Raw genomic sequence first — 72,089 nt, 5'->3', positions numbered from 1 at the left:
ACATTACTAGAACATGAATCAACCTAGAACATTTCTAGCTACTAAGAATGGAATCATTGTGGAGTAGCGTTATATTTACGGTTTGTTCATAAGGATCATTCTAAAAGAAGCAAAATTAGCCTCAACATACCTCAATTCATCCAAGAAATCCAACAATGATCTTACCACAACTAGCACGCCAATCCTATAACAAAGGAATGCATACATAACTTAGATGGCGATAGTTTATCACGTATATCAAACGATAACTCGATTCTTACGAAGAAACGGGCAGCATTTCCCCTTATCCTTAGTCACAATAACATGTTTACATAAGTTCCTTAAACCTAATTCAACAAGTATTCCAAAGTTACACAACAAATAACCCAAAATATACTTCGTAAATGGTTGTTTATACTCTCTTCCTTTTCATGTCTATGTAGGAAAATCATAACAACATGATAACACCATCACCTACTACCCATAAACCATATAATTCCAGCCATAACATGCCAACAACAACAACTAACTGTTACATCCCGTGTTTTCATGCGTTGGAAAGCGTGCGAGTTAAATGACATTAGTAAGGGAAGTGAGGTTATCCCTCAAGATTATAGTTGGTTAGAGTGATGGTACAGATGTATCGTAAGGATTTGAAGTTAAATCAATCGAACAAAATAAGTTTCGTCGAGGTTCAAAATTTATTTGAATGAAATACAGTCCAAGCTATAACATCCTGCATTTTGGACTAGAAAATTTGACTGTCCAACATGAGCAAATTTATCTGAGCCTTGAGGATTTGGTCATATTCAAGTATGGGATCAAGAGATCAATGTGTAAAAGGAATGACGTCCCAAAATTATTTAAGACTCGAAAGTGTGATGACGGTGATTGGAAATAATATTTTATATGTGACAAACGAGCTATGGACTAGTGGTGTATCACATAAGCATGGTAATGAGTATGTTAATTGCGCGTGTAATTAGTTAAATGTGTAGTGCAATGGAGATAAGTAATTAATCATTAAGTTAGTGGAAAATTTTGAATTGATCATTTCCACGTGGCAGCCATGAAGGAAGGATATACGATTAAGAGAATAGTTTGTATAATTAACGATAGTATCATTGTTGTTAGATATAGATCGTGGAGCAGATACGAATTGAGTTCTTGAGCCGTTGAGCTAAGACCAGGTATGTTAAGGCTATCCCTTTCTTTCATTTTGGCATGATCCTTATCATATGAACGAACACAGTGAGCAAGCGAGTTCCAAAGACTCTATTCTTAGATAGTGTAAAGATATTTGTATCCTTGGCCTCCTATGTTTTATGTCCATAACTCCTAGAGACTTATCATACTAGTTTCTTATGTCACTAGAGGAGTTCAGAGTATCCTTTTCCGTGTCTTACATGCATTTATATATATTATATTATATATGGATCGGGTTGTACGTTCCTCAGCACTATTATATTATATATGGATCGGGTCGTACGTTCCTAAACACTATTATATTATATATGGATCGGGTCGTACATTCCTCGGCACTATTATATTATATATATGGATCGGGCCGCATGTTCCTCGGCACTATTATATTATATATACAGATCGGGTCGTACGTTCCTCGGCACTATTATATTATATATGGATCGGGCCGTACATTCCTTGGCACTATTATATTATATATGGATCGGGTTGTACGTTCTACAGCACTATCAGTTATATTATAACCTATGCCTATCATAAGCCACAGAGTCAGTTTCAGTCATATAGAGTTACGCAGATATTCTCAGATGTTAGCCACAGATGCATTCAAATATTGAGATTGGTTTTCATGATTCATCTGTACTTGATTTTCTTATGCCTTACATACTCGGTACATTGTTCGTACTGATGTCCCTTTGCCTGGGGGCGCTGTGTTCATGCCACACAGTCCCAGATTGTTTTGCAGGTAAAAATATTCAGCTAGGACGGTTGGCTATCAGCTAGGATTGACAAACTCCATTTTCTTCCTGGAGCAGTGCCGAGTCATTATGGTTATCATATGTGTGTATAGGTATGTCGGGGTCCTATCCTGACTCATATGATTCAGGTGTTTACTCTTAGAGACCTTGCAGGCAGTGTCCTGTGGTTAGTATGGTAAGATATCATGTGTTGAGTAAAGCGACCATGTAGGCCGATATGTCAATTTGACTTACTCGGTTTTTGATTAATTGAGTATCGTTCGCAAATTTCTATGGTTTGATTGAAAGTACTTTATTATATTTTCAAAAAAAAAATTATATGTCTAATTTCATTATGTGAATGCTAGAGGGTTCGCTCAGCTCTAAGTAAGAGCTGGGTGCCCATCATGCCCTGATGGGATTGGGGTGTGACAGTAACATCTCATATGAGTCTCTTATACTTCCTTCAACAATCATACAAAGATAGTCATCAATCAACTCTCAAATATATTAATATACAAGAATGATATATACTTCCCTTCTTCTCACACATGAAGTATAACCTCAAAAATATCTTAACAACATCAAATACTATCCATATACATGGAAATCATTCTAATAACACAACAACAACATGATCAAGATCAGTCCACAACTCAACTTATATTCCAGGCAAGTTTAAGCTTTCCTTTCACGATTTCCTCATCTAACAAGTAGTAGAAAGGCTAAATAATTCCATGATCATGAAAATAAGATAGTAGCTTATCTCTAGATCCCAATAACCATCCAACACAGAAGTTTCTTACCCTTAAGTTCTTCCCAAGTCAGCCACAAGAAGCAACACTAGGATTCAATACAAAATCCTAAGCTTGGATCACTTGATTTGCACTTTTAATCTTTGATTTCTCTCGGAGATTGGTTAGATATGTTTAGGAGAGGGTTTTAGAGCTTTCATGGACTTAGGGTTATGTTGTAATGAAATAAAAATTAGTAGAAGTCGAGATATATATCAAAAGAGGGTTGCACCGACAAGGAAATACGGCCAAGTATACTAGCTGTATTTAATTATACGAATCGTATACTGGTCCGTATATTTATATACGGTCCGTATATTTGGACCATTTTTCCCAACTCAGATTCTGACTCTTCTACATCCTTAAATACGGTCCGTATTCCCTAAAATACGGTCTGTATATTTCAATCTTAAAACGAAACTTCAACGAAACGTATTCTCTTCGATTCACTTATTCCTCAACCCTTCCATAAGTTACTAAACATGAACTTAAATCCTCATAAACATAAGATAGGCATGTCTAATCTCGTATAACTTCAGAGATAACTCCGGTGTCTAAGACTAGGACAACTAACGTACGACGAATCTCACCGCACAAAACTACGAGGTGTAACAGATGTGCTGATGGTACAAGTGAACAACCTCATCACTTGTGAGAGGTGCCTCTTTCTCCTCCCTCTAACCAAGATCATGAAGACTGCATAGATGGGGATGATGAATATATAGCCCGGACTTAATTAGGATTTGATACATTTATATGTTGATACTCTTTAAAACTAATTGGTACTATATATTGAATGTTTCCTATATATTTGAACTTTTATGGACTTCTTAGATCATTTTGATGCATATTTAGTATTTATTTGATGTTTTTTTATTGATATTTAATATGTTTTTTATGTTGTATCTCTTTTACAATTGATTTGGCAGCGTTTAGTGCTGGTTGTAGCTGCATATTGAATTACAAATTAGTTTTGGCACGTGGGCTACTAAAATTGCAAGTTCCTGCATTTGATTTTTTTGGCAAAAAGTTGATAGACTAACTGAGACAGTCTGTCGGTTTGCTACAAATAAAAAACCATGCAGAAACCCAAAAAATCAACATTGTCCGTTGGTTGTTTAAATTTTTTTTTTATTATTAATTGATCAAAAATATTTTGAAAAGTAAAACATTATACTATTAATTAAAAAAATTGACATAGTCCGTGGGTTGTTTTTTGTTTTATTCACCGAGTTTCAAATAAAAAAATCAGGTGACATGAATTTTAATTACTCGACGGAGGTCCCTCATCAAAATCGACGTCGTTTGTCTGTTTGATGAAAGAGACCCACCTTAAACTGACATTGTCAAGATCATTGGTTCTTTATTGAATTTGATAAAAAAAAATTGTTCTTTATTGAATTTGATAAAAAAAAATGAGGTTGTCCATCAGTTTCGGCCCTAGGTTTTTGACATGATTTTAGTAGTGGGTCAAGGATTAAGCTAGTCACAATCAATAGTAACATTAAATATTTGGTGCAGTTGCTATATACTATGACTTCATGAATTGCACAAGCAGGATTATTCAGGAACACAGCATGGAACACACAATGCAACATGCAAATGGAAATAACTGCAGTGCATTGACAGACGGCTTAACAATATTGGGCGCCTAAAGCCAAATTTTAGAGAGAGACCCTAATTTATTTATTTTAAAAAAAATGTCATATATATTTTTATTTGAAATCTACTCCTCTAGCTTTTTCAGATGTGAAGTCATTAATTATTGTTTTATAATCAATTTGTTCTAACAATTCCTTTTCAATTGATACTATAGGTAATCTAAATTAATTAGTTCTTCAAATTTTCTCTTTTTCTCTTTTGACATAACTGGATTCATATTTTCTAGTTAACATATTTAAATTGAATAAATTATAATAATAACTAAAACAAAATTATATTTTTATGAAATAAGAATATCAACAATCACATATTTTTAATAAAAAATATATTATAACGTTAGAATAATAAAACATGACTCAAAAAATTGATAAGTTGACATAATGATATCGAAATAGTGTTGGGTTGCTTCAATAGAATGATTGCTTATTACAATGCTTGAAATTTTGAAGCAGAGACTAAAATGTGATTCTTGATCTTTTGTATGCCAATACAGTAAGTTTTGTCATCATTTGAGAATTGGGAGACTTCATAATATTGAGAATAAGAATAGTGATAGGGAGAATCAAAAAGGTAAACATAGAAATAATAATGTGGCTCCATGTCAGTAGGATATAAATGATGCAACAAAATGAATGATACTACAGTAACCTAGAAATTATTTTGTAAATTATTCCATTCCCTCACGGTCCCCATACGAAAAGGTAAAAAGTTATATAATGTGTGTGTACACACATAGAATACATTTAGGAAAAATTAGGGCCCCGGGCGATTGCTTTGGCTGCCTTATGGTTCAGCTGGCAGTGCGCATTGATGCATATTGTCATTACTATGGAGCACTTTTGGGGGCATACTTTGATCTCAATTTATTTAGTCAAGGATTATTTTGCACTAAATCCTAAGTTGGTCATTAGTTTAATTATCTTGCTCTTTTATTAGTCTTTTTTGCTATACTTATAAAGACTCTTTATTTATTTTGCTTTGAGAAAAAATATAAAATCAATCCCAGACATCATGCCTAGTGGACCTAATTTTTTTTAAAAAAAAATTGTATTTCAAAAACTTTTAGGCTGAGGTGTATGTCTCCTCACACATTGGTAAGTTAATTCTCCATGACCATTAAAAAGGGTCAACGGCCTAGTAAAAAAAAAGGCATTGAGATCTATTTTCTAAATTCAAGTTATAAAATGGTATTTTACCTGGAGGACCCAACCGAGTAGTTCTATCTTAAGTTCTATTTTTGTGTTTAAAAATTCAGTTAATATGTATAAATAATTTATTAAAAATTCAATAAGCAGCATTTTTTGAATTCATAACTCATGAATTCAAAATTTTATTATATTTGTAGTGATAGATTAATTGTCAAAATTATTAATTACTATTATTATTAAAAATTAATATAATTATTCCATAAATAATATGATTGTATAAATAATTTTGTCAGATCAACCCATATAGCACCTTAAACCTTCAAGTGAGAGGTGGCAGCACAAGAGGAATTTATTGGTGTGGACACGTGCTGATGTGTCCAATCTTAACTATCTCCAACCAGTGTTTTAAAAGGCGGGGGCGTAAGGCGGGGCGTTTTACATACGCCTCGACGAGTCGTAAGCCTCGAGGCACGGGGCGCAAGCCCCATGGGTATTTAATTTTTAGTATTTCTTAAAATAATATAATTACAATAAATATTTTTTAATAGGTATAATTACATAAAAAATAAAAGAAAACTGTAAATAATATATATATATATATATATATATATATATATATATATATATATATATATATATATATATATATATATATCTGTGTGTGTGTGTGTGTGTGTGTGAGAGAGAGAGAGAGAGAGAGAGAAATGATCAAAGCAATCCATTATACACCGCTTATAACTTGTAATTATATATAACATAATTTTACAAGTATAAACAATACAATGAAATAGAAGCTATTATGAAATACAAATCAATTCTAACATTTTAACTTTCAAACACGGAAAAAAACATACTTTCTTAAAACATTATTACTATCATACTATTCATTTTATCTCCCTATAAGCAAATAATCAATAAAATTTATCAATATTACAATTAAAACATAACTTCTTCATGAACAAAAAATAAAATTATATGATAATTCTGATACATAGGACGTATGACCAATGACAAGTGAAAATGTACAATTCCGCTACGTTTTTTTTTTTTTTTTTAAATTAAGTGATATTCACCCTCACAACGTTCTCAAATAGTAAATATCCAATACTACGACTTGTTATATGAGTTACACCCAATCTTCTATTTCTATAGATGAAAAACTATTAAGTATCATTATTTTGTTAAACAATTATGAGGGTGAATGATTTTAATTAAGAAATTTAAAATATAATTTGTGTAAGAACTGTTAGGCGAGCCCTAGGCGTTGGGCGTTAAGCGTGTTTAGGGCGTACGGTTGGGCGCTTAGGGCGTAAGCCTCATAGGAACTAAGCCCCGCACGTTAGCCCCAGGGCGTTTTGCCACTGCCCTGCCCCGAGGCGAGCCCCGGGGCGAGTCCTAACACTGCCTTTTAAAACAATGTCTCCAACACAGTACTCACGGATGTGGTATAAAAAACAAACAACTCACTCAAAGAATAAATTAATAATAATAGAAAAAAAAAAAAAGGATACTGATGATGATGATAGTTTCATAGAAGCATTATTTAAGAGCTCTCTTTTTTAGTATAACTAGACGGCATATGCCCGTGCGCAACACTTTAGATTATAGTGCATTTATGTGTATGTAGTTATTTTTGAATAGTGATAATATATATATATTATGTTCAAAACACGAGTAATATAACATTGTAGTTTGTGCTCTGTATCTAAAATTTTATTATATTAATGTTCGCTATGAGCACAAAATCGGCAAATTTATTAATATTTTTTAAAAGAGAAGACTTGTTTAAAAGGAAACTATTTTCTTCTCTTTGAGATAAAACAATAGCAACATTTAAGCATCAGTTGATACTTTCAATTTTAATTGCATTAATTTAAAGGTGTAAAATACTTATTATTTTTTATCAAATTTTGATTTGGACAATTCTAATTTAAATTATTAAATTAATTTTACATGTTTAAAACAAAACAAAGTAGAAATTGATTTTTTATTTAAACGAAGAAATACTATTTTTTAATTTTTAGTAAATATTCTCGGTTTAGCTCATTTTACTTGTCATGTTGTCTTTTGCATGGTTTTTTAAGAAAACGTCGATTAGAATTATAATTTGACTAATTTACCTTATTCATTATTTGATTTGCATTTGATATATTTTTTTTTACGACATTAATTTCTTTTCACATTTATTAGAGTAAGAATAAAAATAAAATAGTAATTAAATTCTATCTTATTTTAAAATATAAATATTTTAAGTATATTTATTTTAGTAAACATAACAAAGGCGGAATAGCAAATAAAACAGTTTAATATCTAGATTAGATCTCAGGCTAATATAAAAAACAGAAAGAAAATTGTATGGTTTAACTACTTAACCTTTTGAAGAAAAGCAATTTCGTGGATTGACACACACGTGATAATGAATTCATCATTATTGACTTAATGAGATACATTGGAAATTACATGAATATTGTTTGATTTTTTAATAGGGGGTGCACTTTTTTTTTGACATTATTAATTTGCACTATTTTTATGCATATAGATATACATACTATGTTCAAAACACGATTAATATAACATTGTAGTTTGTACTCCGTATCTATAATATATATATATATATATATATATATATATATATATATATATATATATATATATATATATATATATATACATACTATGTTCAAAAGACGATTAATATAACATTGTAATTTGTACTCCGTATCTAAAATTTTATTATATTAGTGTTTACTACGAATACAAAGTTTGCACTTTTTTTTTTGACATTTTATTTTATATGGGGTTCATTTTTTATTTTATTTTTATATTACTTGATTTTGTTAATATGGGGTCCACTTTTTTTTACCGTGAGTTTGAAGATAGTGGGATCCACTTTTTTTTTTTTTTATATTGCTTGATGTCGTTTAGTATGGGGTCCATCCTTTATGGGGTGCACTTTTTTTGTTTTTTGACATTATTAGTTTGTACTATTTTTATGCATATAATATATATACATATACTATGTTCAAAACACGATTACTATAACATTGTAGTTTGTACTCCGTATCTAAAACTTTATTATATTAGTGTTTGCTACGAATATAAAGTCTGCACTTTTTTTTTAACATTATATTTTTTTTAATATGGGGTTCACTTTTTTTTTTTTTTTTATATTGCTTGATTTTGATAATACGGGGTCCACTTTTTTTTTCCCATGAGTTTGGAGACGGTGAGTTCCATTTTTTTTCTTCCCTTTTTTTTTATTACTCGGTGTTATTTAGTATGGGCCCAACCCCCCCTCCCCCCCTTTTTAAGGGACAACGGACAACGAAGCATGGGTCTAAACCCATGCTTTATATAGTTTTTTTTTTATATTGCTTGATTTTGTTTAGTATGGGGCCCACCCTTTTGGACATTATTAGTTTGCACTATTTTTATGCATATAATATATATATTATGTTCAAAACACGATTAATATAACATTATAGTTCGTGCTCCGTATCTAAAACTTTATTATATTAGTGTTTGCTATGAATACAAAGTCTGCACCTTTTTTTTGACATTGTTTGTTTTTTTAATATGGGATTCACTTTTTTTTTTTTTTTTATATTGCTTAGATTTTGTCAATATGGGATACTATGTTCAAAACACGATTAATATAACATTGTAGTTTGTGCTCCGTATCTAAAATTTTATTATATTAGTGTTTGCTACGAATACAAAGTCTGCACTCTTTTTTTTGACATTATTTGTTTTTTTAATATGGGATTCACTTTTTTTTTATATTGCTTGATTTTGTTAATATGGAGTCCACCTTTTTTTCCTGTGAGTTTGGAGATGGTGGGTTCCACTTTATTTACTTCTTCTTTTTTTTAAATATTAGTTGGTGTTTTTTTTATCTTTTAATATTGGTTGGTGTTTAATATGGGGACCACACTTTTTTTAAATGCTTAATTGGTTGGTGTTTCTTTGAATTTTTTAATATTGGTTGGTGTTTAATATGGAGACCACGCTTTTTTTTTTTTAAAGTATTTTAAGTATGTTGCTGTACAATAATTTCATTTGCTTCCTCTAATGGGTTGATACGCATGTGGCAATGAATCCATCAGGCTATATGGGCCCACATTTCTTTTTTTCAAAAATTGGAAAACGGATATATATATATATATAAGTATTTTAAGTATGTTGTTGTACAATAATTTCATTTGCTCCCACTAATGGGTTGATATGCATGTGGCAATAAATCCATCATTATTGATTTAATTGTTTGATTTTCTAAGCATTTTTGTATTTTAAGTATGTTGCTGTACAATAATTTCATTTACTCCCTCTCAAAAATTGCAAAACGGATATATATATTTATATAAGTATTTTAAGTATGTTGTTATACAATAATTTCATTTGCTCCCACTAATGGGTTGATACGCATATGACAATAAATCCATCATTATTCATTTAATTGTTTGATTTTCTAAGCATTTTTGTATTTTAAGTATGTTGCTGTACAATAATTTCATTTGCTCCCTCTAATGGGTTGATACGTATGTGGCAATGAATCCATCATTATTGATTTAATTGTTTGATTTTCTAAGCACTTTTTTTTAACATTGTTTGTTTTTTAATATGGGATTCACTTTTTTTTTTAATATTGCTTGATTTTGTTAATATGGGATCCACTTTTTTTTCCCGTGAGTTTGGATGTGGTGGATTCCATTTTTTTTAATTACTGGTTGGTGTTTAATATGGGGCCCACAATTTTTTTTTTAAAATATTAGTAATTGTTTTTAAATATTAGTAGTTGTTTAAAATATGTGGGCTCACTGTGGGCCACAATTTTTTTTTTAAATATTAGTAGTTGTTTAAAATATGTGGGCCCACAATTTTTTATTTGGGCCCACAAACGGACGACGAAACCTGACGACGAAGAAGTGAGGAAACTCACTCTTCTAAATAGTTAGAAATATTGTTTGAAGTTGTTATACAAGCTTTGGTATTCAATTTATATTACTTTATTCTATTAGCTTTAAATATCAAAGACTATTTAGGAGATGTAATCTTCGGCTAACAATACAACCACCGAAAAACTTAGCCATTTGGCCAGGAATTATTCATTTCGAAAAAATTTCATTTTATTTGAAGATTAATTTTTGGTCATGAAAATTTTAAATATAATTTGAAAAACATCTAAAATTTTATTTTTACTTTTTGCACTTTCATTATTTTCAAGCAACAAAATATTCTTTACATAAACTATAAACAAATACAATTCTATTTTCAACTTCAACTTTAAATTTCCAAATAAAGTGGAAAATATTCGAATTTTATGACGAAAAGCCTACTAAATATAGAAGAATAATAAATAATGGGGACAGAAGAATCTAAACCCTTTAGCGTGATCAATATCCTATAAAGAATGTAACTGATAATTTTATTATCATTCTTCTTTTCTGTGGGCGTATGAACACCACTTTCAACTGCCCTCTAGCTCTATAAACTCTATTTCTCAGCTGAAAATCACAACTCATAAGAGACACTAATGGAGGAGAGGCTAAAAGCAAGTTACCACAAGCTTAATCCTATTTTAATCATTTTATTAATTTTCTTCACTAACTGGTCTCTGCCTCTTTTCAATCATTTGGATTAATGGATTTAATCATTTGAACATATCATTAATTTCACCAAAATTAATTTTGTGTGTGCATCTAATTTGAAAATCAAAGAACTAACTCACTTGACATATGATTACGTTTGCTTACTGTACACCGGGCCGCTGTTTGGACCGGCCAGTTTTGGAATGACTGGTTGTTCACAAAAATTGCCTTTAACTACAAGGTTTATTGGTAATTATTACTCGCACCCTTAAGGTTTCATAAAATACATTTCGAAGCTTTAGTCTGCGCGTTTTGGCACCATATAATTATATGGTAGATATTATCTGTCCTTTAAGATTTTTGCTTACCTTTCTAATAAAAACATTGAATGTAGGGATAAATTTGTCTAAGTTAATGTTATTTATCTCTTTTTAAGCATGCCACTTAATTAAACTTATGCTCTATCCGTCCACGTACTCTATGGTGTTTTTCATTTTCTATATTTAAAATAAATATTTTCTACATAATAAAAAAATATTAATTACTTTTAAAAATTTATTCTTATTTAGATAAGTGAGTGTTTACATAATTGAGAAATCATTTAAACTGATACTATACTATTTTCCAAGGCACGTTTACTTCTAATGCTTCTATAACGGCTACTTTTAATCATCTAATACTCCATTTTTCAATACTCATTATGTCAACTTAGAAAAGTGCAAGTTTTGATTAAGGGCATAAAACACCTCTTACTTTTTAAAGTGATTGAATCTTTTTAGGGGATATATTCAAACTAAAAATTCCGTATAATATTAATCAAAGGGAGCACTGTTTAAAGTGCATAAGCACCCTCCTTTGAAAATTTATATCTTTTAATGTTACTCCATTCGTCTCTTTTACTAGTTCAATATATAAAAATATTTGTTTCTTTATATATCCATTTTAATAAATCAGGAGATTTTTTTTTTCAAAATTTTACCAAATCATTTAAATTTAGATTTAAAACATAACTAATATGAGTAACTTAGTAAAGTAAATACTTAATAGATAATTTTCAAAGAATGTGCAAAATCAATATTGGATTAGCTAGTAAAAGAGAACGAATGGAGTAATTACGGTGGAATGAGCTGATGTGTGTTTGTGTCTTGGCTGATCAACAACTAGGGATAAATTGTTCAAATGCAAAATTTCACTTCCCACATATGTCCGCACTATGAGAATAAATAATTAATCCAATATATTATTTGTTCAAATGCAAAATCTGAAATTAATTTCTTCCGATTATGAGTACTATGAGAAGAAATAATCCAATATATGATTCGGCAACACGTACTAAAAGTGCAATAAACATGTATGGTATGTTTACAGTCGTTCCATTTTCAAGTTGCTCACATTATGTGATGAAACCTAATTGAGATAAAACAAATGGAAAGAGCACCAGTACGTCATCTGCAATTTATACTGTTTGGTCAACCCCTTGCAAAAGTAGAAGTTCCTTTTTTTCTTAAAAAAAACATTTATTTTAAAGAGTTGAAGAGCTTGATCAAGTAATTGAAATTTTTGCGCAGAAGTATTTTTGGAACTTTGCCCAATCACAAATTACTGCTCTAATGTTAGGAGAAATATATTTTAAACGGAAAAGGCTCAAATATGTCATCGAACTATCGAAAATGGCTCATTTATGTCACTCATCAATAGTTTGACTCATTTATGCCATCGAACTATCAGAAAAGTTTCGTTTATGTCATTCATTAATAGTTTGACTCATTTATGTCATCGCCCGTTACCAAAGTGACTCATCCATGCCATTTTCATTAACGCCGATTTTACAATACCTGATATGATACGTGACCTCCAACTAGATTATGGTTGTGGGTGGGTCGAGTGTCTGAGTCGTATTTTTTATTAATTTAAGATTTAAAATTGGGGTGGTTTAATTAACATTACTAAAAAAACGGAAAAAACCATTGACAAAAACCGACGTCAAAACGTCGGTTTTTTTAACCAAACCGACGGGAAACCGACATTTTAACGTCCGTCAGTTTTCATAGCCTCGCTTTCAGAAAACCGACGGACAACGTCGGTTTTTACCGACGGACAACATCGGTTACGTAGTCCGTCGGGTTTTATTCAAATATTTTTAAAAATTAAAAAAAAATTAAAAAAACCGACGGACAGGGTCGGTTTTATTAAATTCGGATTTTTTATCTTATATATAAATAATATATATTTTATGAAAAAAAACGACGCACTGCGTCGGTTTTTTATATAATTTTTTTATTTTAATTATAAAACCGACACACTGAGTCGGTTTTTTTATAAAATATAAGCATTAATTCCAGAAAACCGACGGACAGAGTTGGTTTCTGGAAAATTTGCAAAATTAATTTCCAGAAAGCCGACGGACGGACAGAGTCGGTTTTCTGGAAAATTTTGAGCATGCAAATCATGCATTTTCTGCAACCACACCTACACAGAAACCAGTACCAAAAGCTGCTCAGAAACCAGTAACAAAAGCTGCTCAAAACTAGCATTAAAATGCTCCAAATCAATTCTAAAAGAGCTACAACACATAAAATCATCCTAAGTAATAATAAAACACATCAAACACTATCTAAACACATCAAATACGATCTAAATAAACCTTCAAAGTTCAGAAATATTTAAATGACCAACCAAAAGTACCATTAACTAGTTTTAACATAAGTCCATTATTAAATTCAAACTACTACAGCTGATCATCCGGTGTTCGGGCTACGAAATCACCGTCATCATCATCTTCTGGGTCAGAGGGGGGGGGGGGGGGGGGGGAGAAGGGGGCATACCAAAACGTCCACATGCGATGTGGCTTTTAACTTGTGCCATTAGCAATTCAATATTCGCTTTCATGGTGTTACTTTCCTCAACTCTTCTTGCCTCAGTTTCAGCTGATTTTCTATTAAGTTCAGCAATTTGCTGCGACCTGAACATCATCAACTCCCTCGGCTTGTCGAGAAAACCCTTCACCTCGCAATCCTGACCGAAGGCGACTTAAGTTGTTCCTTAGGCCTAGACCGTACGCTCTACCCTTTTGTACTCCCCCAACTGCTCTACACCAAAAATCTATCTCTAATTCCGGTGGAGGACGGCTCGGATGCTCAGGCTGAGTTTGGCTGTACTGGTCCACATGATCCATATATTGCCTCTGTATATTAAAAAATGAAACTTAGTATATAACGAATATATCATAATTAAACTTATATATAATTACTTAAATAATAAAATTATCACTTACATAGGAATCACGAGCCCTGTCCTCAACCCATAAGGTCGGATCCGACTCCTGCTTCTTCTTTTTTGTGTGGGTCTTTAGGAATAGCTGATCCTGAGTTGGCATCTGTCCCGTAGCTTTTTTCTGCAAAAAAAAAAAAAAAAGTTAAACATAAAATTAATAGCTCAATAATGATATATTGATCGTAGGTAACTTTAAAAGTATAAAATTACTTACCATTGTCCTAGCCACGTGCCCCTGACTTCTTGCACCCGCAGTGTGCAAAGAGCCACCTTTATGGGATGCACGGGCAGCCTTTGCCTGCTCAGACTTGGCGATAAACTCAGGAGTTTTCCAATATGCCTTAATTTTCTCCCACTGTTCAGCGTTTAGCCATTGGGGCATCGTCATATACCTTCTAGCCCTCGAAAACTAATCAGACAACCTTGCACTCCCCTTCTTCTCAAAGTTTGCAGCAACCCTATCATTGTCCATTCGATCCCATGTACAATACATCTGTAAATCAAATAGCTAATGTTAGATGATTTATATAAAAGTAAATTCAAGTTATAAAATGTATAATAATATGCATACGTTAAACTCTCTAAACATAGCCTGTCGAGTATCATATGGGATTTCAGTCCATGAAGTATAAAAATGATTGCCATAAAGCCTCCGAACAACATCCAGTATGACTTTTGTAGTGTCGTTATCTGGATAGAACCTGCAGTTAAAATATTTAATGCATATTAGATTAAGATGAAAAAAAACGTTAGGAAAACTTAATAAAAGACAATCTTACCCAACTCCCTCAGGCACGATGAAAATTCGACCTATCGCATCTCTATCTCCCGGCTGTAAACCATGATGTATCGGTCCCTGTATAGGAGCCGGTGCAGGTGCAGGAGCAGGAGCAGGTGCAGGAGGACGACGATGGGTCTGAGACTGGTTAGATGGCAGTGACTCAGGCTCAGAGCTGCTATCTCTAAGGCGCAAATTAGATACACTTGGAGGTGTACCATTTGGAGAAGGAGAAGGAGAAGAAGACAAAGTGGCCGATGTGCTAGGAGATCTGCCACGTGGTGGGCAATACATAGGTGTAGGTATAGAAGTAGGATAGGTAAATGATGCCGGCTGAGGTGGTGCCGGCTGAAAGACCCACTGACCAGACTGGCCTTGCATAGAAGAGCCAGGCATAAAAAAAGAAGGCGGAGTAGACTGCATATGTGGAGCGGACGGAATGGACTGACTACTAGTAGTTGTAGGATCTATAGGTCTTTTATCTTTTCTCTTACTAGTACCTCCAGCTCTACCTCTACCTCTACCTTGATCACTACCACCTGATGACATCTGCATACATAAAATTAATAACTCAATAATGATATATTGATCGTAGGTAAAAATTTAACAAGTATAGAATTGTGTTATTATCAAGTATAGAATAAACTAACATGTAACTAGTTATCCTCCCACTCATCCTCGCTTGTTTCATTTTCATCAGATGATTCTTCCTCATCGCTTGTTTCAGGTCCATCGGTCGATTCTTCCTCAACATTTTCTATGATAGTTACATCATCTTCATCAACTTCTTCCAATATGTGTTGAGGATGTTCCAAACTATTTTCTAACTCTGTGTCAACCGTTTGATGAAAAACTGTTACATCATTTTGATACGCCACATCTAATGCATTATCGACCTCAATCCTCCCCACAGGCTTAGTCTTTATAACCACCCATCAATCAGCCTTATCCCTACGCAAAAGATATGGAGCATAATAGACCTGCTTAGCATTTTGTGCAATTATAAAGGGATCATAGCGATTGTATTGTCTTGTGTGTTTGACTTCAATTACGTTATGTTGACGATTCACCCTTGTACCTCTTTGGCTTGGATCAAACCACTTGCACCGAAATAATGTTATCTTCTTCTTAGGGTAACCTGGATACTTAAGTTGTATGATCTCCTGCAGCACACCGTAATAATCAACAGTTACACCGCTACCATCAGCATCGCCTTTAATGCACACTCCACTATTATTCGTCTTCTTATATTGAGAAACTTCTTCAGTTTGAAACTTGTAGCCATTAACAATGTACTTTTTCATTGTCCTAACTTCATTGCCTGGTCCAAGAGCTATATCTTTCACAAATTGGGAATGTTCTCCTGTATGATAAACCTATATAATAAGGAGGAAAATTAAAATTCAATAACTTCTATGTAGCCTACATTTAATTGAAATTATGCAATGAATTTCCACACTTACAAAATCATACAGCCAATGGGAAAACTTAGAATATATGGCTTCATCGCCCTCAAGTTCTACGAAGTAACTGCTCGACATATGCAAGATTTTCATTAGTTTCACCCTTATCGGTTACCCATTTAATTCAGTAACATAATTCGACACTCACCGAATATATACTTGAATTTCAGGGCAATTGAGCAAAACATGTGTCACAGCTGATTGCCTCTCCATACTACTCAGGGTTCGTTTTAGAGGCTTTTTAGAACCTCGTCCTGGTTGATTAAATATGGACATTGGTGGGTAGTTATGTTCAACCCCACCCTCATCATTACAGTTGGGCCTATTTCTCATACACGACACTTGCTCTCCGAAATAATATGAACAGAAATGTGTTGTTTCCTTTGCAAGATACGCTTCACAAATAGATCCTTCAATCTTAGATCTCTGCTTAGCCAATTTTTTGCATTTGCCAATGGTCCTGCACACATGTTTAATATCAATAGGAACAATAATTAGTTAACAAAATACTGTTAAAGAAAGAGCTAGTAAGTTTGGTTACTTACCTCTCGAAAGGATACATCCACCTAGTTTGAACCGGGCCTCCAAGGCGCGCCTCTTGTACAAGATGAATGGGAAGATGTTCCATCACATCAAAAAATCCACATGGAAAGATCTTCTCGAGCTTAGTTGTAATGACTGGTATATTCTGTTCCATTCTTTGAAGGTTTTCTACCGTCAAAGTGTTAGAACATAAATCCTTGAAGAACAAACTTATCTCTGTGATTGGTTTCCATATTCTTTCCGGTAGGCGGCTAAATGCAATAGGAATCAAAGTTTCCATGAAAACATGGCAATCATGACTTTTCATACCAATTAATTTTCCTTCATTCATATCAGCACGCTTGTCAAAATTAGACGCATACCCCTCTGGCATCCGCAAATTCTTAACCCATTGACAAATCTGTCGTTTCTCCTCCAAAGTGAATGAAAAACTAGCCTTGGGTTTGAACACTTTATTATTCGCTAACTCTTGCAAGTTCAATTCAGGGCGCCTACAATATTCCTTTAGGTCCAATCTAGCTTTTGGGTTATCTTTTGTCTTGCCTTTAACATCCATAACAGTGTTGAACAAATTATCAAAGTAATTTTTTTCAATATACATCACATCAAGATTATGCCGTAGAAGATTATCCTTCCAATACGGTAACTCCCAGAATATGCTCTGTTTAGTCCAATTATGTTCAACACCATAACCAGGTAGTCTATAAGGGGCAACTTCTGTGACCTTAGGCAAGTGACAAACCCTCCCCCAAATTTCTTCTCCTGACAATGTTCGAGGTGGGGGATCATTTTCAATTTTATTCTTTCTAAATGCTTGTTTCATTTTCCTGAATTGGTGATCCATAGGCAAGAATTGACGATGACAATCAAACCATGAATTTTTGTGGCCATGTTTTAAAGTGAAAGCTTTACTAGTTTCCATGCAATGAGGACAAGCAAGCTTTCCAGCAGTCATCCAACCAGACAACATCCCATACGCAGGAAAATCGTTAACAGTCCACATCAAAGAAGCACGCATATTGAAATTGCTCTTAGTTGATATATCATATGTCACTACACCTTCACACCACAATTGTTTTAACTCATCAATCAAAGGCTGTAGATAGACATCAATCAAAACTTTTGGATTACGAGGACCAGGGATAACACAATTTAGGAATATATAGGGACTTGTCATACACATCTCAAGCGGTAGATTATATGGAGTAAGAAATATAGGCCAACAAGAATAGGGTGCAGCCGAAACAGAGTATGGTGTGAAACCATCCGCACACAAACCCAAACGAATGTTTCTTGATTCACTAGCAAAATCAGGATAAGTTCTATCAAAATGTTTCCACGCTTCTCCATTCGATGGATGACACATAACACCAGGTGGCCTTCTATTTTCGCTGTGCCATCTCATGTGAGGACCAGAACTCGGCGATGCAAACAACCTCTTTAACCTAGGTATAATAGGTAAATAATGCATCGCCTTAATTGGAACCGTCTTCCCACTTGGTGTCCGCTTATAACGCGCATGTCCACATATTTTACATTCATTTAAATCAACATCTTGCTTATAGAACAACATACAACCGTTTGGACAACAATGAATTCTATCATACGACAATCCTAATTTGGAAACCAATCTCTTTGCTTCATAGTAACTCTTAGGTATGTCGAATTCCGAACTAACTAGTTCCCCTACAAGCTTAATCATTGAATCCATAGCAGCTTCAGCAACAGTCCAATCTGATTTGATGTTAATCATTCTAACTGCAATAGACAACTTAGAATGCTGACTCCCTACCCAAAGTGGATGACTAGCCTCTTCTAATTCTTGATAGAAGCGCATTGCTTCTTCATTAAGAAGTTTCCTCAAAATTTTGCTCAGGTTCAAACCCAGACTGTACGCCAAAAGCATCATTAACCATATCATTAACTCTATCATATTGGACGTGACTATATTCCTGCGACACACTACTTTCACCGACAACCATATTGTAAAATATACCATTGACCCCATCAGTCTCTCCATGATCAGTCCAAACATAATATTTCTGCTTAAACCCACGACTATATAAATGAACCCTAACCGCTTCCGGTTTCAAATACTTCATACACCGGCAATGAGAACAAGGACACCTAATTACCCCTTCATTTTGAAAAGGGTAAAGTGTCATTGCATGTGTGATAAACCCATCAACACCTTCAACAAATTCATCATGTACACCCACACGATTACTATTATTCATATTATACATCCACATACGATTCATCTACAAAAATATACCCACAAATTATTGAGGTTATAGAAATATATTATAACTTAAGAATTCTGACTTAAAATATAACTTAAGAAAACACAATCCCAACCATTTCTAACTTTGGATTCTCAATAACAATTCTAACTTTAATAATTTATAAATTCTAACTTTAATAATTTATAAATTCTAACTTTAATATAATTTTGAAAAGCACAATCCCAACTAATTCTAACTTTGAATTCTCAATAACAATTCTAACTTTAATAACTTATGGATTCTAACTTTAATTCTAAAAATTGAAAAGTAAATCTAGTCAAATAAAGTCTACATTTTAGTTTTGAGGTTATAGATATACTATAACTTAATAATTCTAACATAACTTAATAATTCTAACTTAATTTCAAAAGCACAATTCCAACCAATTCTAAAAATTGAAAAGTAAATCTAGAGAAATAAAATCTACATTTTAGTATTGAGGTTATAGAAATACTATAACTTAACAATTCTAACTTTGAAAAGCACAATCTCAATCAATTCTAATTTAGAATGATCAATAACAATTCTAATAACTTATGGAATTCTAACAAAAAGCACAATCCAACAAAAAAAAAAAAACTAGTCAAATAATTAAAGTATATATTTTTGCACATATTCAACATCAACAATATTACAAAGAATGATAACTAAGCTAACACAAATACATTGACAAGTAATATGAAATATAGCACAATCTCAACCCAAAAAAAAAAAATGACAAGTAAATTAAACTAGGCAAATAAAGTTTACATTTTTTTCCCCACAAATTCAACATTAATAACGTTGCGAATGATGTTTAACAAAGCTAAATAGACGAGCATTAGGCCTAAAATCTACAAATAAAACTAAGATTAAAAGAATTTTAAATGCCCTAATTTAAGAGAAACTAACCTTCAAAATGGGTTTGGGGTAGGGGGGAAGGGGCTGCGCAAGCAGCGGCGTTGGGCGGCGGCGAAATGGGAGGCGGCGTCGGGCGGAGGGGAGGGGGGCGGCGGGTAGGGTTTGGGGAGAGTGGGGTTTAATTTTGAAGAGGGATAGCTGAAATGGGAAAGAATCCCGCTGCTGCCAATTTATAGGAAAAACCGACGGACAAAACCGACTCTGTCCGTCGGTTTTTTCTGCACATTTGATCGGATTTTGACCCCAAAAATTAAAAAAAAAAACGAAACCGACACTGTCCGTCGGTTTCTTCAAAAAAAATTGTTTATTATTTTTTTAAAAAACAAAATGAATTGTATATTATTTATAATATTTTTTAAAATAAAACCGACGTACGACGTCGGTTTTATATTAATTTATTTTTAATTAAACCGACATGGGACGTCGGTTTATTTTGGCGGAATTATATTTTCAAAATTCTGCCAAAAAAACCGACGTTGTCCGTCGGTTTTCTGATTAAAATAATTTAAAATAATTAAAAATACAAAAAACCGACTCTGTGAGTCGGTTTTTCGTCGGTTTTTTGAAACGACCCCGTGCGTCGGTTTTTGATCCGTCGATTTTTAGCAGTTTTTTAGTAGTGTAAACAACGTAGACCTCTGATCATAGGCGGAGCTAGAATTTGAGGTTTGTGGGTTCCGAATGCAAATTTTTAAGTTACTGGTTCTAAATTACTAATTTATACATATTGCACAAATTTCTTAAAGCAAATATAAGGTTTGAACAAAAGCTTGTGGGTTCGGCCGAACCCGTCTTCGACACTATGGCTCCGCCACTGCCTCTAATTAGAGGCCACGTTTCATATCTGGTATTTTAAAACCGACGTCAATGAAAAATGGCATGGATGAGTCAATTTGGTAACGGGAGATGGCATAAATGAGCCAAACTATTGATGAGTGACATAAATGAGTCATTCCCAATAGTTCGATGGCATAAATGAGCCAAACTATTGACGAGTGGCATAAACGAGCTATTTTCGATAGTTCAATGGCATATTTGAGCCTTTTTCGTATTTTAAATTGACTAGCTAACCATAAACAAGTACTCCTTCTGTCTCGACTTTGTTTTCTCTTAATTTGACTTGGTACTGAGTTTAAGAAAAATAAAGAAGACTGTTGCATGTCGTTGTCTTAAATTAAGAATGTGAAAGATATAATATATCAAAATATCGTTTGAATCTTATAGCCTTAAATATGTCATGTAGGATGTTGAGTGTAAAAATACTAAACATAGAATGTGAGATTCTACCAGAAAAAAGAAAGAAAGATAAATAAATTAAAACAGAGAGCTATCTAAAATTGTTTTTCGAAAAGTAACTACGATAAAATTTACTTTTACCATAAATAAAGTTTGAATGTTTAACCAAACAAAACTATAGTAGCTTTATTGCAATTAATGTAGATCTTTGTACACAGGAAGATGTCTAGTGGGAAAAATCCAAAAATACCTGTGTGTGTGAGTTGTGAGTTGTGACAAGCAAAACGATAAAGATCTAGAAACTTCTAACATAGGAACTAGTGGTGAGTGAAGTAAAGAGTGATGCTACCTTATACTACTGAAAAACTCTTAAAAATAAACGTCATCTATATTTCTTGCCAGAAATACTCTTATCTTCTGCATGGGACCAGACCAGAATATTCATGGATTTTATTTTCAATTTGTCTATGTATTTCTTTTGCGTGATATCTTCCCCAGTAATATGATCAAGAAAATCACTAAAGCTTCCTTGTCTATAACTCAAGACATGTTTTTCATCAACAAGCTCTGGTGCAGGTCCAATTTTCTTGTTTAATGCAAGACTATGAATGCTTGCAATTGAAAGACGTTGTTTCTCTGTGTTAACTGTTGCTCTGTGAACAACACTTTTATATCGACCATTGCTTAACACTTCCATTTGATCTCCTAGGTGAACAATCAGGGCTCCTTTAATTAATGGAACTGAATGCCACTTTTCATTTTTGTCCATTATTTGTAGGCCCTCATGATTCTGAAGGATGATACTTAAAAGTCCAAAATATGTGTGTGGTGGCAATCCATGTGTAAGATCTGGTTCTGGGCATGCTGGATAGCAGTTAATTGCCGCGACCTGAGACACATGGATCCAAGATGAGTTCAAAACTTACCACAGTTAATACTTTTACTAATTTCAAGAGTTGTTACACACACATCAGTGTTTTAAATCAGAGGCGGAGCCAGAATATTTTTTATGTTCATGAGTTCTAGATAACAATTCCTTTTGTTTACTGGATTCTAGATTGATTATTTGTAATATTCCCTCCATTTCAATTTGTTTGTCTTAGTTTGACTAGACACAGAGTTTAAAAAATTGAAGAGGATTTTTGAATCTTGATGTCTTAAATTAAAGATATGTATAATGTACCAAAATACTCTCTAAGCTTGTGATTTTAAAAATGCCATGTGGAATGTTAAAATTAAAATACTGCCAATTAGGAAAAAAAACCTTTTTTTTCTTTAAACAGATTAAAAAGGAAAGTAAAACAAACAAATTGAAACCGAGAGAGTATTAAAAATAACATTTACCAAGGTTTCAGTGAGAGTTACTAGAACTACCCGGCTCTGCCCCTGGTTTAAATAAAAAATTGTGTTCTATTGAAGTGATCATTCCTTAAACTATGCATTCGTTACTGACCTGAGAGCCTTGTGCAATTTCTTCATCTAAGTAATCTGGGGCTAGTCCTAAGCCATCACATACTACTTTCATTAACTGTTGGTACAATTTTTGTACTGCTTTTGCATAGTTCCCCATCTTTATCCTGCGTGAAAATTAAGCTATGTTAGGCACTTCAAAATAGCATTGTAATTGTAGCAAGGATAAACACTAATTATTACTACTAAAGTGCATTAATTAAGCCTTACCTGTAAGTTGTGGGATTTGATGGCCACATGTCGATAAAAGAGGCAATTGGATTAGAGTAGTGCTTGAGGAAGTCCCTCCAAAAGTAGACTTTGTCTTTGGATTGATTCATACTAGTACCATACCTTACGGGTGCATGAACATTTGTGGAGAATAGTATTTTCTTCTCTTCATTTGGTACATCGAAAAACTCACTTGCAGCATCTAACGCATCTTTCATAACTGATTGTGGGATGCCATGGTTAACTACCTGCAAAAGAGTGTTTTACGTATATATAGATTTAATTACATATATGGAATAGGAGTAATTTACTATTTTGCGTCTAGATTGAATTGTAGAAGCAATAATTTCGTTTTCTATTATGTTGCTAAAAAAGTTTTTAAGTTCTATGCCCTAACTATACTGCAAAATATCGTTATGCAATCAAGTCACTTATTAGGTAATTACAGATGAATCTTTTGATAAACATTAATTGGTAATTTGATAAGACTGACATAATAACGTAATATTTTTACACTATATCATTATATATAACATAAATTCGTAGGTAAAATCGAAGACACTACTCGCAACAAAGAAATAATAGAAGGGAAGAGAGAACATCTATAGATGAGACAAATTAAGCCTAGAACACTAGCGCAAAATATTTGCAACCATTTTTGTATACGGTAAAAACTGGGTATACGCTGAACCGGGGAAAAGCTTGGGCCGGAGCAAAGGAAGGGCGTCATTTGGTCCGATTCTTCCATGACCGGTTGTTCGAGGCCGTATGTCCGTTTGACCGTGGCCGGTGGTCCGGGAGATCCGTTGCGCGGTTGCCACGCGTCGATGGCGTCCTGCTGTGTTCAACTGCCAATCGTACGGGTGTCAGACCGTACGGTCTACCTAAGCCAACCTAATCCAACTCAGAACCCCATGGGGCAGCACTATAAATAAGGGGCATTGGCCTCCTTTTAGAGGGTTGACTTCTACATTACCAAAAGCTCTTGTAATAGCAAAATATACAAATCTCTCTCTCAATATATCAGATTCGATCCACATTTATTGTGCTTAATTCTCACGTTTCCTAAATCAAATACCGTTTATGTATTAATAGATACACGAGTACATAGCAAACCATTGATCATCAATTGCTCCTTTATAGCATATTCATATATTTCTTCTCTTTATCAAATAAGCACAAGATATAGCCACATATCCTATACCTCACTTATAATTTTAATTGATTATCCAAATTCGGGGTAAACAGTTTGGCGCCCACCGTGGGGCTAGGATAATAGTGTCTTTTATCTTGATCTCTACCTTACCCGTCTAAATAAAAAATACCTTCTGTTTGTGTCTGAAAAAACGGACTAAACGGCTGACAGTGGGCAATCTGGTCACGTCAACAACAACGAAATCGTGGCCGAAAACGAAGGAAGCGGTCCACGAGGACCACCAAACCCCGCTGATCCTAACCTTGTTAATTCGAGGGAGGGCCTCAACCGGCAAAACACCGTGGACCAGGAGAATGCCACCTTACCGGCCACTGATCCTCTAAATACCCACAATTCTGTTACTTTGTCCCCGGCACAGGACCGGAAAGAACCCGGAACACCTAATGATAATATTGACTTACGTTTAATTTTTGAAATGTTGCAGGAGAAGAGAGCGGCGATTGCCGAACAGGGAATCGCAATAGCCCAGTTGCAAAACAGAGGGGATACAACGACCCCGGAAAAAACGAGCGGTGCTGCTGAACCTAGAAGGGAGGAGGCACGCGTTATCGAGAGCAATGGATCCGGAGCTGGCTCTTCCACCGAGGTTCTGAAAATGCTCGAGACTTTGGCAAAGCGGGTAGACTCGACCGAAAAGAGGGTCGAAACATACAACTCTCGGGTGGATCAAATACCGGGGGCTCCGCCTTTACTGAAAGGGCCGGATTCGAAGAGGTACATCCAAAGGCCTTTTCCTCCGAGTGCGGCCCCGAAATTAATCCCGAAGAGGTTTAAAATGCTGAATATCCAGAAATATGACGGCATAACGGACCCGCACGAACACGTGACCTCATACACATGCGCCATAAAAGGCAATGATATGGAGGAGGACAAAATTGAATCGGTATTACTGAAAAAGTTCGGGGAAACCTTGTCAAAAGGAGCATTGACATGGTACGACCATTTTCCCGAACATTCGATCACTTCTTTCGAAATGCTCGTTGATGCCTTCATCAAAGTTCACGCCGGTGCCAAAAGGGTGCAGGCCCGTAAGGCTGACATTTTTCGTATAACCCAAAGAGACGATGAGTTACTGCGTAAGTTCGTCAACCGGTTCCAAAGGGAACAGATGGAACTCCCCCTGGTTCTAGAAGAATGGGCCACACAAGTTTTCACAAAGGGGCTCAATGTTCAAAGTTCAACAGCTTCGTTCAAATTGAAAGAAAGCCTGCTGGAATACGAGGCTATGACATGGGCTGATGTCCGTAACAGATATGAGTCGAAGATTCGGGTGGAGGATGATCAATTCGAGCTCCCCCCGGGGCCAATAAATGTGAGTAAACTTTTTGAGAGACCAAGGAAGGGTTACGGAACAAAGGCCGAATCGTCGAAGGAAAGGTATCGGCCATACTCCCATTCAGAGAAGTAAAGTTTCAGGTTGGAAAAATCAAGGGTGAGCCCAAGTTGTTTCTCGGATCGGGGTAGTAAACGGGTCGAGCGCCCATCGAACAGCCGGGGTCTCTCATTCAGGAGCGATGCCAGAAGCTCTGCCGGCAACAAAGACTCACCAAAGATATCGGAGTACAACTTCAACGTCAGTACCTCGGGTCTCATCTCGGCCATCAGTCGTGTCCCGGATGTAAGATGGCCGAGACCTCTAAGGTCGGATCCGGGCCAACGGGACCCGAGCATGGTGTGTGAATACCATGGAACCCATGGTCACAGAACCGAGGATTATCGCCAGTTGAGAGAGGAGGTAGCCCAATTACTGAAGAACGGTCATCTCCGAGAGCTGCTGAGTGAACGAGCCAAAAGTCACTACAAGGAAAGGGAGGCTCATCGAAGGGCCGAGCCGGTAGAACCCCAGCATACAATCAACATGATAGTTGGGGGTATCGATGCCCCTCGAGGGCCGGTAATGAAACAGGCCAAGGTTTCTATTGTTCGTGAAAAGCGCATCCGAGATCATTTACCCGAGGGTTCTATCTCCTTCAGCAACGAGGACGCAGAGGGCATCATTCAGCCACACAATGATGCATTGGTAATTTCTGTACTTATCTTTAAAACTAAGGTTAATCGTATTTTCATTGACCCAGGTAGCTCGGCCAACATTATCCGGTGGAGAGTGGTCGAACAACTAGGGCTGCTCGATCAGATCGTATCGGTAGCCCGGGTACTCAGCGGGTTCAACATGGCGAGCGAAACCACAAAGACGGAGATCTCATTGCATGTGAACATCGATGGCACCATTCAACAAATGGTGTTCTACATGATCGAAGGGGACATGAAGTATAACGCATTACTGGGCAGACCCTGGATACATAGCATGAGGGCCGTGCCCTCAACATTGCATCAGCTGCTGAAGTTCCCCACCCCGGAAGGGATAAAAACCATTCGAGGTGAACAACCCGCTGCAAGGGAGATGTTCGCAGTAGAGGAAGCATCACCTCGGCCCAAAGAATCGGTTCAGAAGAAAGGAGATGTAACCGGAGGAGAGGACACCAAATAGCAATCAAAGCACACCGGGTCAGATCCGGGTCATGAAGAGGATGATTTCGAGATACCCAGATCGTTCGCCATGCTGGATGACTCGGATGCAACCAAGTCAACTGTACAGGAGCTGGAGCAGATCATCCTGTTCGAGTACCTACCGGACAGAAAGGTATACCTGGGCACGGGGCTTACCTTGGAGCTCAGGAGCAAGCTAATTGAATTTCTTCGAGCTAACGCAGATTGCTTCGCATGGTCCCATATAGACATGACAGGTATATCACCGGAAGTAGCAACTCACAAGCTCAGCTTGGACGGGAAGTTTTCCCCGGTGAAGCAGAAAAGAAGGCCCATGGCGGAAGCAAAACACGCCTTCGTAAAAGACGAGGTAACAAAGATTTTAAAAATAGGTTCTATCCGGGAGGTAAAGTACCCGGATTGGCTTGCTAATGTGGTAGTGGTGCCCAAGAAAGGTAATAAATTTCGAATGTGTGTTGATTACAAGGATTTAAATAAAGCATGCCCGAAGGATTCATTTCCATTACCTCACATCGACAGAATGATCGATGCTACGGCCGGGCATGAGATGTTAAGTTTTCTCGATGCTTACTCCGGGTATAACCAAATTCGGATGCACCCGGAGGATCAAGAGAAAACATCCTTCATTACCCGGTACGGGACTTACTGTTATAATGTAATGCCTTTTGGCCTAAAAAATGCCGGTGCAACTTACCAACGCCTAGTTAATAGGATGTTCGAAGAACAAATAGGAAAAACAATAGAAGTTTATATTGACGATATAGTTGTTAAGTCCCTGGAAACAGAGGACCATTTGAAGCATTTGCAGGAAACCTTCGATGTGCTCCGCAAGTATAACATGAAGCTTAACCCGGAAAAATTCACCTTCGGTGTCCGGTCCGGTAAATATTTGGGTTTCATGGTGTCGAACCGGGGTATTGAAATCAACCCGGACAAAATCAAGGCCATCGAGGATATCGAAGTAGTGAATAGCGTCAAAGGGGTACAGAGGCTCACTGGAAGGATAGCGGCGTTGAGTCGCTTCATATCGAGGTCTTTGGACAAGAGTCACCGTTTCTTCTCCTTACTAAGGAAGAAGAACGAATTCGCTTGGACACCGGAGTGCCAAGAAGCTTTGCAATAATTGAAGAGGTACTTGTCTAGCCCCCCGCTGCTGCACACACCGAAGGCGGACGAGCCGCTCTTTCTCTACCTTGCTGTCTCCGAGGTAGCGGTAAGTGGCATTTTGGTCCGAGAAGAATCAAGTACACAATTCCCTATCTATTACGTGAGTAGAACTTTGGGGGATATGGAGACCCGTTATCCCCATTTGGAAAAATTGACATTGGCATTGGTAAGCGCTTCCAGAAAGCTCAAGCTCTACTTTCAATGCCATCCAATATATGTAGTAAATACTTACCCTCTGAAAAACATCATGCATAAACCGGAATTATCAGGTAGATTAACTAAATAGGCTGTAGAAATTAGCGGGTATGATATCGAGTACAAGCCTCGAAAGGCCATGAAATCCCAGATCTTGGCCGACTTCGTGGCAGATTTTACCCCGGCTATGGTCCCCGAGGTCGAGAAAGAGCTTCTGCTGACCTCGGGAAAGGCCTCAGGCATTTGGTCTCTACATACGGACGGGGTCTCGAACCTCAAAAGTTCCGGGCTATGGATCGTCCTTAGAACCCCGGCCGGGGATACCATTCGACAGTCCATTAGAACTGTTAAATTGACTAACAATGAAGCCGGGTATGAGGCTATGATTGCAGGTTTGGAATTGGCCCGAAGTATGGGGGCCGAAAAAATCGAGGCAAAGTGCGATTCGCTTTTGGTCGTAAACTAGGTGAACGGCGTCTTCGAGGTCAAGGACGAACAGATGTAGAGATACCTTGAAAAAACCCAAGTGATACTACATCGATTTGAAGAATGGACTATGCAGCACATACTGAGGGAGCAGAACAGCGAGGCCGATGCATTAGCAAATTTGGGATCCTCGGTCGAAGAGGAGGAAATCAACCCCGGGGAAACGGTCCACTTGTTAAACACGTCAATAGAAAGCGGACACACCGAAGTAAACACAATGGGTTTAACTTGGGATTGGCGCAACAAGTACACTGACTACTTGCGTGATGGGAAGCTCCCGAATGACCCAAAAGAATCACGGTCATTAAGGACCAAAGCAGCGCGTTTCTGCCTGGTAGACGGCCAATTGTATCGGCGGTCTTTCTTCGGACCCCTGGCCAAATGTTTGGGTCCCGGAAAGACGGAGTATGTAATGAGAGAGGTACACGAAAGAACCTGCGACAATCACTCCGGTGCTGATGCTTTGGTCCGAAAGATTATCAGGGCCGGTTATTATTGGAACCGGATGGAGGAAGACTCGAAGAATTTTATCCGTAAATGCGACCGGTGTCAGAGGCATGCTCCGATGATTCATCAGTCCGGGGAGTTGTTGCATTCGGTGGTTTCACCCTGGCCTTTCATGAAGTGGGGAATGGACATCGTCGGTCCATTGCCATGGGCACGAGGTAAAGCCCGTTTTATTTTGTTTATGACTGATTATTTCTCCAAATGGGTTGAAGCACAGGCCTTTGAAAAAATCAGAGAAAAGGAGGTCATTGACTTCATATGGGATCACATCATCTGTCGCTTCGGCATCCCCGCCGAGATAACTTGTGATAACGGGCCCCAGTTTGTGGGTGGCAAAGTCAACAAATTCCTCGAAGGGCTGAAGATAAAGAAAATTGTATCAACTTCGTATCACCCATGTGCAAACGGACAGGCGGAATCCACGAACAAGACAATAATCCAAAACCTGAGGAAAAGACTTGAAGCATCAAAGCATCATTGGAGAGAAATATTACCGGAGGTATTGTGGGCTTACAGAACCACGTCGAAATCGAGCACTGGGGAAACTCCTTTCTCGTTGGTCTATGAGGTTGAAGCTCTTATCCCCGTAGAAATTGGTGAACCTACCCTCCGGTTCCGATATACGACCGAGGAGTCAAACGAGGAGGCCATGGCCGTAAGACTCGACCTCACGGACGAGCTTCGCGAAAATGCGTTGGTCCGTATTGCAGCCCAGAAACAAAGGGTGGAGAGGTACTACAATTGGAGAGCCAATTTTCGTTATTTCCAAGTAGGGGACTTGGTGCTCCGAAAAGTTACCTTGAACACCAAGAATCCCAACGAAAGAAAAACTGGGTCCAAACTGAGAAGGACCTTACAGGATAACCGAGGTAACAGGTAAAGGATCGTACCAGCTGGAGTCCATGGATGGGCAACGGCTGCGCAATAACTGGAACGTGGCTCATCTGAAAAGATACTACTGCTGAGGTAAAAATACCCCATGTTTCTCTATTTTTGACCTTTCTTTTTTGTAGGAAGCCGAGTACCAGGCAAAGAAAAGAATCTAAATCTGAAAACACGTGTTGCACTCTTTTCCTTAGTACGGTTTTATCCCAAAATGGGTTTTCCGACAAGGTTTTTAATGAGGCAACAGGTACAACGTGTTACCTGACAAATATAAAGGACAAACGTCTGGACTCTCGGGGTCACACCCAACGAATGGGGACTTAATAGCACTCACCCGTTCTTGCAGCTCGGCCAAGAGCTAGGGGACTATCACACCCACTCCGGAGGCCACCCTCAACAAATAGCACCGGGCCAAAAATGTTAGGTTCCGATGTAAGGACCAAAAGATCAAAATGAATCGTGTCCCCCGAGTGTTTGCTACGGTAAAAGCAAGGCCGGACCTTCTGCTATAGGTTTCGGTGTAAGGACCAAACGATCAAAATGAATCGTGTCCATTTAGTACTTGCTACGGCAAAAGCAGAAGGAAACAATATTCTCATGTATACAAACACTTTGCAATGCAAAATTATCGAATGTTTGGATAGCAATATCTCGGTTAACTTCCTTTTAAAAGACTTTACCCTGGTGATAACCGTCGTATTTCGGCACTACTTCATTTACACACCTTATACCGGGCACTATGGTCGAAATTCGACTAAGGCAACGAGGTCACAACGATCCGAGCCGAAATTTTCTAACCTCCCCAAACGGGGACTGTTACGTCAAAATTCAGCCAAGGCTGAGATTCGGCTGCCCGAAGGAATACCGACCCTAAAATATTGCCGAAAAATACCTGCCCTAAGGAAATGCCTATCGTGATTCGGAGGCGTCTGAATTCACAAAGCATTAGGTAAGTCCTATGGGCACAGTGAACTAAATGACTACGAGTCGGCTTGTCCTTAAAACGGACCAACAATTCGGGCAGAAATTATAGCGAACATTCAATCGAAGAAACAAGAGAGATGCATTTTTCATTTATACAAGGGGTGTTTTTTACATCAAAAAACCAAAGTCCAACAAAGGCAAAAAATAAAATAAAGATAAAATCCAAGTACAGGCCCTAATCTACCCGGAATGGCTGGAGCCAGAACGTTCGGACATTGTCCGCTCAGAGTCATCGGAGTCAGAACCAAGAGCATCCTTAGCCTCTCCCTCGATCCTTTTAGCCTCGGCAATAAGGGCTGGAAGATTAGTAAAGCCATGCTCGGCTTGCTCAAGAGTGATCCTCCGAGATTTCCATTTCTCGTACTCAGCAACAATAGTAGCCTGAGCCTCGGCGGCTTCCACGCTCTTCCAAGCTTCGTCCAAATCAGCCTTGGCCTGGGCTAACTTCGCCGCTAGAGCATCCCGAGCTCTCCAAGAACATTGTGCATTTGGATGGCCGATTGAAGCTCAGCCTGGAGAGTGTCATTTGCATCGGCCGTTTCCTTAAGCTTGTTCTTCAGATCATCACACATCTGGGCCCTGCTCTCCGTTTTCTCTTCGAACACCCTTGCACACTCTTGATATCGGGCACTCTCAGATTCAAGCAGCCGATTCCTCTGGGCCAAGCTCGCAACATCCGACTTCACCAAATCCAGCTCCTCCCGGAGTTAGGAGAAGGTGGTTTCAAGCTCGCTAAGCCTCGAGGAAATTTGAGCATTATCCCGGCTAAGGCCGATCTTCTCAACTTCGAGACTCCGATTGTATTCGGCCATCGCGGCCAGTTCACTCCTCAGCTGACGATTCTCGGCCTTCGCTGAGTCAAGCTCGGGCTGAAGATTGGAAAGAGCGACTGCTCGGTTCAACTCCTCCTCCTTCTCCTGAAGAAGGTGCAGATATTTCTCCGTTTCCTGGCCCTGGGCATCCAGTTGGCCCTTAAGATCGTCCATCTTATACTGGGCGCGAACGAAAGCTTCGTTGACGAGCACCACACTCTGCAAAAGAAAGCAAGTTAAAAACTTGAACGAAACAAGGTTAAAATTCCCAGTGAAGATGTGCAGAGATGGCTAAAAATCTTACCCGGTTGCCCGCATACATACCCTCGTTAATGAGGCATTGCCAAGAGACCCCGGTCATCTTCCGCTTGTCCGAATCTATGACAAGAGGCCTCAGATATCTTGCCACGCCCACCGGGCGAGAAAGGAAGCTGCAGTTGATGAGTCGTGAAATTACGCGATATTCGACGCTAATTCCTTAAGCTTTTGTGACTCCTTAATCACTTTTCTTGTTACTTTTTGTGTTTTTATGTTGTTTTGTAGGAAAATATGCCCGGAGAGCAAAACGGACCAAAATAGAGCAAAAATAGAACAAATTCATACTTTCTGGCACCATATGCTACACGCAGAGTATAGCATATGGCGCAGCATGTGCAACATGCGAGCAACATATGGTGCAGCATGTGGTGACAGAGAAAATTGTCACCACATGCTACGGTTTTGGCACCACATGCGATTAGCATGTTGAACATGCGAATAGCATGTGGTGCAGCATGTTGTGCAAGAGGGTATTTTGGTCCAGATTTTGTTTCCGTTTTTTGAAATGATATAAATACTCTTTTAGGGTTTGTAATATTTATCTTTGACAGTTTTTCATCAAGTTTGGAGACTAGTTTTTACACCACACTTTGGGGTTAAAGATTTGAAGATTTGGTTGAGTATTTCTTAAACCTTTAATTCATTTCTTTAATTCCTTGCTTTGTATTGTATATCTAAGTGTGTAGCTTTCTATTCCATAACTTGAATCTCGTTTATGAAAGTATTCTTGATTAAAGTTTGGATTGAAACTCTTGTTTTGCTTATGTATTGAATGATTTTTATTGCTATTGAAGTGGGTCTTTGTTGATTTAATTAATCTTGTTCTTGAATGTTTCCAAAGGGAGTAGCTAACCCTAGGACTCACCCATTTACTTAGATTGAGCTTGGAAGAGGAAATCTAGGTTGGGAAAGATTAGTTAACAAGAATTTGGGTCATTAAACTCATCTAATAACTTGAGCTCGGAAGAGGATAGTTACTTGAGGTTAAATTGATTGTGCCTAATATCACACTCTAAGGCTTGGAAAAGCTTAGAGTGAAATTCATTGATTTGGTTGGAAGACTTTCAATGAGATTTTAGAAATCATTATCTATTAACATAAACCCGCTCTTAGTTGTAAAATCGTGAAATACATTGGATTGTTACTTGAGTGTAATCTCCTATTATCCAAACTTGTGGCCATTGATCATTTTACTCGCTTTCTAGGTTAGTTTACATTTCCGCATTAGTCATAATTTTCTCCAAAAAACCTAAATATCATTTATCGTTTGGCTTTAGCTTAGTTGGTGAAAGTTCCTTACTTTCTTAATCGCCTAGCATATTGTTCCCTGTGGGATCGACCCCGACTCATAGTTGGGTAAATATATTGCATACGACCGTGTACACTTTCTCTTTGAGGAGTGTATTTTGGACGTTATCAAAAATGGCGCCGCTGCCGGGGAACAATTTGGCGTATTTGAGTTAGTTTGGGATTTAAGCTTGCTTGCTTTGGTCCAAATTCGTAAATATTAGTGTAGTTGTTTTCTTTGCTTGATTTTATTCTTATATAAAAAAAAAATATATATATGGCATCATTCCATGAAAATGGGTCGGATGGAAGTTGTTCATACTTTGATGACCCTTGTCCCTATTGTGGAGGACCCCACTCTTGGCAAAATTATTTAAAGTCTCCCGGGGGAGGATTGTGCGCACAATCTCGAATCCATAAGTGGAGCATATGTGATAGATGTGGTGGTCAAAATGGCCATTGGGCTAATTGTTCTTATGTATCGTTCCCTTCCCCGAACCCCCACTATGACGATTCTACTTTTTGTTATGACAATGATAGGGAAATGGAAGTGGAAGAAGTTGAGAATGGACAAAATGGAGAGTTCAAGCTCATGATGGAATGCCTACTTGAAGGAGGAAATGAAAAGCAAAAAGCCTTGGAGGAGTACTTGGAAACTAGTCTCCAAAATGACTTGATGAATGAATACAAAAATCTTCCGTGGGCATTTGAACAAAATCAAGAAGAATTCTCAAATGCTCAATATGAGGAGAGAATACCCATGTTGGAGGCCAATCATGAAAAGAAAGAATCAAGAATTAAAAATCCTCCAAACGAATCCATTTTCATTATAGATGCCAAAGAAGAAAATAAATTAGAGTCAACAGTTGTCTTGAGAAAAATGGTGGAAGTTGACTCTAGTTTGGGGGAAAATGAGAATGTCAAAATCCGAAAAAAATTACAAATTGGGAGGTTGAAGTCTCATTCCAAGCATTTTTCAACATTGGATTTGTATGGTAATATGGGAATTGAGCCACATACATCCATGTTGGATGGTGAAGAAGAAAGACAAGTGCCTTACATCTTGCAATTCGAAAGAGTAAGAAGGCAAAATGACATTCCTCATTTGAAAGCCAAGAAGTGCAAAATGAAGAAATTAACGTTTGGCTTGTTCATCTACTTACCACCCCCCACCGCTCGTGGTCACAAACTTGAGTCCAAGTTGGGTGCCCAATTCATATCTTCCAAATGGAAGGAAAAGCGGTAAAGGTAACTGTCGTGCCGCGACGTTAACTTAAGCGCTTGGTGGGAGGCAACCCATCGTTTTAAAAATTTTAAATCGTTTTTGAAATTTTATTTTTTAGAATAGTTTAGTCTATGTTTTTTGACTAATCTGCAAAGTTTCAGAATTTTTGAAGTTATTTTGAGCATATCGGATACCCGGACAGCCCCCAAAACCAGTAAAAGCTGCAAAAAAATATTTTCTGGTGTCATAACATGCGATTTGCATGTCATACATGCGAATCGCATGTAGTGTCGCACATGGTGACAGAAAAAAAAAATTAAAAAAAAATTGGTGACATCACATGCGAATCGTATGTGGGGTCGCATGTCATGCCAGTAAAATTTTTTTTTTTTTTTTTAATGTTTTGTTTAGATTATGTGCAGCGAGGACGCTGCAATGTTTACAGTTGGGGGTGACACGTGCTAGCACATTATATTTTGAAACTTGCTCAAATATTTTAAAAATCTTGTTCTTTTGACATGTTGTGGATTAGTCACTCTTATTATTTTATTTTCTTTGAGGAAAAATATGAAAACTCTTGGCTTGTTTGGTACTAGTAGAGTTAGTCTCTTGCATGTGAAATTGAAATGCGAATACCCCTCCAAATTGTTTTGTGAAAGTTAAAAAGCAAGGTGCATAGGAAAGAATGATCTTTGTGACAACCTTTTGGCTCATTTGGTGACTCTTTACCTACTAGTTGTGTTTACTTTGGATTATGAGATATTACACTAGTTGATCCATCTAGACTGGTTCATATGCCATGTGTGGTGAGTGTTTGTTGAATAAATCTTGTGTTTACTGTTATCATCTAGAACTTGCCCGGTTAGTCGTTCAATGCTAATTTTGATTATGTTGGTTGGAGAGATGACCTTGGGCTATCTTTATGATTTTTGAAAAAGCCTCTTTAGCCTTTCTAGCCTACCATTGCATAAATAATATCACTAGTAACCCCATTTGAGCCTATGACCTTTTCTTTTGTTGCCACATTACAAGCCTTTACCCGTTTTGTTGAAGAGTCTCTCTGTTGAACCTTTCCCTCCGTGAACATGAAATTGTGAATTTGAGGCCAAAAGCCTAAGTTGGGGGTGTTAGTGTTGGTTGAGAGTGGTGAAGGTTGGTGTTGTGGAAAAGTCAAAAGAAAGGAAGAAAATTTGAAAAATACAAAAAGGTTGCAAACTTTTTGTGCAAAAATAAAATAAAAATAATAATAATTGAATAATTGGGGAAACTAGTATGCAAAGGAAGGAGTGATGTTTTGAAATGAAGAGGAAAGTGGAAAAAAAGTATGTGTAGTGTTCAAGGAGGGCGTAGTCACTTGTATCCCAAATACTTATCCTACCCTTCCCTAAGCCTACATTACAAGCTTAAAAAGTCCCTATGTGATCTCCAACTGAATGTTCTTGAGTTAGTGATGGTTGAAAATAAGGGCAAGCTTATGGTGTGATATTTGTTAGCACTAGAATTTCTTTGTTGAGTGTGAGTGACTTTGTGTATTTGTCCCTTGTGTTATTGTTGTGAATATTGTGATTTTGGGACTTTCTTTCTTGTGAGGGCATATGGATTACGATAGATTGGTGATGTTGAAAAATTCAAAGTTGAGTCAACTGAGCATATCTAGTAAGCTAGTGGTTTTGAGTCACTTATTGAGGCTTGAGTGTTGTTGCTTGATTGTTTTAAATCTCTAATGCATTCTTAAAATTGTATTTTGAAACGAGGGAGCTATTTCGTTGAAGCTTCACATGCTTGTAGCCTAATTATTGGTACCAACCAAAGTCATGTTTTTGTGCTTAAAATGGATCCTCATTGAGATTTTTGTTTTAGTTTGCTTGAGGACAAGCAAAGACTTTAAGTTGGGGGTGTTGATGAGTCGTGAAATTACGCGATATTCGACGCTAATTCCTTAAGCTTTTGTGACTCAAGCACTTTTGTTGTTACTTTTTGTGTTTTTATGTTGTTTTGTAGGAAAAGATGCCCGGAGAGCAAAACGGAGCAAAACGGACCAAAATAGAGCAAAAATAGAACAAATTCATACTTTCTGGCACCATATGCTACACGCAGAGTATAGCATATGGCGCAGCATATGGTGCAGCATGTGGTGACAGAGAAAATTGTCACCACATGCTACGGTTTTGGCACCACATGCGATTAGCATGTTGAACATGCGAATAGCATGTGGTGCAGCATGTTGTGCAAGAGGGTATTTTGGTCCAGATTTTGTTTCCGTTTTTTGGAATGATATAAATACTCTTTTAGGGTTTGTAATATTTATCTTTGGCAGTTTTTCATCAAGTTTGGAGACTAGTTTTTACACCACACTTTGGGGTTAAAGATTTGAAGATTTGGTTGAGTATTTCTTAAACCTTTAATTCATTTCTTCAATTCCTTGCTTTGTATTGTATATCTAAGTGTGTAGCTTTCTATTCCATAACTTGAATCTCGTTTATGAAAGTATTCTTGATTAAAGTTTGGATTGAAACTCTTGTTTTGCTTATGTATTGAATGATTTTTATTGCTATTGAAGTGGGTCTTTGTTGATTTAATTAATCTCGTTCTTGAATGTTTCCAAAGGGAGTAGCTAACCCTAGGACTCACCCATTTACTTAGATTGAGCTTGGAAGAGGAAATCTAGGTTGGGAAAGATTAGTTAACAAGAATTTGGGTCATTAAACTCATCTAATAACTTGAGCTCGGAAGAGGATAGTTACTTGAGGTTAAATTGATTGTGCCTAATATCACACTCTAAGGCTTGGAAAAGCTTAGAGTGAAATTTATTGATTTGGTTGGAAGACTTTCAATGAGATTTTAGAAATCATTATCTATTAACATAAACCCGCTCTTAGTTGTAAAATCGTGAAATACATTGGATCGTTACTTGAGTGTAATCTCCTATTATCCAAACTTGTGGCCATTGATCATTTTACTCGCTTTCTAGGTTAGTTTACATTTCCGCATTAGTCATAATTTTCTCCAAAAAACCTAAATATCATTTATCGTTTGGCTTTAGCTTAGTTGGTGAAAGTTCCTTACTTTCTTAATCGCCTAGCATATTGTTCCCTGTGGGATCGACCCCGACTCATAGTTGGGTAAATATATTGCATACGACCGTGTACACTTTCTCTTTGATGAGTGTATTTTGGACGTTATCAGCAGTCCTTGGGGACGGTGACCACGACCGATTTTGTTCTCCTCGGCTCCACGCTTGGGGCCAGAAAAATACGCACCAAGCTATCCCAAGCCCCAGATTCGGAGGACCGGCTGGCTGACCTTGTGGCCCGAGGGATAGGGTGATGCCTGAATCCCGCAGCTTCGCCGGTAGCCAGAGGGGTGCCCAAGAACATATCGTCAAACTCGTCAGGCCTCGGAGCCGGAGTAGAGGAACTTGGAGTAGTCTCAGTATCTTCGGCAAAGCTCGAGGGCTCCGTAGTTGAAGCAGGCTCATGCTCGGGCGTCAGATGAACGTCAATGGGGACTTCGATCTCCGGGACCGGCTCAGTCCTTTGACCGACTTCAGCAGCGGCCGCCTCCCTAGGCCTTCTTGTCCTTTGCAGGGGAGTTTTCTCGGAAGAAGTTTCACCTGAAATGTCGACGAAATCAATCGACCTTAGATGAGCCGGGGAAAGAATTTCTTCCGCACCTGTGTGAGAAACCGGAACCAAAAGTCCTGCACTAGCAGAAAGAAGGGGTGGAACGGCGACAGCCTCCTTCGGGATAGGAGCCATGGGAGCATCGGCATCGACTCTCCGAACAATAATGTCGGCCTCTGTTTCATCCCGTAAGGTCCGAGTGACTCTCCTCGCCCTCCTCTTCGACTTTTGCCCTTTATCCGAGGGCCTTTTCCTCTTGGCGGCAGCAGCAGCAGCAAGGGCACGAGATGCACCCGTCGAGTTAAACTCGGGTGCCGATGTTGTGGGTTCGGCTGCCGACTCCGGCCTGGGATCCACAGAGCCTTTGGGTAAACTTAAAAGTCAAAAGACGCAATGAATACGGATAGTAGAATGTGCAGTGAACACAAGAAGAAGCAAAAATACTACCATGGTTCTGGGCGATCCATCGGCCACGTGACAGGTGGCCCCACGTCCGGTTATCGTGAACATGTTGGCTGAGAAGTGCAGTGACCCATTCGCTCAGGTTCCGGACGACCGGAGGAATATACCCATTGGCTGATATGAATAAGAAAAAAGGTGAGAAAGTGGGATCAAATTTTGATGAAACGTACAAAAGCAATCACTTAAGGGTTCAGACTTACGCTTGTTGTTCCACTTCTCCGGGAAAGGCATGTAATCGGCCGGAATGATATCCTTGGTCCTCACCCGGACATATCGCTCCAGCCAGCCCCTGTCTCTGTCTTCGTCCATTTTTGAGAAAAACGGATTCCGGCTACGCTTGGCGAGTTTTATTACGCCACCCTGGAACAGCCTCGGGGAGTATAGGCGTATCAGGTGGGCCAGCGTGAGCTCCTTCTCGGCATTGTTGGCTAACAACCGGAGGCATGCTACGACCCTCCAAACGATATGACCAATTTGTGTCAAGGTCACGTCGTAGGTCCGGCACATGTCCAAAATGACCGGATCTACCGGAGGATCGAGCTTGAGAATGAAGGGATAAGTATAGACATATAAAAAACCCTCCCGATGGTCGGTGACTGGCTCATCGGGCCCAGGGGAAAAAACTCGGACCGGGCGATTGTCCGATCCGCAGTCGGACCGGACAAGGTCAAGCCTATCCTCGGTAATGGAGGAGGGGTATCGTCTCACGTCATACCCTCTGTCGGATACGGAGGAAGGTTTTTCGACCTCTAAGTCTTTGTTGAAATTGGTTTTGGCCGGTATAATATCCGAAGCCGTGGGCTCGAAGGAGCCCTTTGCCTTAGAAGGGGAAGCAGCCTCGGTTCCTTGAGACAAAACTGAGGGAATATCATGGGAAGTGGTTTCAGACATTTGAAAATATGAAAAGGAGAAGTTGAGTGGATTCGAAAGAGGAGTTAAAGAAAACAAAGGGGAATAAGGGAACAGACAATATATGGGATGTCAGAAAACGAGAAGCAACAATAAACAATAACAGATTAGTGTAAGGGAAAAGCAAAGATGCTTCCTTTCACGTAGAGTAAGCGATGAATCAGCAACAAACATGGTATAGAGGGTGAACAGATGTGATGAAGACGAGGAAATGAAGTGAAAAATTGAAAGCAAAGTGGAAAAGGGTTGAAGAGGTGAAAGGTGTTGAAAGTGAAAAAATGAAGGGTTAGAGGGTGTTTTATAGTTATGGGATTTAGGCGGTTACAGTTTCCGGCCAATCGGGAGGCGCCACGTGTCCCATAATTAATGAGGAATGACTTGAAACGACGTGCGTGCGGTGGTTGTCAGAGCGGACCATTCGGGATATGACATGTGGCCGATGGAAGGAAGACGTGACGCAACCGTTCCCGCCAAAATGAGAAGATAACTACGGACAAACGGAGTCGACGATTTCTTGATTCATCCACTCCCCATCACTCCGAGAAATCTACGATCCGGGAAGTGTGGGGACTATCTGTATACGGTAAAAACCGGGTATACGCTGAACCGGGGAAAAGCTTGGGCCGGAGCAAAGGAAGGGCGTCATTTGGTCCGATTCTTCCATGACCGGTTTTTCGAGGTCGTATGTCCGTTTGACCGTGGCCGGTGGTCCGGGAGATCCGTTGCGCGGTTGCCACGCGTCGATGGCGTCCTGCTGTGTTCAACTGCCAATCGTACGGGTGTCAGATATGCATATATCAATGAATGAAAATAGTACCTATAGTTCCAAATCAAGTGTATTTTCTTTAAACTTTTTTCTGTCTAGATTCAATTTTAAAATATTTTACGGAAGTGTTTTGTGTTTACTATTTATAGTTACATATCAAACTAATAAAAATCAAATACTCTCTTTTCCCAAATAGTAAAAAATAAAATATCGGCTTTGTTCTATTATTTCATAAAAAAGGATCTTATTAATGTTAAATTTACATAATTTGTCAATCTAAAATTATGCATTTCTTATTTTTTAAGTACTAGTATTCGTACCCGTGCGATGTGCGGCCAATATTAAAATAAATTAATTACGCATAATTGTTATATTATTTGTTTGAGAAATATCTAAATGATTTAATAAAATTGTAATCGTAATTTTGTTTTTTATGCAATGTATCCCAAAACGAAAAGTCTATGAAATCAAAAACTGTAATAGCTTACCAGCACTGATATGTACACCAACGTAATAAATACATAACACATATCTCAACGTGCACTCTTATCAATAAATTATAACAATTAATATACATTTTCATTTTAATTTTTAAGTTAACATTATACATGTTTTCACTTTAATTTATAAGTTAACATTTATTGTAAAAATCAATGTGAATAAGTTCTTACCATCAAAGACTAACTTAATAAGTACATACAACTATAATTAGTTCTAAAATTGCTTCAATAAAATTACAACATTATTGGCAACTGATATCTTTTGTTAAATAGTCTTCTATTTCTGATATTTTGTACATAAACTCCGTGTAGAAAGGAGGATTTATCATGAGTTTCTTTACATAACATCTTATTTAAATTTTAATTTAGAAGAAAATTCAAATATTATCCTTGCAATATTCATTCAAAGAAGTGTCAATACCTAAAATGCTTCTGTTTTTTTCAGAATGGTCTTACCTCTTTTATGTATTTAATTAAGAAAGTATTGATGCGCTTTCATTACAATTTTGCAACTATACTTCCTACATATGTTACTTAAGCTCATCATTTTTCTATTTCTGAATAAAGCAAAATAATACATAGGATACATATAAAATGCATAGAACTGGATATTTCTCCCGAAAATGCACAACATAGACATGATATTTATGCTTTGTCCAGCTTTACACACTCTATAGTTATAGTTGCAAATCAAAGTACTGTACACATTAGATGCTCTCAAAGTAAACAAAATTTTCACCCAAATTAGTTGAGAACTTATTTTATGTTTAAGAAATGAATTTTCATAAATTAAATGGCAGCATCCCTTCTAATACTTCATATTTCATCCTTAATCAAATATCTCAATAAATCACTCAACACTTTCAAAAGTTGCCACATATCTTTCATATCTGCACATCAAAGTTACATGAAAAACTATTCTTTAGCATAACTAATGCTCACCAGCAACCAATTGAAGCATGTTAGAGAAGAATTAATTAACAAATCAAACATTTGATCAAAAAGTTACAACATTCAATTGCGAACTTTATAAATTCGTAAATAGAAGACAGATTGGACAAGCATAAATCTTAATTAACCTGAGAAACTCATTTATGAACTCAATCAACGTTGATCTGATTCTTTAGCATAACTAATGCTCACCAGCAACCAATTGAAGCATGTTAGAGAAGAATTAATCAACTAATCAAATATTTAATCAACAAAAAGTTACAACATTCAATTGCGAACTTCATAAATGCGTAATTATACAAATTGGGGATTACCATTTATTCAGGAGATGAAATCCGATTAAAGTAAAACAAAAAAAATTAAAAACTAACTGATTGAAGATCATGTAGATGTTCCTTTTCCTGCTTTTAAGTTGGAGTATAGTCTAACGGTTCGCATTTTCACCGGCGAGGTTAGTGCTCGGAAAAGATACTTCAAACTCGTTGGTGCTCTTTCGGACTTTGTTTTAAAAGAGTCGCCACCTAATTTTTAGAAAATTAGAAAAACTAGTTTTGAAGGGTTTATTCATACACCGTGAAAAATCCTTCTTAATCCAAAGTTCTAGGTAAGGGTTCTGGTGATCCCCTAGGGAATGTGTTAGGCACCCTAGTATTAAGGATCCGTACTATACGGTGGACCTTCAAATTCCAATGTGTGGGTATTTGCATGAGCTGTTTATTTAGTGTAAAATTCCCATAAAAATCTGTCCTTTTATTGCATATCAAGTTTCTTGAAAGAATTGAGTGTAGTTCCCTTATATATGGGCTTATTTTTAGGTTGAATTTATCATATCCCAATGAATATATTTCCTCTTTATATATGAGGATAAATAGTTTTTGTAAGGAAGGAGATTACTTTGTAATAAAAATGTACACACACACACACACACACACACACACACATATATATATATATATATATATATATATATATATATATATATATTTCCAGTTCATGCCTTAATCCACACTTGGTCCGGGTTAATCGTATATGTACGCCAAAATGCTTTACTTATTATTCTGCGATTTCCGAATATGTTTCCATTTTTATTAAGGAAAACGTTTTTAGCAATTTGTTTTAAAAATCTAGCTTGGTTCGGCGTTGGGCCGTAAAAGAATGGGTTTAATTTATAATGAATAACAGGCAACAACATATTTGTTGAGAGCAAAGGGTTTTTAAATCATATGAACTTATGTCTATTTAGAGGAAAAGGGGGTTATCGATTTTTTTTTAAAAAAAGAAGAAATGTAATGGGCTCTAGCCCAGAAAATGCATCGTATTTATTCCATTTCTGAAGGAGGGGTATTCAAGACTGGCTTTGATAAAAAATCTTGACTTATAGCAATTTGGTGGGCTTGGGCCCAAAATTTAGTTTCTTGTTTGTGTGGACTTAGTACAAGCCAACACCAGTTTTTTCTAAATAAAGGGCCGCATTTTGGTTTAGGAAAAGTTAACCGTGACTTGCACAAAAACGTCTCATTTTTACAACTGGTTTTATGATGAAAAGTAGTGTATTCCTTTTAATTCTGAAACAAGGACTATAGGGCAAATAATTTTGGTGAAAAAGCGTTTACATGCCAACATCTACTACTTTTCCTAAAAATCTAGTTTATTTTTCGAAAACCCATTTGATTCATCTATTAAAAATCCTTTTTTTTTTTAAAAAAAGTAAGAAAACAGGACGGTTTTTCTATGGAAATTCACGAAGGAGACTGAGGTTCAACTAAACGGCTTAAGTACCATTTGCCTAAAACGTCTAGTTCTAACCATTTGGTTTCCAATAGTAATGTGAGTTTACAAATACAAATACAAACAAAACATATCATGCAATAATAACGAAATGACTTGAGGTGTACCAAGTCCCCTTAACCATTTTCACCCATGATTGGGCCTTCGTGAATATACATATTAGCTTCCCTTCCTCGGACTCAATAGAGGTCTGAAAGAATTGTCCTATTGGGCCATTGGCCCGATAGGAAGGCTGTGTCCTTGGCCCAAATGGCCATGTGATGAGTAAGAGAGGGGAAGGAGAGAAAAAATAAAGAATTTGGTTAGACTAGATCCTATAAAATTTCACATAATATATATAGAAGGTATACACATATGATAATAATAATAATAATAATAGTAATAATAATAATAACAATAATAATAATAATAATAATAAAAGTAGGCAAACTGTCCTAACATGATATTTCTTCATAGTGCATTTTTTGTGATGTGTGGGTTGAGTATTTTGGAATGAGATTAGGGTGGTTGTCACCATCCTTATTCCCAGTGTCGCACAAGATTCAAGGGGTTTCATCGAACCCCAGAAATGGCTGGCACTAGGGGAAGGTTAGACCAACCCCAAATGATCCTCAACATTACCACAATCAAACACAAGGATACACTTAGGACCAAATATCATTGAACAGTCTAGCCTTTCAAAACAAGGATATAGAGGAATAGGAAAAAATACTCCCAAGAAACAAAGGACAATACTTCACTATACACCATTACTACTACTCAATTGCCACAAGGGGCAGAAATATATTCATTAAGCTATGAATCATTATAAACTAGAAGGGGTCTTTGCAAAATGAGCTATCAATCTCTTCATGAAGATGTATAAACATGGACAGATTCTAATACAGAGTTCAGTCACAGACACATCATGCATATATAAAGGAGACCAAAGAAGGCCTAAGTAAAAAAGAAAAGTATATCCCAGGTCATATTTTCAAAAGGCCAGATGCAGATTGAGCAGACATGTATAATATAAAGAAAAAGGAAACTAATTTTAGTCAGGTTTAGACACATAAACATAGCACAGAGATGGATCTTCAGGTCCAGTTAGGCTTAACAAGATGAAAACATCAGGTGAGAAGTATGCCGGCTCCATACATAGCATAGAAAGAATGCAAAAAATCATCCATGTCTCTTTGATGGAGTTTCTTGAAAAGAAGAAGGATCTACATGATTTTAATGGTCTTTAATGATTCAATTTCAATGCCCTACCTAATCAGATTTCATGTTTTCTTTTAAGTTCTTTCTTTTGTATCTAGTTCAGTCATGTACATATGCACCTAAGTTCATTACCAGGTTTTACTAAACCATTCATTAATGCGTGTCTGGTTCTAGCCAAGTTTTCTAGGTTCTGGCAACAAAGTTCATATGATTTTAAGAGATTTTAAGAGATTTGTAAAGTTCATATGATTTTATGAAAGTGCCATGGTGCCTTTTATGTGAAGGAAAGGTGTGGTGAATCAAACAGTGCTTGGTTCTCCCCTTGATCCCCTCTTAAGGCACCTTTAAAAAAGGCTCTTCCTGGCCATGTGATTTTTAGCTTACCCTCAATCCCTTTCTAATCATAAGGAACATTGCTACCAGAAACCATTTACAGCCAAGTCCTTAATAAGTTCAAATGCATGGACACATCAGTAGCCAGGACCATTTAGGCTAGGATTGGGATCATTTTCACCACTAGAATCTAACAAAATTTATATAGAGTCATAGCATAGATCAAAGTGTCATCAACAAGTTCCTTAACCTATTTCAACTTCACAGAACCATCTCAAATTAGTCTGGCATTTAGCAAGTTATGTCATATTAAAAACTTCATTTGATCAAGTCCTAGAAAGTGTATATGAGGCAGTTAATTAAATAATTATAACTAAAATATCTGGACAGAGTATTAGAAATTAGACCCAAACACAAATGATTCAAGTAGTGGACAGTAGGCAGATTTCCATTTTTAATCTTGAACCAGTTATATTCCAATAGAACTCATGTAGGAATCTCATGAATTAACAATACAGGCTATATTGACAACTTGATCTTGGATATGGCATGATCACATCCATTGGCTAGAGCATAGTGTTGACTCTCTCCTTGAGACATTCGGAACCTCTAAGCAGGATACAACGGGATTTCAAGCAAACAAATAACCAAATGGCCCTGGACCAACCCTGATTCTCAATAGGGATCCTTATATACTTAAGAATGATCAAACCTTTATGCCTTTGACACAACAAGATTCCCAAAGAAGAAAGAAAAGGAGGAAAAACTCAACTGACAAATAAACAAATCCCTAAAAGACAATGCAGGTGCAAAGACAGTATAGCATCTTCATAAACAGGTCACATGGTGGACACTTTAGATTTCCACTCAACTTCTAAAGGGGCTAGCTTCTTAAAAAAAAAAAGATTGACTTAAATCCCTTGCCCACTAATCTTTAGGCAGAGTTCTTCTCATAAATATACACAAGGTTCAGACTAGTTCTGGTGGCTTTGTTCCCCTCTCCTTTACCTAGTCCTATTTTAGTACTGGAGCATATTAGACTTACAAAGCAATGTCAACCTAATAAACTAATGGTTCACTATTAGTCTGACCCCCTTTTTTTCTAACAGCCTTGATTTGGTTCTTTTATAAACTCATTCCTATTATGGTTCTATCCTTGATTGTTGTTCAAACATTTAACTTAATAATAACTAGTTATCAAGGCTAGGTCCACTCAATATTTCTCAATTTAGAACTTAAACTGTCAGCAACAAGCTAGTTACCTGCTTTAGCCGAACTTAATCCAAAGGTCATAATCAAATAAGAACTTTAATCATTATAGTTTCCCAACAAAGCATACATAATCTGCAAGTCTTGTTTTAGCTTGACTTGTTTTTAACATGAGGCAATAAGCTAGACTGATCTATGAATAGAACATAAGACTCTTGTTTTTTTTTTTTTAAAATAAAATACTATATTCTTAATCTACACTTGTCTCTGATCTTTTTTCACCACATCTACCAAGGTCAAACAGTTATTGCATACTATAAAGTTTTAACAAGCTAATAGGAAATAGGAACAAATCACAGAAAGGGTCAAGCTATGGTACTTGCACAACAATGTAGCATCAGTCATGGAAGGCATCAGGAGTGAACATAACATATTTGTACCAAAATTCTTTAGGCAGAGCCTTAAGGTGATTCTTACTTAAGAATAGTAGGGTGGGAACATGGCAGTCTGACTTTTAGAAGAAGAACATTACAAATCAGGCTAATGATAATTATAGACATATTCAAAGTTTAAAACAAAGGTCATTAGACAACACTTAGAGAAATATTTAAGTCACTAATCCCTTTGAGATAGGTGTTATCACATTAAGAGGCAAGTAATCAAATAGTGACCCTCTAAACATGTCATGTAGACTTCTTAGTACAAAGCAACCTCATCAAGAGATCATACAACCTAAATTAACATTCAAACAGTCTTATAATAGCCTATGTGTTCCCTAATTGAACTAAGCAAACTCCTTGTTTTAATATGTCACTGATAGTGTACTGTTGACCCCTATCAGACATTAAACCTATTCAATATGAATCATTTCAAATTTCAGCAGCTTCAGACATTCTTGTAAAAGATTAGGACTAGTCTAGACCATTCAATTCAAACAAATAGCAAAATACTAGATTAGTAGGTACATAACATAAATAGGGTATCATGTTTAGGAGGGATTCATTATAAGTTTGTTTAAACAGTGGTAAGTAAAAAATCATACTATAAGACTTTCAATCATGAACACTTAACAACACAAACCAATCATCAGCTTATGAATAAAATAGAAAAATAGATAAAAAGGTTGAGGTATTACCTTTTTTAAATGCAGCCTTTGGTCAAGAAAGGGACTCGAAAGCTCCTTGTGCTTCCAACCCTCAAACTCAACCAAAAGAGGATGAAAAAAATAAATAAAAATTTTTATAACTGAGGGACTCAAACTCGACAAGGAGAGTTTTAAGTCTACATTTATACTTTTTCCTTAAATTTCAAGTTTTTTACTTTAAATTCTAGCTTTTTCGGCTTTTTCAAACTTGTTCTTGTGATGAAGGTTGGGGTTCTATTTATAGAACTCCAAAATTGCGAAGGAACCTAAAAACCCCTATGTGGGATAGACATATTTCCACTTAACAACCTTTGTAAACCAAATCTATGTATAGATCGATTGTAATCGAGAATGCATGGCCAAATCTGAGTATTGTTCTACTCGATATGGCCCATTTGTACTCGACCAATGAGATTCGAGTGAATACAACATGATTCAATCATAAAAAATGCAGGAAATCATATGTTTGACTTAAAATTTAAAGAAAAAAACTTAAAAGGAGAGTGATTTATACTGTGTTTGGAGTGAGGAAGATGAAAACAAGGACAAACCATTAATTGTATCACATAAATGGTTGTACGAAGGCTGCAAAAGCCCTATGCCTTCTGCAACATTGCCATTTTTGGCATGAGAGAGAAAGAAAAAGCAAGGCGGCGGCTAGGGTTAGAGTAAAGGGAAAGAGAAGGGGAGGACAAAGGGGGGGGGGGGGTGGGGGGGGGTGGTATTTGAAATGGGAAATGAAAAAAGAAAGAGGGGTGTTACCCCCTTATCAGATAAGCCTTGGGTCGGGTCAGTCCTATTGGGCTAGACTCGGTCCAACTGAATTTGTTTTTGAAAAACAGAAAGCCTTTTCTTGTGTATACACCAAGTGTATACACACACACACACACACACACACACACACACACACACATATATATATATATATATATATATATATATATATTTAAGCCCCAGCCATTAATAATTAAAAATTAACGAGAATTTAAATCATGGGGAAAATTGGGCTGCTAAGTATTTTTATAAAAAAAGAAAAATATTTTTAAAGGTCGGTTAGGTCATTGATGGGCCTGAAAAGATGACTTTAATTAACCGGCCCAACGTATTTATTTTAATTATGGCCTTTTAATCAAATTTGAAAATTAGGATAAACCTATTATTTTAAATTAAATACCAACAAGCCGATTTTGTAAAATAAACTAATTTCTTTAAATGGAGGACTAATTAAATTAATTGTGACCAAGGCAAAAATCATAAAGGAAAATATATATCTATATAAGGGCTCAATTGTTGCAATAATTATCATTTAATTAAGTAACTAGCCTTAATCAAAACAATAAATGGAAATTATGCTTATTTTATAAAAACGACAGGGGTTAAAAATTAAGTAATTAATTACTTAAACAATTTAAATTATCCAAATTTTCAGAGGTAAAAATAAAAGGGAAATATTTTTTGACAAATGATTTTAAATGATTAAATAAGAATTCTTCCTCTTTCTCTCTTTTCTCTTTTAAATTTAATTTTAAAAATATCTTGAAAATATTTATTATTCTCTAAATAAAAACATGATGCATGAAAATCTTTTTTGCTAATTTAAAGGGAAGAAATATTGATCTGGGCACTTCATAAAGATCATTTAAGGTTATTAAAAATGCTCAGCTTATTCACTTTATTACCTAGGGACTCCGAGTGACTAAAATAGATTACAGGAGGTCAAAAATTTGGTGTCAACATCTGCCCCTTCAGTGTTCGGGGATGGCGGGACCATCCCTGAGCAACGAAATTTGACTAACCCTAATTTTTGACTGACCCGGCTCATTGTACCCTTCGTCTCTATGCAATTTCCACATACATGGCCGAACCCTGGTTTCCGGGTTTCCTACATATCTTATGTCATATGAGAATTTAGGCCACTTGTAGTTCGACTCAACTAAAGGCTAGTAAGTGATTTGTAAGAAACTTCCCGGGAATCCCAATATGGTGATTAGGTTTCCCTAGGAGACTTGTTGGGATGAGACCGAGTCTCGGGGCTTGAGTTTGCTTACATATCCCTGGTTCCTGGGAATCAAGTCACATGTAATTTGACATACTGGAGAAGAGTAAATCCCTTATGCGGGGGTACTCTTAAACTTCCCGGTTTGTATCGGACCGGTTGCGGTTTTTATTTTTTATTTTTTATTTTTTAGAGACAAAAGAAGAAATAAAACAAGACAAATGGTGGTTGAGTCTGAGATTGGATGGCTTTCGAATCCCGGCCGGAGAGCTTGACTCTCATGGGCACCCTATATTGACCGGCTGCGTAAGAAAAAGTTCCACGTTTGCTCCGCAAGGTGTCTGGATCTGGCTCAGCAACCGGCTCCTCTTTGGGTGGTTGTGTGCTCCTCTCCTGATTTTGACAATATGCATAAATTCTTGTGGAAATTTAGATGAATGGCCCTCTTGGCTTGTTTGTATGAATGACCCTCTTGGTTGTTTGCATGAATGGCCCTCTTGGCTTATTTGTATGAATGGTCCTCTTGGCTGTTTGCATGAATGGCCCTCTTGCTTGTTTGCATGAATGACCCTCTTGCTTGTTTGTATGAATGACCCTCTTGGATTGTTTGTATGAATGACCCTCTTGGCTTGTTTGTATGAATGGCCCTCTTGGTTGTTTGTATGAACGACCCTCTTGGCTTATTTGCATGAATGGCCCTCTTGGCTTGTTTGTATGAATGACCCTCTTGGTTTGTTTGTATGAATGACCCTTTTGGTTGTTTCTATGAATGACCCTCTTGGCTGTTTCTATGAATGGCCCTCTCGGCAAAAATAAATGAATGGCCCTCTTGGAAAAAACAAATGAATGGCCCTCTCGGCATGTAGATGACAATTATGGCCCTTGTGGCTAGATGATCTTTATTTCATCCGTTGTGTTGGCTATTGATCCTTATGGTCGGATATGCCCCTTTTGTGCTTGTCATGACCCTTTTGGTCGCACGTGCCTTTATGATAATCCATTGTGACCCTTTTGGTATGATACTCCTTTGTTGTTCCCTCTTTGCGACCCTTTTGGTCAGATGCGTCTTTATTACCTGTTTCTGCTGTGATCCTTTCGATCTCTCTCCTCCGTTTGGGCTCTTGCCTTTTGCTTTATAGTGGGTAAGCTGGTTGGTGGTGTATCCGCTGTCCTGTAAAAGGAAAAACCTGCATCCATAGAAAAATTGTGAGTTTCTTAAGAGACCAATTAACGTGGTCGCCTTCCTGCCTGGTGTCTCCTCTTGATGCCCCCGGACCCCTCTTGGGCTTAGTGTTTTGAGAGATGTTTTGGGATGCAATTATGTTATATACATATTTTTTTAAGCCGAAGTAGAATTTGTAAAATGCATGTTATCATTGTTATTACTACTTCTTAAAAGGTAAGTGTATGTTATTTTTATGCGTTATGACGTGTATTTTCTTCGAATGATGTCTTCTAGTTCTTCTCAATAGCCTGATCGCTGTCTTAGAATTTTTGAGATCTTTCTAAAAAATTTTGCCCCGGTTTCAGGACTTGCTTTTGGGTGTCCCATGTGTTGTCTTGCTAAGCGGGAATTTTTTAGGGGACCTAAAAAATTCTCGCCCTAGTTTATGGCTTTAACTTTGCTCCTTCCTTTGTTGACTACTCTTGATAGGAAGTTTTGAGGTTCGTCAAAAATTCTACCCCAGTGTAGGGTTGGTACCGTCTGATTCTCGTACCGACCCTTGCGAGCCCAATTTTGTTGACTTTTTTCGCTTCACTGCCTTTTTTGGTTTCCTAGGGATTTTTGGTTTTTCTTTTATGACGACCGAGCTCGAGAGCGCCTACGTATCCTATTGTAGCAGCAATTTAGGTCGAACGTAGTTCGGAATAAAGTAATTGAATTTTGGTTATACTAATAAAGTGATCGGGTCCAGTATGGACTGCCTACGTATCCCATCGTGGGGAATTCAAGTCATTACATAGATGGTTTGTTTTACTCCTATTCTAGTACGATGACAAGCAAAAGGTACAATTACAAAGAAATTAGAAATGCGAATACAAACAAATAGGATCCTAGACGTAGTATCTCTTGAGGGCATCTGCATTGATGGCCTTGGGAAACTCTTGCCCGTCCATCTCGGCTAAGACCACAGCTCCTGCCGAGAGTACTTTCCTGACCATGTAAGGTCCCTGCCAGTTCGGTGCGAATTTCCCTTTATATTCCTCTTGGTGAGGAAAGACTCGCTTAAGCACGAGTTGCCCGATTTGGAAAAGTCAAGTTCTGACCGGCTTGTTGAAGGCTCTAGACATTCTCTGTCTGTATAGCTGTCTGTGGCATACTGCGACCTTTCTTCTTTCCTCTATCATGGCTAATTGTTCATAACAGTTATTGACCCATTCTGCATCCTTCAGTTCTGCCTCTTGGATGATCCTGAGTGAAGGGATTTCTACTTCTACGGGTATGACAGCTTCTGTACCGTAAACGAGAAGGTATGGGGTCGCCCCGGTCGAAGTTCTGGTGGTCATTATGTATCCTAACAGAGCATAAGTCAGCTATGCTTGCCAATTCTTGTAGTTTTCAACCATCTTCCTCAAAATCCTTTTGATGTTCTTATTGACAGCTTCTACGGCTCCATTCATCTGTGGCCGATAGGCGGTAGAGTTCCTGTAAGTGATTTTGAATTGTTCACTGATGTCTTTCATCAAATGGCTGTTCTGATTGGCACCATTGTCCTTGATGATAGATTCCGGCACACCGAAACGACATATCAGATTGTTCTTGGCAAAGTCAGCCATGACTTTCTTGGTCACTGATTTGTGGGAAGTTGCCTCTACCCATTTGGTGAAGTAGTCTATGGCGACTAAGATGAAACGGTATCTGTTGGAGGCCGGAGGTTCAATGGGTCCTATGACGTCCATTCCCCACACCACGAAAGGCCAAAGAGAACTCACCGCATGTAATTCTGTGGGTGAAACTCTGATCAGATCCCCGTGTATCTGACATTGATGGCACTTTTGCACGAACTTATAGGAGTCATGTTCCATGGTCATCCAGTAATATCCTGTCCTCAGGATTTTCTTGGCGAGGATGAATTCGTTCATGTGGGGTCCATATGTCCCCGTGTTCACTTCTTTTAACAATTTTGTGGCCTCTTCGGCATCCACGCATCTGAGAAACCCGAGATCAGGGGTCCTTTTGTATAGCACTTCCTTGTTCAAGAAGAAACCATTGGCCAATCTCCTGATGGTTTTCTTTTTGTTTGCCGAACTCTCTGGTGGATATTCTCCTTTTTCCAGGTAGGTCTTGATGTCGATGTACCATGGTAGGCCATCTGGCTCAGCCTCTACAGGGGCTCAGTGAGCCTGCTCTTCCCTTGGTGTGATCTCCAATGGGTCAATATGGGCGCTTTCAGGGTGCTGGATCATAGATGTTATCGTGGCCAATGCATCCGCGAACTCATTGTGGGCCCTTGGCACATGCTTGAAGTCAATACTCTTGAATCTTTCGCACAATCTTTGTGCCAGATTCACATATGGGAGTATTTTATCATTTTTGGTTGCCCAATTTCCTTTCACTTGATTGATGAGCAGATTGGAATCTCCGATTACCAATAATTCCTGTATGTTCATATCCAGCGCCATCCTGTGGCCTAGGATACATGCTTCATATTCCGCCATATTGTTGGTACACATGAAGTTAAGATTTGCGGCCATCGGATAATGTTAACCTGTTTTCGATATCAATATGGCTCCGATGCTTGATCCTTTGTAATTGAATGCTCCATCGAAGAACAGTCTCTAGCCCGAATATGGTTCCACCACCTCTTCTTCCATGGCCATCACCTCCTCATCCTGGAAGAAAGTCTGTAATGGTTCCAATTCATCATCCACGGGACTTTCTGCCAAAAGGTCCGCTAGGGCCTGTCCTTTGATTGGTTTTTGTGCCACGTCCATGATGTCGAATTCGCTCAACAGCATTTGCCACTTGGCCAGTTTTCCTATGGGCATTGGTTGCCAGAAAATATATCTTAACGGATCCATTCGGGAGATGAGGTGAGTGGTGAACACTGATAGGTAGTGCCATAGTTTTTGGGCGATCCAGTTTAATGCGCAATAGGTTTTCTCTACGAGCGTGTACCGCGTTTCACAGGGGGTAAACTTCTTAATCAAATAGTAGATGGCATGTTCTTTTGTGCCTTCTTCATCATGTTGGGCGAGCATGCACCCGAACGCTTTCTCTGATATAGATAGGTATGGCAACAGAGGGCTCCCTGGCTTGGGTGGTACCAAGACGAGAGGATTGGAAAGGTATCTCTTGATCCTGTCGAATGCCTCTTGGAACTCTTCTGTCCAATTCGTGGGAGCATCCTTCTTGAGCAACTTGAGTATTGGCTCTATGATCATCTTTGACAGGGCTATGAACCATCCAATGTAGTTCAACCTTCCCAAGAAGCTCATGACCTCTTTCTTAGTTTTGGGAGGCGGTAGCTCTTGAATTGCCTTAATCTTAGTGGGGTGTAGTTCAATGCCCTTGCGGCTGACTATGAATCCCAGTAATTTACCTATAGGCACTTCAAACTCGCACTTCGCGGGATTCAATTTTAAATTGAATTTGCGAAGTTATCGAAGAACTTACGCAAATGCACAGTATGCTCCAAACTTTCCCTTGATTTCATGATGACATCATCCATATAGACCTCAATCTCCCGATGCATCATATCATGGAACAGGGTATTCATGGCTCTCATGTATGTGGCTCCGGCGTTTTTGAGACCAAATGGCATCACCTTGTAGTGGTAGACTCCCCAAGGGGCGATGCAGGCTGTCTTTTCAGCATATTCTTCGCTCATGAGTACCTGGTGGTACCCGGCGAAACAATCCACAAATGACTGCAGCTCATGCTTGGCGCAGTTTTCTATCAGGACGTGGATGTTTGGAAGTGGGAAGTTGTCTTTTGGACTGGCCCGATTGAGATCTCGGTAGTCTACACATATCTGAATCTTTCAGTCCTTTTGGGTTTTGGCACTATGTTGGCTACCCAGATCGGGTAGGATGTTACTTCCACTATCCCGGATTCGATCTATTTTTCCACTTCATCTTTTATCCTAATACTCAAGTCAAGCTTAAACGTCCGAGTCTTCTGCTTAACTGGCACGAAGCCTTCCTTAATAGGCAATATGTGAGCTACGATTTCAGTGCTCAAACCCGGCATATCTGCGTATGACCAGGCGAAGACATCCACATATTCCTTTAATAGAGTTATGAGCTCTTCTTTCCATGGAGCCCCCAAATGGGCACTAATTCGTGTCTTCTTGACGTCCTCCTCGTTACCGAGGTTTATTACCTTAGTCTCATCCATATTTGGTTTTCTCTTTTCTTCCAGCTCTTCCAATTCTTCTGCCAGTCCCTCCGGCATCATTGTCGATTCATCGTACTCCTCATATTCCTGCGGCCCATTTTCCTCATTCGTTTCACGACACGTCATGATGTTTTCGGGTGTTTTATTACAGTTACTACTGAAAAGGCAAGGTAGAGTAAGGTTAGGTTTATTGTTACCTATTATGCGCATTTAGTTAGAAAACATTTATTATTATTATTATTATTATTATCTGATAAAGATAGCTGTTTCGTGAAAATTGAGGCTTTTCATTAATTCAAAAGCAATCGGCTACAACTGTAGTCCTTGTTCGGAACAACGTCGGACCATTTCCATTTTTATGCATTAAGAAGTAATTTAGGAAAAAGGTGATCATTCGGGCCGCGACTGATGTCACTGTTTTTCAACAAAAGGTTTTAAGGAAAAATCCATCTCTCTACCGAGAAACCAAGAGGGGGGTGGACGTCCAATTATTCAGGAGCTCTCTTGGCCTTAGACTGCGTACGTTGGGTGTCTCCTAGTTCTCTTCAATGGCCGCGCAACATCCCTCTTCTTGAAATAGTGACTCGAGGCTCCCATCCATTTCTTCTTCGTTCAGCGTCGACACCTTTCTGGGGAATGATTGGTACAGACTCAGAATCGGACGAGGCAAGTTCCTTGTTTTGGGCTCTCTTTTTACTGCCCTTGTGAACTACCCTAGGACGAAGTGGTAGTTTTCCTTTGGGATTGGGACAGGCTCTGTTATCCCTCCAAGGTCTCTTCATAGGCCTTTGCCTGTTTCGAAGCTGTTTTTCAGCATAGTGGAGGCAATCATTCTGTAGACAGCTAGCATAGGGCTACCAACCTCTTCCTCTGCATGAGTGGCCCCAACATATTCCACCACATGAAAGTTTGGCGAGTGAGGGCTCCCTTCGATCATAGGAAAGATATTGTAGGGATATTTCTGATTATCCTTCTCAGCGGCCACAACAATTTCCTGTCCCTGCCACTCGAATTTTATGGCTTGATGTAGAGCTGACGGGATTACACCGGCGGAGTGTAGCCAGGGTGTTCCCAAGAGCATATTATAGTTGGCAATGATTGCCATAACCTAGAATTCTGTTATGAAGGATGAGGGTCCAACCTGGATCTGTAGGTCTATCTCTCTAAGGGAATCACTGAGAGACCCGTCATAGTAGTTGACTTTGTGGGAACGTCTGGGTACGCCACCTGAGCCACCACAAGTGCTGGGATCAGGGCTCTGAACCTTGGCATCATTGCCGTGGTTTCCGGTGTGGGGACTAGAACCTTGAAATTTGGGCGCTCCTGGAGTGTGAGGGAGGCCACTGTGTGCTCCAAGGATTCGACCACTTTGGGGATTAATGCTCTACAACCTTCCCAATCCTCATTCTTTTCAATCATGCGGACTCTGTTGTTTCCGTGGTTGGGCAACGAGTTTGTGTTCACATTGGGAGCTGCGGTTTCCAAGACGATTTCTCTCTTGTCAATCAGATCTTGGATTTTGTGCTTGAGATTTTGTCACGCCCCAAAAATCATCCTAGACATGACCGGCATCCGACGTCATGAACAACATCAGAAGAACCTAAAAGATGCAATAACAACACTTGAACCTGCTAGGTTCAATATTCACCTCCAACAGTTTATAAAATAAATACTATCAAATCATGATATATGAATTAAATCAACGGAAGTCTTTAATATTATAAAACTTAATCAAAACGTGATGAACGCCCAAGAGTTAAACAAAACTCAACAACTACCCACAAGAATGTGTACTATGGAGCTTCTAAGATAAAAGAGTAATTGTCTGACACATCGGGATGCAGCCCGAAAAAAACTAGATTAGTAAATAAATATGATAAGGGATGTCCCACAAATGAACATATGGGCTCACCAAGTCAGCAGCAACAACAAGTCCTTCCTAAGAATTTTGAGTATCAAGCCCCTGCTCTTCTCCGTTACTTAACATACCATAAAAAAAACAATGGTATGGCTGAGTACTTCGTACTCAGTGAGTGCCTCGGGGACAAGTAATATGAAAATAGAGTACAATAATACTTAAAGAAATCAGTTCTGAGGATAGTATGAAACAACATAAAATCAGTTATTCAGCTTGTGTATCTCAATAAGAATTATCAAAAATGATTATAAAGCCTTTTGTCAAGTTACAATTTCCAAATATGTTTTTTAAATTGATCATGATTATCAACAACAATTCCATAAAAGGATAAGGATATCACACTTGCCAATACAGGCCCAAGAATCAGTCACAATGAAGGGATGACCTTTAAGGTTCCTTAAATAGCTTAGAAACACCACATCGAAATCTCAAGTTCTCGATGGCTATCCTTCCTCCCGAATAGCTAGGCATAAACCGCATCCGGGGAGCGAACCCGCAGTGGCCACTCTTCCTCCCGAATGGCTAGGTAATTACCACGCTAGGATCCACAGTGACTACCCTTCCTCCCGAGTAGCTAGGCCAAACACAACAACAAAGTTCATAGCATAGAAGCCGAATCACAATTTATCTCAAGGTAGTCACACCATCAATTAGTATTTAAGTTCATCATGTCATTACAAAGATACACCGTTTCATTGATAATCTTGAAAACGTTTCCACTTCCTTAAACAAGGTTCAATTGTCATAGTTCATCATAAAACACCATTACCAACCCTTAACCATTATTGATGACCATCTCTTACAGAGGAAAACGATTAGAATTACGTACACATGTATAAAGTATAATACAATCAAGGTTTAATGTGGGCTTGTCCTCTCATGCACACTAACCACAATCAAAGCATGAAATAGGGTTTCAAAAGTATAGAAAGTTCGCCTTTTTATTCAATAAAGAACTTTTGGGAAGGGAGACATACATTCAAAAATAAGGTTTTCAAAAAGAGACATACAAATCACCTTTATAGTCAAAAAGGATTTTTAAAAAAGAGACATACAAATCACCTTTATAGTTAAAAAGAATTTTTACAAAAGAGACATACGTTCCAAGAAGGTTTTCAAAAGAGAAATTCCTTAAATCCGTTAAAATATGTTAAACGTAAGCTGCACGCTTCAAAGAATCATTCTACATCTAATTGAGGCTTGTATGATCAATAAGCTATAGATATTCACTAAATTCGCAGCTAATGTTCATAGCTTGAAACACACTGCTCCGGATATCTAAATTAGCTCTCCACCGTTCACATTTAAGACCTATATGTTGTGCCCACTCAGTTAAAATTTGAGCTCGATCCAACGGTTAGATTAGTACGAAACATCAATTAAAGCTGACTGGTAGGAGAAACTTCTACAACAAAAAACTAGGGTTTTGTCTTTAATAGAGTGCATCTAAATCAATCCTATTTCATGATTCTATTGACCATCAAAATGTCTAAAACATAATAAAAATTCCATATAATCCATTAAAGTGAGGGGTTTACCTTTTTGAAGAAATCTCAAAGCTTCATCCCATGTTTGACCTTGAATGAAGTTTCCACAATCTAGCGATTTCATAAAATGATTCGGTGTTAATCTAGTGTTAAGTTAATGTAATTGGCTTAGGGATTTGAGTAAAAACTCACCTTAGGGGGTTGGTAGAAGCCTCTGGTCGAAAAAACCTCTCTTTAGATGTTTTTGGGTTGTATTTATAGGTTACCATAAAGGCTTGGGCTTTAAAACCTAATCCTACGAGAATCGGGATTTTCATTTTACACATCTTTAGTAAATCGGTCATAACGTTTTGTACAGACCTTCGTTTGACCTCCATAATATATTGTTGGAAAGGTATTTCAAAGACCTATAGCTTTAATGTTTTGGGTTTTCCCAAATTCCCAATGAAAATACCCAAAAACTGGATATAACTGAAAACTATCTCAGACTTAGACGAATTTCAGGATTTTTAACGAACCACCTTATCTCGTTTGACCCAAAAAAGATCATTTAACACCTATACTGTTACATCCCGTACTTCTGAAGAAGCACTTGTTAAATTTAAGCGTAAGTATGTCGAGCTATGGCTAAGTAAAATAACTTTGGAATATATGAAGCGAAGCATTATTAAGTATATTTTATGAGTAAAGGATGTATATAAGGAATACCGGAAGATCCTATAAGGAAATGAGTAGAAGACATTGAGTAGTATGACTTTGGAGAAAAGATGGGAAAGGTTTCGTACGATAATTCTAGTCCAAATTGGGGAAGGAATATCTTTTAGAGTATGAGGAGTTTTTTGAGGTGAAACAAAAGCCTAAAATCAAGTTCGTCGATTCTAGTTTCTAATGCAGCAAACCGCTCGTCGATACGACATCGGAGTAGAGAATTATGGACGTTACAAGTTAGGCTGACAGAGCAGAAACGCTGCTACAGTAAACTGCTACAGTGACCCCCCGAATTTGACCCACTATTTAAGGATCAAATCTGATCCTAAACCTCATTTTTCAGCCCAAAAGTACTCCAAATATTTCCCAAATGTTCTAGAAAATTCTCCCAACTTTCGTTCACTAGATTTTAACGCAAATTAAGTGAAATCCTCGAATTTAAGTTCGGAAAACACATAGCTACGATTATAATATCAAATTGCGGTGAAAATTCGAGGTAATAATCGAAAATATTGTAATTCTAGTCGGTGAAAGGTATGAATCTTTCCTTATTAGTATTGATTTAAGCCTATTTACGAAGGAAAAGTTACTAAATGAGCGTATAATGAATTTATGGGTCGAGAAATTAGATAAAACATCGTGTGGGATGTTTATGGAATATTTTGGTGTTGATAATATTGTTGCTGAGGTTGGTATTGTTGTTGTTGTTGATTGGTTGTTGAATTGTGATTTCGAGCTGGACATATAAACAGGGGAGATGCTGCAAGAATTTCGGCAGATTCTAAATGGATTTAAATTGAAGGCTTAAGACAAGCATATGATAATGAGCCTAACAATAGTATGAATGGTTTTACATGTAGATTACAAGACCATGAATGATCTTATGTAGATTGCAAGACAGAAAGTAAGTTGGAAAAGTCGAGAAGTAAGCTTCCAGGTATGTCAAGGCTTTCCCTTTCTTTCATTTTGGCATGATCCTATGACATGAGCGAACAACGAGTAATCGAGTCTCCATATTACTCTACTCTTAGAAGTACTAGGAGTATCTCAATTCTTGATGATCCTATACCCCTTGTTATGATCGTTCCTTCTGTTCATAGGTCCTGAGTTTATATCATGATTATGTTAGTTCAAATTCATGCATTGCATTCATTTACATATATGCATATTGACCCGTGACCAGAAGGTGTTATATACGCGTATATTATGTGTGTATATATATATGGGGTATAGGGAAATGAGCGAGGCGTTATATACGCATTACCACCTGATCAGCTGGTGCACAGTGATGATGATTATGATGCCCGAAGGGGCTGTTATGCTATTATTCCTGAAGGGGCCATTATGTTATTATGCCCGAAAGGGCCTATATAGGATATGGATCGGGCCGTACGTTCCTCGGCACTATGACCTATGCATATCATACGCCCTCAGAAGCATTTTCAGTAAGCAGATGCATTCATACAAGTATGTTAAGATAGTCAGACATATAAATGCATTCATACAGTTATGTTTAGACAGTCAGATATACAGATGTATTCAGTTAGTCAGTTTAGCTTATGATTTCAGATTTCATTCATGACTCTTATGTGTATGTTACTTTTCTGCCCTACATACTCGGTACATTTTTCTACTGACGTCCCTTTTGTTGGGGGGCGCTGCATTCATGCCTGCAGGTACAGATCGACAGATTGACAGAACTCCTCAGTAGACAGTACTTGACATCCGTTGGTGGTGAGCTCCCTTTTGTTCGGAGTTGCCAGGTCTATGTGGAGTCTTTCTTTTATGTTTATGGACGACAGGTGAGTCGGAGCCCTGTCCTACCCATGACTTAGTTGTGCTTCTTTAGAGGCTTGTAGACACATGTACAGTACAGTCAGTCAGTCCGTGGCCTTGTGGCCCATCCTTTGATGCATAGTTACTTATAAGAGTCGTTTCGGCTCGTACAGTGGTCTGAGCAGTTTTGCATATATTCCATGAGGCGGCCAGACACGTTTTGTTTCTTGAGGAGGCGGCCAGACTGCAGAGAGTTATATGTATATATCTTTGTTGGGATTTTTCTGAGAGCAGGTGGCCACTTTAAGCCTATCCATGTTCTTAGATAAATGTAAGTTTAAATGTTGGTTCGCCCGGTCCAGGTAGGCACCGGGTGCCGATCGCGGCCTTCCAAATTTGGGGCGTGACAAACTTGGTATCAGAGCAGTTCTATCCTAGGGTTGTCTACAAGCCGTGTCTAGTAGAGCCTTGTTTATGGTGTGTTGCGCGCCACATTTATAAACAGAAAGCTAAAGGTGATTTAGAATGGTTACTTTTCTTTCTTATCTTTGATTGTACTGTAGAGCTAAGCCATAGGATATGAAGTCCCTGATTCTAACCCTAAATATTTTGGGTTGTGGATGAGCAGTTAATTATACAACTTGGAGAAATTTATTAGAATTGAAGTTTTTTGACCCGAAAGGTATGTTCCCTACTTTATTGATATTGATGTATATGGACGACTAGTACATGAGCGGGGTGCCACTTGTATTTGTAATTTCCCTGAGAGACATTGGATGTGTTTTCTGGGCTGTGCGCAGGGTTGAGGTAGTAAGGATTATAGAGAAAACTCTGCCAAATTTTTTACAAATTGAATTATTTGAATGTCTATGCCATAGAGAAATAGTAAAGGTAAATGTCACAACCAGACGTTTGGTAAGCTATGAGTGAGTAAACAATTATGAGACACTTCTAAAGAGGAGTTTTAGAACGATTCTAATTTGAATTAAGGGATGAACCCAGGAGGAAAGGTAATTAGTAGTTAGATGAACTGGAATGAGTTGCATTCAAGATTTCAGAGGATTGAGGCTCATTGAAGATATAGGGAAAGCTGACCTTAAGAACTCAAGTACAGTATTACGATTCATAGATTGACAAGTAAGAGATAATGAAGAGATATTGATAAGGAAAAAGGAAGTTAATGAGTAGGGGAAGGCTTCATTTTAGAAGTACGTATATGTAAGATCAGGACGGGTTGATAATAGACACATGGACTCGTTTTATTGAAACTTCCCTATATGATGTAAGTTTGCTTTGGGATTCAGAAGTCACCAGTTATTTAGCTTCAAGGGGGCTCTGAGTATTCGATAGTTGGTACTATTCTGAGAATCATTATGACCAAGTTACTTCTGATACTAATGATGACCTCGAACCCAGGAATGAGAAGTGGTTATGTAAGCTGGGCTACAACTGTGATTGCCTTCTGGATTATTTATATAATTCCTAATATGCAATGTTGTTGACCAATTAAAGAAATGAAGATCATACCAACTTCAGGCAATAGTTGATCCTTATGAGAAGGTTTCACCTTGATTATTTTTTTCAGACGAATGTTGTGAAGGTCACTTGGATTATGAAAAAAAAAGTAGAGTAGGTGTTCGAGCCGAGATTATTCAATAAGTCTATATTCCCAGAAACTCATAATCAGGGCTTAGAAAAATATGCTAAGAAGTCCTCCAAATTCAGACATGCGAAAGGTATGAGAAATTAGAATAGCTAAGGGAAAATTAGGAGCATATGAGCCTTACGATTAGAATTTGAAAATGATTGTAAGGTAGGAGTCTGGCTAGCTGGTCAAAAAGATAGGAGATGTAATAAGTCACAGACTCAGGACAGAGTTAAAAAGCAAAGGGAGTATTTTGTAAGTAAGATATTGAAAAGCGACACAAATGATAAGTCATGTGTGGCTACATTAAATATTATGTGTGCCCTTATGATCAATCTTATGATGTGCTAAAGGAATTGGTTGGGCTGGATATTGAAGCTAAGGTAGGGCTCTGGTAGATCGATATTGGTTTCCTCTGAATATTAAAAGCTAGATAATCATGATGCAACAATAACAGGGAGAAGACTAATAGGTATGCATAAGAGTAAGGAGAAGATTGTGATGTCAAGATAAGAAAAGAAACGTGAGAAGGAGAAATATGTTCCTATTAAGGATCGAGCAAAGTATCCGCGGGAAGGGTTAAGGCGGTGGTAGAGACGGAAAGCCATTCGGATAAATTTTTAAAGTAAACGAGCAGGAAGGATAAAGTGTGGCAAAAGGTGATAAAGGGAAAATGCGAAAATCCCGGAAACAGATTTTGGTAGATAGGATCGAAGTATAATAACGATGGATATGCATGTAACCTCAGGAAGAATAATCAGATTTTATAAAAAGTGTCAAGGGATTTCTGACTCTTAAGGTATACCCGAAGGGGTAAATATGAAGCCATATTGATACGCTCACCTAGAAAATGGAAAAACGCCCCAAGAAATGATCTTTGCAATAGAACGGATTTATACTTATAGTGGAATGTTCTACAGACTCCCAGGCAATTATTATAGAATGGTAAATGGGAAAAGGGCGTTTATTGAGTAAAGGGAATTCAGGGAAACTATAAGGATAAGAGTAAGAGAAGGTGTGTTAATGAATTGGTTAAAGAAGTGACACGATTAATAAAGTTCGCAGGTTTGGCCAGAAGCAAGCATTGATGCCATAAAACAATGGTCTTGATAGGGAGTGCAGAGATATGATAGTAAAGGAAATAGGATGAATATGCGAGGGATATACATGAATATGGACAAGTTACGGCATCGAAAAGGGAAGTCAAGAAAGGGATGGTAGGAGGAAGAAAAAGAAATATTTTATGGGTATTTATGGTTAGGACAAGGATCGACAAGATGTTGGAGGAACTAAGACACCTGACTATGGTACAACCACTTAGTAAAGAAGAACTACAGAACAGTATGAGCTGGGAAAATGAAAGAGCAGGTCGTGGGAAATAGTTGCGATAGTACATTGACTTACGATGGTATGGAAAGAAGAAACCAGATTTGCTTGGCTAAAGGATAAGGTCGGTAAAAGAGAGGGAAACAAACAAAAGCCTTCAATCGCAAAGGTAAACAGAGGAAATGAGTATCTAAGAACTTTAGATATCTATGCGACTGATAAACTCAAACAACAAATAGGGTATGCTAGGCTATGGGGAAGACTTATCAGGTAAAAAAAAATAAACAAAGGCCAAGAGTCAAAGAAGAACCTCAAAAGAGGTAATAAAGAGATGACGCATCTGATTGGAACAAAGCTAGTGACAATGAACTCTCATGGAACGAGCAAAATAATGGTTCTTCTAGGAAGGAAATGTCTATGATTGAAAACTGCAGACAAAGGAAAGAGTGAAATGATTTGAATTCGCTGCATGATATGGAGCTTGGTTCCCGTTTAGGCAAATTTCAAAATGTATCCCTAATTTATCAGCTTGATTAAGGGATTAGCAACCTTAAGAATAAATTGAAAGAAATGGATCCTTGAAGAAGAGATTTGAGATACTCTGGGAGTAGGTACAATAATTACCGATAGTCAGACCGAGCATAAGAAGCCTTATCAAGAACAAGAGAGAATCAAGTAAAGTGTATGGATGAAAGGAAATTTCGGTGTGACATTAGCTGGAAGATAAAATACAGCAAGGATCGATTCAGTTGCTATAGGAAAGCAAGGGGTACTACATTACCAGTTTCTGAGGTTATCCTTAAGGGGGAAGAATAAGTTATATCCCAAGAAGATGAGGGAACGGAACATCTGTGAAGCGTATGAAGGATACGTGGAGATCAAAAGAAATAAGGATTTCTGGTATATTGGGATAAAAGGGAAGATAAGACCAAAATTGGATAAAAGTATATGATAAGTATTGGGTAAACGAGTATATGAGGATGTAAATGACAGAAGTCGAAGAGACAACGAGGATGATAAAGTATGAGGAGTTAGTCGGCAGACGAGTGATACGAAAAAGAGATGACCGTGAGTATGAACATAAATTTTAGCCACAAAAGGAGGAGAATAGTACCCAAGAATTGATTGGGCAAGGAATTCGTTGAACCCGGGAATACACCCATTGATAGCAAATCAATAGTAGTCAAGAAACACCAAAAGAATTGTGAAACCATGAATATAGAGTCTACATGTACGTGAGGACGATGAGCTAGTAACTGCATAAGAAAGAACTGTATATGTTAAGAAGAAACTATGTTATTTCTCATAAAAAGGAACCAAGGAATCCAAGGAAGATTAATCGTCAGAAATTGAGGCGCTCCAGTATAAGGAATTATCGAGTACTACTGCAGTAAGACTGGAAATGCCACAGATTTAGTGTAAGAAAACCCAAAAGGGGTAAGGAATATTAACTAGTTGAGCAGAATCAATCAGTGCCGACACAACTGAACGGTATGCAGACGAGAGATAGAGTAACCTTTTAGCAGAAGAGCTCACAATACAAATGGCGATCAACTGGGAAATAAAGAGTAAAGCTCAGAGTATTTTAGGAACTCTTGGTGATGATAATTAAATATCAGGTTGATCGCTATGTATATGAATGATGGGGTTAATAAATAAGTTATCGAAAATGGTCAGTAGAATATGAGGGAAGATTGAATGGACCATAAGTAGAAAGGTTTCGACCCCGAAATGAATAAAAGAGGACTGTCGCTTCAGGAAAATGATATAGCGTCATAAGTCTATAAATTAAAGTTGCGATTTATTAATATAAGGTGTATAGCCTCCAAGGAACCGCAAAGAGGATCATAAGTTGCATAGTTCGAATAAGTTCAGCTCTGAATGCGTGAGTAAGACTGCAAGTAAGTCAAGTCAATACCAGCAAACACCGGTGAAAATATTGAAAGAAACATCAGAATGAGCTCTATTTTAACATTCGGGGACGAATGTTCCTAAGGGGGGAAGGATGTTATCCCGTACTTTTGAAGAAGCACTTGTTAAATTTAAGCATATGTATGTCGAGCTATGGCTAAGTAAAATAACTTTGGAATATATGAAGTGAAGCATTATTAAGTATATTTTATGAGTAAAGGATGTATATAAGGAATACCGGAAGATCCTATAAGGAAATGAGTAGAAGAAACTTAGTATGACTTTGGAGAAAAGATGGGCAAGGTTTCGTACGATAATTCTTGTCCAACTTGGGGAAGGAATATATTTTAGACTATGAGGAGTTTTGAGGTGAAACAAAAGCCTAAGGTCAAGTTCGTCGAGTCTAGTTTCCAATGCAACAAACCTCTCATCGATACGACATCGGAGTAGAGAATTATGGACGTTATAAGTTAGGCTGACAGAGCAGAAACGCTGCTACAGTAACCGGTCTGCTACAGTACTGCTACAGTACCGACTTGCTACAGTACTGCTACAGTGACCCCGACCCGAATTTGACCCACTATTTAAGGATCAAATCTGATCCTAAATCTCATTTTTCAGCCCAAAAGTACTCCAAATATTTCCCAAATGTTTTAGAAAATTCTCCCAACTTCCGTTCACTAGATTTTAATGCAAATTAAGTGAAATCCCCGAATTTAAGTTCGGACAACATATAGCAGCGATTATAATATCAAATTGCAGTGAAACTCAGCTTGGATTCGAGGTGATAATCAAAGATATTGAAATTATAGCCGGTGAAAGGTATGAATCTTTCCTTATTAGTATTGATTAAAGCCTATTTACGGAGGAAAAGTTACTAAATGAGCGTATAATGAATTTATGGGTCGGGAAATTGGATAAAACATCGTGTGGGATGTTTATGGAATATTTTGGTGTTGATAATATTGTTGTTGAGGTTGGTATTGTTGTTGTTGTTGATTGGTTGCTGAATTGTGATTTCGGGCTGGACATATAAACAGGGGAGATGCTACAAGAATTTCGGCAGATTCTAAATGGATTTAAATTGAAGGCTTAAGACAAGCATATGATAATGAGCCTAACAATAGTATGAATGGTTTTACATGTAGATTACAAGACCATGAATGATCTTATGTAGATTGCAAGACAGAAAGTAAGTTGGAAAAGTCGAGAAGTAAGCTTCCAGGTATATATATGGGGTATGGGGAAATGGGCGAGGCGTTATATACGCATTACCACCTGATCAGCTGGTGCACAGTGATGGTGATTATGATGCCCGAAGGGGCTGCCCGAAGGGGCCGTTATGCTAATATTCCTGAAGGGGCCTATATGGGATATAGATCGGGTCGTACGTTCCTCGGCACTATGACCTATGCATATCATACGCCCTCAGAAGCATTTTCAGTAAGCAGATGCATTCATAGAGGTATGTTCAGATAGTCGGACATATAGATGCATTTATAAAATTATGTTCAGACAGTCAGACATACAGATGTATTCAGTCAGTCAGTTTAGCTTATGATTTCAGATTTCATTCATGATTTCTATGTGTATGTTACTCTTCTGCCCTACATACTCGGTATATTTTTTGTATTGACGTCCCTTTTGCTGGGGGGCGCTGCATTCATGCCTGCAGGTACAGATCGACAGATTGATAGAACTCCTCAGTAGATAGTACTTGACATCCGCTGGTGGTGAGCTCCCTTTTGTTCGGAGTTGTCAGGTCTATGTGGAGTCTTTCTTTTATGTTTATGGATGACGGGTGAGCCGGAGCCCTATCCTACCCATGTCTTAGTTGTGCTTCTTTAGAGGCTTGTAGACACATGTACAGTACAGTCAGTCAGTCCGTGGCCCTGTGGCTCATCCATTGATGCATAGTTACTTATAAGAGTCGTTTCGGCTCGTACAGTGGTCTGAGCAGTTTCGCATATATTCCATGAGACGGCCGGACCGCATATCATTACGTTTTGTTTCTTGAGGAGGTGGCCAGACTGCAGAGAGTTATATGTATATATCTTTGTTTGGATTGTTCTAAGTGCAGGTGCCACTTTAGGCCTATCCATGTTCTTAGATAAATGTAAGTTTAAAAGTTGGTTCGCCCGGTCCAGGTAGGCACCGGGTGCCGGTCGCGGCCCTCCAAATTTGGGGCTTGACATGTACCCATCCCGAAGGGATCCATATAGCTAAGATGACATCTAAATCCCTAATTATTTCACATTCACACCTAACTCGGATTTACGGGATGTTACATTATTTATATAATCTTCAGTGCTTTGCCCATTTCCTGAACGATAGGTGCAGGTCTGATCGGCCCGATAAAGTCTATTTCCCGGTTGTGCCGGCTTCGGTGGAACCTTCTGAATCAAACCCGCCACCAATGACCTTTCGAAGAGTCTAGCCCTAGGCTCGAGGAGCCTGGTGAATTCCCTTACCGGCCTTCTCTCGAAGGTAGGACGTGGAGCATTGTATGTTGGGGGTGGCGGCTGATTCTTTCTTGATTTTGATAATTTTGCGGTGGTTGATAGGCTTGTGGTGGGTTATTTGAGCCATAATTCTGTTGGGGTGGTGCTTGGTAGGTGGGAGCGGATACACGAACACTAGGCGGAGCCGTGTAAGCTGGTACTGTGGTGGTAGAGTTGGGCGGTGCGTAGTACACAAGTGTAGGATAATTTATGAGGGGTGCAGCTATGCGAGTGGATTGTGGTTCTTTCGGGCTTGGATTTGGGGTGTGGGATACACTGGCAACGTCCTCTTTCTTCTTGCGGAATATTTTTATAGCAGCTTTCCCCGATGCCTTGTTGAAGACGCTAAATATTTTGCCAGACTTGAGGCCATCTTCTATAGCCTCTCCCATTTTGACCAATTCAGCAAACGATCTTCCAGCCATAGACAGCATTCTGTCGTAGAAATCAGGTTCTTGGGACCTGATGAACACAGAGACTAGCTCTCCTTCACACATTGGAGGTTGTACACGGGATGCCTCGACCCTCCACCTGCTGGCGAATTCCCTATAGTTTTCTGTCGATTTATGTTTGAACTTTTCCAGATAATAGCGGTCTGGCACCGTTTCGACGTTGAAACGAAACCTCTCCATGAAGGATTCCACCATGGCTTCCCAAACATTCCATTGCCGCATATCTTAAGTCGCGAACCATTCAGCGGCTTCTCCATTCAGGCTACGACTGAATAGTTGCATGATCAGAGGTTCGTTTTTCTTTACTCCAACCAGTTGGTCATAGTAGGATTGGAGGTGTGCCTTGGGATTACCTACTCTCTCGAATATCTCAAATTTTGGGATTTTGAACCTCTCGGGCAAGTCCAGATCTGGGTGCATGCATAGGTCATCATATCTTAGGCCTGTAGCCTTTCTTGTAGAACTGTTGGACTTCTCCAGTAATTCTTCCATCTTTTTCTCCATATATCTTTCCCGCTTATCCTGTTGGGCTCTCCAGGTCCTTTCCAATTCTTCTTAATGGTCTATTTCCTTGTTCCCCGGAGAGCACTCACTGGGGATGTTGGGAGTGAAGAACGAGACCTGGTGGACTGTGTGGTTGAGCGGGGTAGTGGCGATTTTCCTAGTTGACGGAGCTGGAGAACGCGGCTGGCCTGCCGGACTGACGAAATGGGGAACCTAGTAAGAAGGGAATGAGTGGGTGGTCCCTGGGACTTGAGTGCATTTTGATGGGAGAGGAGTGCGGTAATAAGTTCCAACATAATTTAGATTGGTGGAGCTCAGTGGAGGTGGGATGGTTCCTGGCAGGTATATGGGGAAGTGATCGGGTATTGTCGAGCTCAGAGAAGGAAATGGAGGAGGAGGCCTTCTTTCCTCTGTCGAGGCATCCTTGCCTGCATTCGTTGCCTCATTCCGTGCTATCTTTTCTTGTAGAGCCGTAACGGCGGTTAGCAGTGTCGCGATTACATCTTTTTGGGACGATACTTCTTGCGGATCTTGGGTATCCCTGTCGCGAAGAGCGAGCTCAGTTCTGTTCTTGGGAGTACCATTCATTTTCTCTTTACCTTTGTCTGGGAGGGGTGCTAATGCAGCTTTGGATCTAGTAAAGTATGCCAGCTTTCAGTGCTACACTAATCGACCTCGTTCTATAAGACAAGAATAACTCAACGGTAGATAATGTTAGTTAATGGTCATACAGTATAAAATAAGATATCACAAATTGATATTTAAAGCGCACATAACATGTAATATCATATATTAAGCTTGAACACTTTTGATCCTCTGTCTTAAAGGCTCGGACGTTTGTGGGCTTATGATTGTTTGGGTGGATCTTGGTCCAATGGGCTTTATGGCTGACTTACCACGGAAAACTCTCCCTTGTTATAGAAGTTAATCAAATGGGGGGAATTTTAATTTATAATATGTAGGGGCCGAGTCTTATGTAGACTGTCTATGTATCCTACCATGGGAAATTAGGCCCTGTCGTAGTTCGTTTTACAAAAGAAGGTGTATATATATATATATCCCAAGTATCCTTTAAACTAAACCTAGCTAAAGACATCCCCAGACCAGGCCCGACTAGGGCTTCCCGCCTATCCCTCCATAGGGACGTCAGATCGGCGCGGTTCCTTACAATATTTATGGGGAGGGGGGTAACCTTTTACGTGAAAAAATGGGGACACCTATTATCTACCCAAAAATACAGCTCTACGAGTCGCTGTCTTTACGAACTCACTCTCCCTATTGTCCTCTTTCCTTCTTAGTACGGTGGTGGTAAGATGAACATAATTTCTCCTGTACTAATCTTGTGTTCAAGTTTGATCTTGAAGGCGTAGCACTCTTCTATATCATGCCCTATAGCTCCTGTATTAAACAGACAAAACTTGTTCCTGTTAGGCCTTAATGGTGTGGGCTCGTGGGCGGGTTCCACGGGTCTAACCTTCCTTAGACTAGCAAGAGTCAAGAATATGCGGGCGTACGATTCCTCGAAGATTGTGAAATCATACAGCTAGATCTGAGTGGTAGAGGTGACTCCCTCTCCAGGGATGATAGGATCATGAACTAATAAGGTGTATGACCCGCACAGAGTCCCGATGATCCTATCATCAATCAGATTGCAAATTCTTCTTCTCAACCCCAAGCACTAATTTAGGGTGTGACCAACTTGGTTGCAGTGGAACGGACACCTCTTGTATGCATACACTAACTCGGGCGGCAGTAACCTAACCCTGGTGGTGCAAGGCACTCCTGTGGAGAATATCCTTTCATACACCTCCTTACATGTGACAAGCCGTGAGGCCACTCTGAATGAGGAGGAATGGGCTTTGAAGGCGATTCCTCACCAAGCTGTTTTAGAGGGACCTACCCTTCTAAAATTTTCGGATGCCATGGTGGAGGTGGCAGGCACCATTATGGGCGATGATGTATAAAAGTCAGACCCTTCGTTGGTCGGGGCATAATAGTCAGATTCTTCATTTGACTCATTCTCAAACTCTGCGAACTCCGGGAACATCCCGAATGGTTCTTCTTCCCTCTCAGCTCCCACGTCAACGGGTTCTGATTCCTCTCTCTCTATATTCTGAGGATCTTCTTCCTCTTCCTTGGGCTCTTCCTCTTCGACTAGTTCAGAGGCTTCCTGTTGAGGCTCTGACTCCCCTTGTGGGTCTGTCACCAATGATCTAATCCAGCTCCTTTGCTTTCCTCCATTCCCCTTGGAGTCCCTTCTCTAGGAGTCATGAGCCTCCTCTCCAGAGGTATATACTTCAGCACTAACTCCTTTACTTCCTCCGGGACATTCCCATAATACTGTTCTTGGGGTATGCCCTCAGGTGGATTTCTAACCATCTCAAGCAGTCGGTCCACTTCTTCAATTTTCCTCCCTATCTCTTGGAGGTGCTTCTCTATTTGTAGTACTTTGTCTCTCAACATTTCTGCTGTTTCTCCCAGAGTTCGCATCTCTTGTTCTCCTTGGTTTGCCATCGCAAGTCAACCCTTTAATGGAGATGAATTTGGGTAAGTTTTAAGCTTTTGGTTTTCCTTTTGATGTGTAGTTTTTTGGATCATCAGATCAAAATGTATTCAATCCTTAATACATGATAACACACATAGCAAGTAGACATGTGAAATACGTAGCAAGCATTCATGTAATTTTAATAGATATTTATGCTACTCGCGTCCCTAAAACCTTTTTGAGTTAAGGCTATCCTAAACGATTGAAGCATGCAAGTGCCATTTGTTAAGGTGAA

The 72,089-nt window shown here is 38.2% G+C and overlaps 2 protein-coding genes across 2 annotated transcripts; both read right to left on the bottom strand.

Moving 5' to 3' along the window:
- Positions 1–21,828: 21,828 nt before the first annotated feature.
- On the bottom strand, positions 21,829–52,518 carry LOC132610434 (flavanone 3-dioxygenase 3-like). The gene is made up of 6 exons (XM_060324730.1): positions 52,286–52,518; positions 50,816–50,911; positions 38,546–38,855; positions 23,270–23,517; positions 23,043–23,166; positions 21,829–22,478 (listed from the first exon to the last, which is right to left on the bottom strand). The coding sequence occupies exons 1-6, from the start codon at positions 52,516–52,518 to the stop codon at positions 21,972–21,974; spliced, it is 1,518 nt and encodes a 505-aa protein (XP_060180713.1). The 3' UTR covers positions 21,829–21,971.
- Positions 52,519–69,522: 17,004 nt separating this feature from the next.
- On the bottom strand, positions 69,523–71,823 carry LOC132610426 (uncharacterized). Its single transcript, XM_060324724.1, has 3 exons — positions 71,686–71,823; positions 71,283–71,569; positions 69,523–69,943 (listed from the first exon to the last, which is right to left on the bottom strand). The coding sequence occupies exons 1-3, from the start codon at positions 71,821–71,823 to the stop codon at positions 69,523–69,525; spliced, it is 846 nt and encodes a 281-aa protein (XP_060180707.1).
- Positions 71,824–72,089: the final 266 nt, after the last annotated feature.

This window comes from Lycium barbarum, chromosome 1 (genome assembly GCF_019175385.1).
Source record: "Lycium barbarum isolate Lr01 chromosome 1, ASM1917538v2, whole genome shotgun sequence".
NCBI classification, from domain to species: domain Eukaryota; kingdom Viridiplantae; phylum Streptophyta; class Magnoliopsida; order Solanales; family Solanaceae; genus Lycium; species Lycium barbarum.
The sequence above is the reverse complement of the archived record's forward strand: the minus strand, read 5'-3'. Positions and strand labels throughout refer to the sequence as shown.

Coding starts and splice junctions, on each gene's coding strand:
- LOC132610434 (XM_060324730.1), bottom strand. CDS start 52,518: ATGGCTGACTTTGCCAAGAACAATCTGATATGTCGTTTCGGTGTGCCG. Junction 23,518..38,545: donor GTGCAGGACTTTTGGTTCCG/GTTTCTCACACA, acceptor ACTCTTTTGCAG/GTAGTTAACCATGGCATCCC. Junction 22,479..23,042: donor AAATTGCACAAGGCTCTCAG/GTCAGTAACGAA, acceptor CATGTGTCTCAG/GTCGCGGCAATTAACTGCTA.
- LOC132610426 (XM_060324724.1), bottom strand. CDS start 71,823: ATGGCAAACCAAGGAGAACAAGAGATGCGAACTCTGGGAGAAACAGCA. Junction 71,570..71,685: donor TGGACCGACTGCTTGAGATG/GTTAGAAATCCA, acceptor CATGACTCCTAG/AGAAGGGACTCCAAGGGGAA. Junction 69,944..71,282: donor TATGCCCCGACCAACGAAGG/GTCTGACTTTTA, acceptor ATACTTTACTAG/ATCCAAAGCTGCATTAGCAC.